This window comes from Paramormyrops kingsleyae, unplaced genomic scaffold (assembly GCF_048594095.1).
Source record: "Paramormyrops kingsleyae isolate MSU_618 unplaced genomic scaffold, PKINGS_0.4 ups33, whole genome shotgun sequence".
In the NCBI taxonomy this organism is placed as follows: domain Eukaryota; kingdom Metazoa; phylum Chordata; class Actinopteri; order Osteoglossiformes; family Mormyridae; genus Paramormyrops; species Paramormyrops kingsleyae.
Window position 1 is genome coordinate 199,386 of NW_027325971.1, and position 72,089 is coordinate 271,474.

General features: G+C 42.5%; 2 protein-coding genes across 5 annotated transcripts; one reads left to right on the top strand and one right to left on the bottom strand.

The window, feature by feature from the left end:
• Window positions 1–16,354: 16,354 nt before the first annotated feature.
• LOC140585582 (uncharacterized) lies at window positions 16,355–27,229 on the top strand. Of its 2 annotated transcripts, XM_072708058.1 has the most exons (7): window positions 16,355–17,144; window positions 23,314–24,113; window positions 24,238–24,494; window positions 25,150–25,340; window positions 25,447–25,540; window positions 25,924–26,117; window positions 26,545–27,229. In XM_072708058.1, exons 2-7 carry the CDS (start codon window positions 24,027–24,029, stop codon window positions 26,733–26,735), a joined length of 1,014 nt encoding a protein of 337 aa, XP_072564159.1. In that variant the 5' UTR covers window positions 16,355–17,144; window positions 23,314–24,026; the 3' UTR covers window positions 26,736–27,229. The 2 variants fall into 2 exon arrangements, with proteins under 2 accessions (XP_072564159.1, XP_072564158.1); XM_072708057.1 differs by lacking the exon at window positions 16,355–17,144 and having other exon boundaries at window positions 22,354–24,113.
• LOC140585580 (uncharacterized) lies at window positions 27,215–34,734 on the bottom strand. 3 transcript variants are annotated; one of them, XM_072708052.1, is made up of 6 exons: window positions 31,030–34,734; window positions 30,828–30,932; window positions 29,549–29,742; window positions 29,273–29,420; window positions 27,927–28,131; window positions 27,215–27,828 (listed from the first exon to the last, which is right to left on the bottom strand). In XM_072708052.1, the coding sequence occupies exons 1-6, from the start codon at window positions 31,240–31,242 to the stop codon at window positions 27,524–27,526; spliced, it is 1,170 nt and encodes a 389-aa protein (XP_072564153.1). In that variant the 5' UTR covers window positions 31,243–34,734; the 3' UTR covers window positions 27,215–27,523. The 3 variants fall into 3 exon arrangements, with proteins under 3 accessions (XP_072564153.1, XP_072564152.1, XP_072564154.1); XM_072708051.1 differs by having other exon boundaries at window positions 30,828–30,956; XM_072708053.1 differs by lacking the exon at window positions 27,215–27,828 and adding an exon at window positions 28,312–28,364 and having other exon boundaries at window positions 27,997–28,131; window positions 30,828–30,956.
• Window positions 34,735–72,089: the final 37,355 nt, after the last annotated feature.

Here is a 72,089-nt window from a genome sequence, read left to right on the forward strand (position 1 = left end):
AACATCATTGTTGTTGCATCACTTCCTGTGTGATGTGTAAAGTGACCCTTCCCTCTTTACTGTGACTGCTGTATGTGAGCATAGAGAAGACAGAGAAACAGTGAAGTTACGGAAAATTGGGACGTGAGTGTCAGTCTCCACAGATCTGAGGTCAGTGAGACACATAAAAAGGCTCCTCTGATGCTCCTCTTCATCCTCTGATGGGCCACCAGGTGAGAATCACTTACTTTAGGATGGTTATTTTTTCACTTCCTGTTTATAATGACTAACAGCAGACATCCTAGGAAAATGTACAAATTCACTATAATTTGACATTAACTGTGTATGAGCCCTCTGATGGACGGGCATCTCCTATGGATTAATGTCAGGTAAGAGGTTATGCTCAGAGTAAAGACGTCTGGGCTGACTGACTGATTTTAGAATTGACTGCAGTCTTTTCTGTGTCCACCATGTGGCAGCAGTGCACAGAAATGTTCTAATTCTATCCTGTCTGAGTTGGGTGAAGTAAGATCTGTTTCGCTTCTGCTTATGCCCCCACCCCCCACAAAGCTCATTCTTCCTGGACCTCTGTAGCCATATCCTTAAACTCCATGATTATGAGTTCATTACAGGAACAGATGCTAATGTTGTCCATGACCCAGTCCTGGATAAATCCGATTCTCTCTTAGGTAGTCAGGTATCCCCTCTAGTCACCAGTATTGATCAATGAAGTATCTATTGTTAGAAGCTCCTTTTCTATCTGAGCATATCCTTGCTAAGTTTGCATGAGTGCTCTGCTCCCAAAAGCCACTGGTTTTCTGCATTGTATCACAGCTGCACCCAAACTGGTGTCTGAAGCATCACACTGGAGAATCAAGTCTTCCTTGGGATCATAATATTTCAGTACTGGTGCATTCACAATGGACTCTCTGATTTTGGAGAATGCAGCATCCTGAATGTCTGTCCACTCCCACAAACTGCCTTTATGGGTCGGCTGTCGCAGAGGCTCACACTGGTCTGAACGGTGGCTGCAAAACTTGGCTAAGAAATTTACCATTTTTAGGAGTCTTTGCCTCCCTTACCATGTGTTGGGCATCTGCTGGATTGCTTTGCCTTTTTCTGGATCAATTTGAAGTCCATCCACTGTCAGTAAATATCCTATGAATGGAACAGCGTCTGTCTCACTCTTACTTTGCATTTAGCCTGATGTTTTTCTCAGTACATCTGTTCATAAATTACGTCAGTCTTCTGTCACGATCTTTCTCTGCCAGTTCCATTGTGTCTCCCTCACCTGTGATCGAAATGCCGTCTGTAATCACATGACCTCCCTCCAAGCCGTTCCAGGGCTCAGTCATCATTGGAAAATCTCTGGTGCTGATGCCCATAGGTACTGTATGCACAGCCGCCTGTACCTGCCACAAGGGGGCGAGAAAGTGGTCGGGTAGCTGAAGTTTTCCTCCAGCTTGACAGGCCAACAGGCATTTCTGATGTCACACACTGAAAAGCTTCTTTAGATCTAGCAAGATGTCATCAATGGTAGGGAGAGGAAAATGGTTCCTCTTCAGTGCTTTATTCAGTGGTTTAGGGTCTGTACACACGCTGAGCTCACCGTTTGGCTTCTTTGTGAGGACTAGGCTGCTCCACTCCATGCTTTTGTCCACAGGTGTTACTATTCCCCTCCTCTTTAGGTGAAGCAGCTCTTCCTTTAAAGCAGACATGATGGAAAGCAGAACCTGTCTCTCTGATAGCTTGATTGGTGTTGCCCTCCTGTCTACTTCTATCTCATATTCTCCATCCAAGCAGCCATCGCCTTTGAAAACATCAGGATATGTAGCTTTAATGTGCTCCACTGTCCATGGCCCTTCTGTGGAATCTTCTGTCACAGCACTGTCTAGTGCCAGTATATTCTCTTATTGCACCTTCAACAGATTCATAGTCCATGAAGACTACATCATACCTTTTCATATTTTTAGGTTCTTCAGTACGTGTTTACATCAGACGAAGGCTACAGTGTACTTTTGTTATACATTGCTAGTAACTGATTTGTCTTTTCAGTCAGAATGTCAGGAATTACTATGTGTACAGAAACAATATTGCAATTGGCCCCACAGTCTACACTAGTGGCCAAAACTGTGGAAACACGTAACATTTTTGGAATTCCGCTCTAAAATAGCTGTTAATTACTATAGGAATTTTGGTGGTAATGTCTATTAAAGAATGTTTACAAATATCATACATTGGATTAAATTAGTAACTTGAGCAGTTGAATAGTTCTGCAATCTAAGCAGGATGATCCCCAGACTCTGTGACACCCCTTGTGCTGGGATTCGTGTCCTTTGCTCCTGCAGGTGACCCAGTGGTGATGGGGTCAGAGCCCCAGTCCTTGGTATCTGTTTTGGCCCCAGCACCCAGCCTCCTGCCTTGGCCCAAGCCACTGGCCTGCACACCTCAGTGGATCGTCAACAGTACACTAATTGATCCATGGAGCGATAGCGACTGGAGGAGCCCAAGGAAGAGGAAGACCTTACTGGGCTTCTAGTAGTGACGCAGACAACCTGCCCTTACTGCTCCCTCTTGTTGCCCAGAAGGTCCGGCTCCCTGGAACTCAGCCATGGAAGGCCACTCAACACATCACTTCTCTGCGACATGGTGCCTCGAAACTCTCCACAAATTCTTCCATTGACTCCCCAAAGCACACAGCTGCTTTGCTCGCTTTCACTGGACATTGAAAGAGGAGATGGCGGAAGGCAGCTGACCTGATATCACTGAACCCAGTTCAGTTAGTGCCCAGTCCCAGTGAAATTGCTGCAGCTTCGCCCTGTGGATGAATAATTAGTTAAAATTTACTGAACAGGTAATCAAAGTTCCCTTCAAATGACTCAATTTTTCTTGTACGTGATTGTGTAATCACCTGGGTTACTCCCTTAGATACTCCATCCCATAATTATCGTCACCCTGACCTTCTGTAGGTATTAATCCCATGTCAGATGTCTGCACAGCTATTCCCTACCATTCTCTCACACAAAGTGCATCACAGAGCCTCTTTTGTTCAAACCATGGCTACCTTGTTTAATACTACAAATTCTATTGTCATCATAAGCAAATATATATGCCTTGTGCATAGTAAATCTTTTAGTGTCCAAGCAGCATAAAGAAAAATTATGATGCATTTTATTATAAGTTTTACACTGTATATAGTAATAATAATAGAATGACTTGCTGAAGTATTTGGTGCTAAATATTCAGCCTTGTGGTTTTGTCACTTCCTGTTTAAAGTGTCCACTCCCCTTTCACTCTGCCTGCTGTGTGTGAGAATAGAAACGACAGAGTCAGTGAAGGTCCAGAGGATAAGGAAGTGAGGGTCAGTTTTCCTCAGATCTGGGCTCAGTGACACACACACGTATGGATCCTCTGATGCTTCTGTTTCTTCTCATTGCTGGGCTCACAGGTGAGTGTCTCTCATTACAGTGGTACTGAGTAGAGATCTCTCTCCTGCTCCTCACACACTGTCAGCTGCAGTTTGGAGATCATGGTGTCAGATGTGAATTATGGCAGTATTAATAAAAACATCTTTGTCTTGGAAATTGGAAATACATATTATATTCTTAGAAATGTACCCTGAATCAGGTAATTGAAACTATATACATAATATCTAAATATACTGCATGATATATACAGTATAAAGAACATAAGAACATAAGAACTATACAAATGAGAGGAGGCCATTCGGCCCATCGAGCTCACTTAACTGATAGCTCAGAGTTGTTAAAATCTTATCTAGCTCTGATTTAAAGAAACCCAAGGATTCAGCTTGCACTACGTTATCAGTATTCCATACTCTGACTACACGCTGTGTAAAGAAGTGCTTCCTCAAATTTGTTTTAAAATGTTCTCCTGCTAATTTCCACCTATGGCCACGAGTTCTTGTATTTGAACTAATGCTGAAGTAACTATTCGGTTGAACAGCATCTAAACCTGTTAGAATCTTATAGACCTGGATCATGTCCCCCCTCAGTCTCCTTTGCTTGAGGCTGAACAGATTTAGTTCAACTAACCTTTCCTCGTATGACATTCCTCTAAGACCAGGAATCATTCTTGTGGCCTTTTCTAAGGCCGCAATGTCCTTTTTAAGATATGGTGACCAAACCTGCACACAATATTCTAGGTGAGGTCTCACCAAGGAATTGTATAATCTTAGCATTACCTCCCTTGACTTAAACTCCACACACCTGGAGATATACCCCAACATCCTATTGGCCTTTTTTATTGCTTCCCCGCACTGGCGAGAATGAGACATGGAAGCATCAACATACACACCAAGGTCTTTCTCATAATCAGCTACCTTTATTTCAGTAGGTCCCATAAAATACCTGTACTTTATATTTCTGCTCCCTACATGGAGTACCTTACATTTGTCTATGTTAAATTTCATCTGCCAGGTATCGGCCCAGTCACTAATTAAATCAAGATCCCGCTGTAGCTGCTGAGCCGCTAGTTCAGTATCTGCTACACCACCCACCTTGGTGTCATCTGCAAATTTCACCAGTTTACTGTATATATTGGTGTCTATATCATTTATGTAAATTAGGAACAATAGTGGTCCTAAAATTGAACCCTGCGGTACCCCACTATGAACGCAGGCCCACTGTGACATTGTGCCTCTTATAACTACTCGCTGCTTCCTATCTGTTATCCAGTTATCAATCCAGGTCGCTACAGATCCTAAAATACCTGTCGCTTTGAGTTTAAGTAAGAGCCTCTTGTGGGGGACAACATCAAAAGCCTTTTGGAAATCTAAGTAGATGACATCATAGGCCTTCTTATCATCAACTTCCTGAGTAGCTTCCTCAAAAAACTCCAACAGATTTGTTAAACAGGATCTACCTCTCCTAAATCCATGCTGGCTATCCCTCAAAATGCTATTTGCGTCCAGGTAATCTACCATTTTCTCTTTGATTATAGCCTCCATAACTTTACCAGTTATACAAGTTAGACTGATTGGCCTATAGTTTGACAAATTACTTCTATCCCCTTTTTTGAAAATGGGTGTTATGTTGGCATGCTTCCAATCAGAAGGTACCACACCTTCAGATAAGGATTTTTGAAACAGTAAAATTAAGGGTCGGCAAATAATTTCCCTCATCTCTTTTAACACTATAGGTAAGATGCCATCAGGGCCCTGTGATTTATTTATTTTGAGTTTAGTTAGGCTTTGCAAAACATCAGCTTCAGTTATATATATATTAGTTATAGACGATGCTGGATTTGTAATAAGAACTGGTAAGTTACTAGTATCCTCAACAGTGAATACCCGTGCAAAACTATCATTGAACTCATTTACAATATCAATGTCGTTTTCAATTATAAGACCCTTACTATCCTGCAGATTAGTAATTTCAGCTTTTAGAGTTCTTTTAGAGTTAAAATACTGGAAGAAACTTTTAACGTCATCCTTAGCCTCCAATGCGATCTTCCTTTCGACATTCCTTTTAGCTCGTCTAATGGCATTTTTTAACTCAGCCTGTAGATTTAGATACTCTTGCTTTATTTTGTCGTCATCAGTTATTTTCCATTTCTGGAACAAAGCCCTTTTCCTCCTTACTTTATACTTTATTTCCCTAGTGAACCACCTAGGTTGCAATTTCCTAGATTTATTCTTGCTGGAAACAGGTATGAAGTCCTCTTGCACTTGCAATAATGTGCTTTTAAAAAATTCCCATGCCTCTTCAACAGTTTTGTTATTTATCTCCATCCAGTTCACAGTTTCTAGTTTTAATCTCATACAATTGAAGTTAGCCATCCTAACATTATATATCTTTGATTTGGACTTTGCTCTTCGGGCACTAAACTTAACCTCAAATTTAACCATGTTATGATCGCTACTGTCAAGTGGTTCTAAAACGTCTAATTTACCAATCCTGTCCTGGTTATTAGAGAAAACAAGATCAAGAATGGCATCTCCCCTGGTAGGGGTGTTAACAAACTGAGTAAAAAAACAATCCTGTACTAATTCCACCATCTCCAGTTCATTTTCAGAAGAGCCAGCAACAATGTCCCACTGCATCCCCGGTAGATTAAAATCACCCATAACTACCACATCATTTTTATTGCTCATAATCCTAATATCACTGTATAACAATCTGCTTTCCTCGGCAGCTACATTAGGTGCTCTGTAACAAACACCGACAATTAGGCTATTTGAGTTTTTAGCATCTAATTTTACCCATATAGCTTCCGTAGTTTTACTTATATCAGTAAGCTCCCTTGCCTGCAAGTTTTCCTTTACATACTGTATACTGCAACACCACCTCCCTTCTTACCGGTCCTTACGGAACAACGTGTAACCATCCATATTATATTCTTGTCCATCCTTTTCTCTCAACCACGTTTCAGTTATTGCTATAATATCATAAGAGTCCGATGAGATAAGAGCCTCTAAATCTTGAATTTTATTCCTAATACTCCTGGTGTTTAAATACAGACAACAAAGGGTAGGCCTATTACGGTGCCCACTTATAATATGATTTTTTGGGGCTTTCCGTTTCCCCCCAGTTACATACTTAACTGACCTCCCTGCCCCCCCAGTCCCTAGTTTAAACATTCCTCAACTACTCTACAAATACTCCTTCCCAGTACACTGGTTCCCCTCCGGTTCAGATGCAACCCATCCGGCTTGAACAGGTCCCACCTGTTCCAGAAGGTCCTCCAGTGCCCCATAAACCTAAACCCCTCTTTCCTACACTATCCTTTTAGCCACGCATTTAATCTCCTTATCTCAGCTAACTTAGCCTGACTTGCGCGTGGCACGGGGAGTATTTCAGAAAATACCACCATGGACGTTCTGCTTCTAAGCTTATTGGCGACTTCTATAAATTTATCCTGCAGAACAGCCCTTCTACCCTTGCCTATGTCGTTGGTGCCAACATGCACCACGACAACTGGATCCACCCCAGCTGGGGCCAAAAGCTTGTCCACACGATCTGGAAGGTCTCCTACCTTGGCACCAGGCAGGCAAGACACCGTACGGGACCCTCTATCACGCGTGCACACATAACTGTCTACTCCCCTAATAATTGAATCCCCCACTACCACAACCTCCCTCTTCCTGGGGGGAGGGGGCTCCTCAGTGCCCAAGGGCCCACCTGCCTCCCCAGTCCCTTCCGGCTCTAAAGCTGGAAGCACCTGAAACCTGTTAGACACAGACACCTCAGGTGATGCCGCCTCTGTAACGTGTGTACGCCTTTTCCTGCGTCTACGACCTACGGTCACCCAACTCTCTCGACCTCTCTGCTCTTCATTCTCCCTCCTCCCCGCTAGTGGCGTACACACCATCTCCCTAAACGGCGTATTAACTAGCTCCTCTAGCTCACTGTTGCATTGGATGAGAGCCAGTTGCTCCTCAAGGTCGCGAACCTTGACCATGAGTGAGTCCACTAGCTTACATCGCTCGCAGATGAAGTCCGACTGGACACTAACGTCCAGAAGGGCAAACATCTTGCAAACGCAACACTGAGCCGGGCCCATAATTAACTAACTCACTATGACCCCGTACTCCCAGCCCAGTAAATTTATATAGTGTATTTAACTATAAAGATTAATTTGCGTAACGATAAATGCAGTAAAGTGCCGAGTACCTAAAATAAGTTATTACTTGTGTTAAAACAGAACTTAATTATTATTTTTGTTTAAAATTGTATTTAAAATTTTAACCTGATAAATTTACTACTACCTACCAGAAGAACTTCTGCTTGAACCAAGTATGAACTAAAAACAAAGCGAAATCGAAGTTGCTCTTGGGAGGTCGAAAAACCACAAAAACCCCCCACACAGCAGGCTACTGCCGGAGCGGGAAAAAAGTGGAAAATGTCCTCCCGGCCCCGACTGGCGACCGAGCAAAGCTCAGGAGCAACTGTCCTTTTCCGACGCTGGGTAGCGATACCGACGTTAGATATTATTAGTTATTATCGCCCCGCGGGTGTTTAAACGCGTACAGAAAACGCCGCTCACGCGACACCCGCAGCTCAATGTCAGTAATAATCACGCTGGTAATTAACAGACAGGACAGACAAGCACTCACGCTGACCGAAATAAGAACAATAAATAGAAATAAAACAGCCACCCACGTAAACAGGTAAAGCACACAAACACTCAAAATATACGTTCAAAATACGTTCAAAATACGTTCAAAACACTCCAAAAACAATCCCAAACAATCGCTGCAGCTCGACACCACTCTCTCGCAGCAATCAGTCAGTGCAGATAAACTGCCCCTGTCTCTTGTACCCTTTGGTTTTCTATGAGGCCTGTGATTGATCTTACTGGTGTCATTTCAGCAGCACAGGTGGTTATGTGAGCAGACAGCCGGGATGCCACCAGTCATTTCTGTGTGTACAGTCAGAGGGGTCTAAATACCCAGCTTCATGTATTACTGCAGAAGGTCTCAGTGCTTATCAGGGGGCAAGATCAGTGTTAGGGGTCAAGGCTAAACCTGGTTGTCTTTCACTCTGCAGCAGATTTGCAGAGCTAGTTACCCTCTAGCTGGTAGAGACTGGGGGCAGCCCTGGGGGCCTCACACCTCCAGGCTTGTGGTTTCGGTATCTGGTCCAGCTCTCTGTGGGCAGTTTGCATGGTCTTCCTGTATCTTTGCTGGTTTCCTCTCAGTTCTCCGGTTTCCTCCCACAGGTCAATGTTTTTCCATGTAACGGGCAGCCAATAGCGACATTTTTGCCTCTCTAGACGGCACTTCAGTGCATTCAGTCACGCTACATGACACCTTTCTTGATGGTGAACGTGCCCTGTGTGCACACTAGGGATGGCACGGTTCATGAAAAAAAACCGAACCGTTCGGTTCGCTTGTCTCGGTTCAGAGCATGCATGCGTCGCACGGTTCGACGGTTCATGACATGCGCAATGTAGCCTCGTGCCCCGTATGTGACGTCAGTGTGTTTCCCTTTCGCGCGAAAGAATAGGCTATATGGTGCGTTCGATTATTTCTCTCCAAGTCGGAACTCGGATGAAAACGTCACGAAACGTCACGAAAAACATCACTTCCCGTCGGAAACACGCCCCTTTTATGACGTTGAAGTCGGATAAGATTTTGTTGCCCGAGTTGCCCTTGTGACGTAATTTCAACATGGCGACTTGGTTTGTTTGTAGTTTATTTACTGTTCGAAAAAAGAATATCGCTATGAATGTACTAAAATATTTTATAAAGCTTTTAATGTGGTTTGACTAGTTCGTGTTTCTTGTTTGTCTCTCGGAAAAATCTAAATTTCTCCATTTTCTTCATTTGTAAAATTCCAAATCTGCTAAAATATAAAGCAACAACACACAGCAACGTGTTCATGGAGGCAGCCATGTTTGTTCCGAGATGTGGGTAGCTCGAACGGGAGATTGTCGGACGTGATGTCACTCAACTCGGAATTTCCGAGTTCCGAGAGAAAAACGAACGCACCAAAACTGTATGCACAGAGCGTTGTGACGTAGTTCCGGTAAAAGTTCAGCCAGCTAAGTAATTTCCGGTAGCCTTTCGTTTGCTGCGTTTAGCTCGTGTTTTCGGCGTTACCACCGTCTCTGAAGAAAACGTTTAAATTTCAGCCAACCGATAGCACAACATCTGAACACTGTTGTGCACCTTTGTTGTGTGACTTTATTTAATGTGCGGTTAGGCACTTTGTTAAAGAAAATTACTGTAAGTTATCTGTGACAAAGCACTCCAGTGAGTGTCATGCCTCGATCGTCCGCTCTTTCCGTGTGCCACGCCCCATCGTTAACCCTGTGTGGATTCCCCGTGTTTACCAGCTGTTCCTGATTGTTGTCAAATTTGTCATTACTCCATTGTATTAAGTCCGCGTTTCCGTTTCTTTCTCCAGTCCGGTCATTATATTGCAATTCTGCTTTACCGCTCGTCTGTGTTCCTTTTGCTCATTAAACCCCGCATTCCCCTGATCCTAGGTCTCCTCGCCTCTGCTTCCCCGGTCAGCGTTGTAACAGTGAGCCTGCTTCCATGCTGCAATGTGAACATTTGCCATGTTCCTAAAAATTCTGTTTATTGCAGTGTCTGACCACACAGACCTACAGGCTATTGCCAGATGATCATACTAGACATATCAACTGGACATATTTTGAACTATTACAGATTGATGTCTTGTACATACACAGAAACTGGATTTTATCGATTACTCAAGAACATTCAATATAATTAATACCAATTTTTTTCACGTTATATATATATATTTATATATATAACGAACCGAATCAGGCTTAATCAAGATAGGTGATCTATCATTTTAACGATCCCCAATTAAATTAACCCCGTGGACCGGACAAATACAAAACGAATGATTAAACATTATATGCGTCTCTTTTTGTATGTTTTCTAAATAAGACCGCGTGCCCATACCCAACTGTAATAGCGATTAAAGCGATCTATTCTTTTAGCATTTATGTTAAGGCAAGACTTTTATTTTATTACTGTTCTGGGATTAATAATGTTTAATAATTTTAATAATGTGCTTTAAGTCAAGTCAAATTCAGTTTATGCATGATTACATGATATAGCTTTTTTAATACTGTATCCTAAATTGTGGATAATTAAGCTATATATCATATGCTGAAGTACATTTCTGGAGTGTTAAAGATTAAAAGAAAAAATAACAAGAACCGTACAGAACCGAAAACCGTGACCCTAAAACCGTGATACAAACCGAACCGTGGGTTTTGTGAACCGTGCCACCCCTAGTGCACACTCCCTGCACCCTTCGCGGTGCCCTCAGCAGTCAGTTCCTGCGTAGAGGAGTCTCCTAGCTGCTGGCGAAATGCCAGCCTGAAATCCACATGATCTTCAGATCATTTCCTCCCTCTGTTCTCAAAATTAGTTTCTTTTTATTCTTAACTGACTGTTTGGTAGCAGCATTTTTGCGTTGGGTAGGAGGTGCTGGTGCGTCTGTGTGTGATGGAGAGAGAGAGCTGGAGCACAAAGCAGCAAAATCAGGACTATAAACAGCACTGTCCCTCCACAGTGAGATGAATGTGATTTTTTTATTTTTTTTTGGGGGGGGGGGGGGGATGCAAGGCAGAGTTGGTGGTAGGTAGGTAAGCAGGTAGGTAGGTAAGTCTATCTGTCTAATCATGTCTAATCATGCAATATCAAAGAGAAGGACAGCCCCAGACAATTGATTTCATTATTGTGATAACTCAAAAAGTATTTGACAGATCTTTGGATAATAGAAGATCCGTGACTGATTTAATTTTGTGACGAAGCACTCCAGGATTGAAGCGGTGTCATGTAGTGATGGCACATGAAAGGACAGCCATAGGTGTAGGTTCAGTGAACCTGGTTACATTGAGACAAGTCGCCCAGTGTAGGGCTTTCAATAATAATGATTGTTGCATAGGTGGGAGGAGTGTGTGGGGGATACAGGTTGTTAAGGGTAGGGGTGTGTGAGAGTGGGGACATTGAGTTGGATTGTCATGCCTTATAGTCAGAAGCCCATGTCTTCTGTTACCCTTGCTGTGGTTCCCCAAAGTCTCTCTGTCTCTTTAGTTTATCCAGATATTAGATACCTGACTCATACCCCTGCCATCTCAGCACTCCTGACTGTTGGCTTTGAATGTGACCATGACTGCGTCTGTGTGCAGTTTGCAGGCTTCCTCTGTTCACATGGCATTTCTCCAGCTTCCAGTGCCCTGCAATGGACTGACATGCTGTTGAAGGTTTACCTCACTTTACACTGTGTGCTTCCTGCATTAGGATCTAGATTATTATACTAATGATTAAACAGCAATGGTGAAACATACGACTCTTTCAGGCAACAGTGATACCCAACTAATGTATAGCGTTTGTTTTTAAAGTGAAATGAGCTCAAATTAAAAGAGAGCTGAGTGTATCAATTGGCTAACATTCCCACAGTGCCTCTTCAGGAGTCCTTTTAGACACCAAGTTCTGTGGTTCCAATTAACACCATGAAGGTGCACAATGATATTCATGGGTACCATGGTCTGCAGCCAAGTCACAATTATTTAAGACGTTTTCTAGATTTTACATGTCTGCAGTGTTGGAACACACAATACACACAATATATATGCGGTGGGGCAACTTTTGCCCCCACTGTCTAAAAATGGGGGCATTTGCAATATATGGGGTCACTCTTTAAAAATTGTACTTAGAGAATAATAATAATAATAAATTTAATTTATAATGCACTTTACATTTTACATAGAAGATCTCAAAGTGCATACAGACAGTGAGAGAATGTCACATTAAAAACAACAATAAAAGAGGAATAAAACAGTTAGTTAAGCAGTCATTAAAAACATTGGTTAAAAAGAAATGTTTTTAGGTTTTTTTAAAAACATGTAACAGTCTGTGGAGCCCTCAGATGTAGAGGAAGGGCATTCCACAGCCGTGGGGCAGCACTGGAAAAGGCCCTATCTCCAGTGTTACGGGAGCGAGTCCTGGGAGGGAGGAGAAGGTGTGTATTGGTGGAGCGGAGAGTGCGCGGGTGACAGTGGGGAGTGAGGAGTTCTTTTAAATATGCTGGCGCATCACCATGCAGACATTGGAAGGTAAGCAGGGAAATTTTGTAGGTTATCCGTGCAGTAACGGGAAGCCAGTGAAGGGAGCGGAGCACGGGGGTGATGTGCTCATGTTTCCTTACTCTCATCAGGACCCTGGCAGCGCAGTTCTGAACATACTGAAGTTTTTGTATGTTTTTGCCAGGAATCCCGATGAGAAGCGCGTTACAATAATCCAGTCTGGAGGAGATAAAGGCATGCACTAGTTTTTCTGCATCAGAAAGGGATAGTGTAGGCCGGAGTTTAGCAATATTTCTAAGATGGAAAAAGGAGATTTTGCAAATGTGCTTGATATGGTTTTCAAAAGTAAGTTGAGGGTCAAAAATAACACCAAGATTGGTGACTGTTTTAGAAAGAGAGATGTTCTGACCGGAGAAAGAGATAGTGACGATTTTTTGCTGTTGAATTTGGTGTGGAGTGCCAATTTGAATCACTTCAGTTTTTGAGCTGTTAAGATGAAGGAAATTTTGCTCCATCCATGCCTTTATCTTATCCAGACAGGCGGTGAGTGTGGGTGGAGTGAAGGGCGTAGATATCGAAGGGGCTGATGAAGTGAAAGGGGCCTCAGACGCATTGCTACCCAGCTTCAAGTAGAGCTGAGTGTCATCGGCGTAGCAGTGGAATGAGACCCCACAACTGGTAATGATGCGCCCAAGTGGAGCCATGTACAGATTAAAAAGAATGGGCCCCAATACTGATCCCTGAGGAACACCACAAGTGACAGGATGGCTCAATGATTTAGCGTGTCCAATGGAGACAAACTCAGATCTGTCTGTAAGGAATGACTTAAACCAATCCAGGGCAATGCCGGTGAACCCTGCAAGGTATCGTAAACGATGGAGGAGGATGTCATGGTCAACTGTATCGAAGGCTGCTGACAGATCCAGAAGGACGAGGAGAGAGGAGGAGCCACGGTCTGCAGTGATCAATAGGTCATTTGAGACCCGGATCAAAGCTGTTTCGGTGCTGTGTGCCGAGCGGAAGCCAGATTGAAATTTGTCCAGAATTTTGTTGTCGTGTAGATGTCTTTGAAGATGAACTGAGACCACTTTTTCCAGAACTTTCGAAAGGAAGCGGAGATTGGAAATGGGTCTGTAATTTGCCAAGTCTTGAGGGTCCAGGTTAGGCTTTTTAAGGTGGGGTTTGATTATGGCTGATTTCAGAGTGGAGGGAACATAACCAGACTGGAGGGACTGGTTGACGATGGTAGTAATAAGGGGCCCGAGGGAGGCCAGATTTGCCTTGACTAGGACTGTTGGGAAGGGGTCAAGGGCGCATGTAGAGGGTTTCATAGCCCTAACAGCGGCCTCAACCTCCTTCACACAGACCTGAGGAAAAGACCAGAAGAGGGAAGGGTTCCCTAGAAGTGTGTTGACACCAGTAGTGTGAGCAGTGAGGGGAGTTGCAAGTGAAGAGCGGAGTGTTAGGATCTTATTTTGAAAGAAGGAGATGAATTTATTGCAGAGGTCATTAGTAGGGTCGGCGAGTGATGGTGTTCGAGGCTGGAGGAGGTGGGTGATGGTGGAAAAAAGAGTCTTAGAGTTACCCGGGTTATTGGAGATTATGGATGAGTAAAAACGTGATCGAGCATTTTTGAGAGCGCGTGCATATGATTTGCGGTGTTCCTGGTAAGCTAGCTTGTGGACTAGCAGACCCGAAGCTAAGAAGCGTCTCTCAAGCGCTCTACCAGCTGCCTTTAGTTTCCTTAGCTCCGGTGTATACCATGGAGCTGAGCGCAAAAAGGCAACTGTCCTTGTTTTAGCGGGAGCGTGGCGGTTCAAAATAGTGGAGAGGGTGGAGTTGTAGAAATCTACTGAATTGGTGGAGATTGGTAAAGAAACAGGAATGTGGTCATTAAGATCAGCTGAAAGAAGTTCAGGGTTAATGACTTTTAGATTTCGAAAGGAAATCTGCCGCTTTGGCTTCATGAGAGAACTTTGAAAGGGTAACTCCATGTAAATGGCTTTGTGGTCTGACACACCCAGGTCATATACGGAAAGATGATGCACAGGTAGAGAGTTCGTGATGACTAAGTCCAAGGTGTGTCCTCTAGAGTGTGTTGGAGATTTGACATGTTGTTTCAAGTCCAAGTAGTCCAGCAGTTGGAGGAATTCAGCAGTTTGATGATTTGTGGGAATATCAACATGAATATTGAGATCACCCAGTATGAGCAGATTGGATGAAGTGGTGCAGAATGATGACAAGGTCTCCGATATCTCTGAGAGGAAGGAGGGGGAATATTTAGGGGGCCTGTAGATAAGCAGTACTGTCATTGAGTGCGGTGGCTTGGAAGAGAAGGCCAAGCATTCAAAGGAAGACAGCACAGGCAAAGGCGCAGGACAAAGGCCCAAATGACCTTTAAAAATGACGGCTAAGCCACCGCCGCGACCCGAGCTTCGTGCTCTTTGAAGGTAATTATATCCAGGTGGACAGGCCTCATTGAGGACAGAGAAACTATTAGGCTGATGCCAGGTCTCTGTGAGGCAGATTATATCCAAATCCTTTTCCTGGACATGCTCTTGAATGAGACATGCTTTGTTACTCAAGGATTGAACGTTAAGTAGTCCAACTTTAAAAGGAGGCGCCGCCATATGCCTTTTAAAAGTCCTGAGAAGATTAAAATCCACTCCACGTTTTACTTCCCGCATCCGAAGAGCCACAGGAGTCACTGCAGTGATATTCGGACTACAAATCCCAGAAGCCGCAGTGTTCTGATGACGTAATCGCCGTACGCCAGAACATTCAGCTGACCAGATAACCGGCATGGAGAGTCCTGTCCGATGGAGAATAAACTTTCTTCGGCAACTTCTGTGGACATACGGACGTCGGCGAAGGAGACCCAGCCGCTTGATGGTGAGGATGTCCAGATGATCCACAGCGACGTTGCTGTTGTTAAGGCTCAGGAGGTCCGCTGCCGAGTAGGTTAGCATCGCGCTAGCCGAGGGCGAAGGCACGACAGTTCCCAATTACAGCAGCCGAAGTCGTAAGTCATAAAGATGTTTCAGGGCAAAGTCCGAGGGACTAGAGCATTAAGTGCTAATAAAGTTACTAAACTCGATCTTTACTATCTCACAAAAGTTTATGTTTTATGAGAGAAGAGCCCAGATTAAAATGCACACAGTAATCAGCACCTTGTGCCAACATGGGTAAATAAGAATAATATTCCTATCAGGGGTTTTGCGAGGCTGAGACTGAAGCTTTACCCTTTGTTTCCGCTGAGAGACGTGCGGCGTGACTCATTTCCCCAGGCGTACAAATTATCTGAGATCGGCGCTCACGGTTTGAGATTCAGATCGAGCTCTAGGTAATTTTTTTCGAACTGGTTGGTTCGACTTTTAAGAAATTCGAGTTCTAATGAGTTCGAGAACTGAGGTACCGCTCTACTAATAAATACAAAACACAAAATACTGTACATGTATGAAGTAATTGCCAGTTTATTGGTAAAATATTTTTGTTAAAGCTTTTTAAATATTACATAATAATATAAGTGATATAAAAACCTGTGAGAATCCAAATACTATCTACAACTTCATAGAGTATGATACTCAATGCAGCCTCTGCAAATGTTTCCAGAATCTAGCCGGGGCAATTTCTTCTGATGTAGCAGCAGATCTCCATCATGATCTCCAAACTGCAGCTGACAGTGTGTGAGGAGTAGGAGAGAGATCTCTACTCAGTACCACTGTAATGAGAGACACTCACCTGTGAGCCCAGCAATGAGAAGAAACAGGAGCATCAGAGGATCCATACGTGTGTGTGTCACTGAGCCCAGATCTGTGGAGACTGACACTCACTTCCTCATCCTCTGTACCTTCACTGTCTCTGTCGTTTCTATTCTCACACACAGCAGGCAGAGTGAAGGGGGAGTGGACACTTTAAACAGGAAGTGACAAAACCACAAGGCTGAATGTTTAGCGCTTCAGCAAGACATAACATCCATCCATCCATCCATCTTCTATACCTGCTTATTCTGTGCAGGATCCTGATGGCCCACAGTCTATCCTGGAAGCTATGGCATAAGGCCGGGAATAACCCAGGATGGGGCAGCAACCCACTGCAGGGCAAACACATCATTCACACACATGCACACTGTTAGGAATGGCTGAGGCCTGAGACTTCAGGAACCAGAGAAGGCCATGGAGTTCCAAAACGTGCAAAAATTTATTGTCCTTGTTCACAAAAGTGCACAAATACACAGTATTAACAACAACAAAATCTCAATCAAACAGGCTATACCCTAGCAGACCCTGGATCCATAACAACAATCTTTTAGCCCATTCTCCAGGGTTTATATAGATTTCTTAACCCCTCTCCTTAGGACAACTAATCTAACAATTATCATCCTCAAAACAATACATCCCACATACACAATTCTAAAACACACTATCCAAAACCACAATTTTATTCAAATTTATTCATAAAACCAACAAAGGCTAAAATATCAATTTTATTGTAATGTGCAAAAATCCCCTCCCCAACCACTTGGTTTAACCCAACAAATTGTGAACACCCTTCCCCTCCAAAATCACACAATTGTAATGGAAACACCCAGCTGGATAATCCTGGATCGAATCCATATCTACTACAAGGTAGAAGGAAAATACCAAAATATCATTTATAAGATATCCGCATCATGATCATCACTATGTTTAACTTAACATCGCGCCGACATAGTGGGAATATGGGCTCAAATGTTCGATGGTGATGTTTGTGCAACAGAGATGTTTGCCGATGGATTTTCAAGCACCGCGGAGATATAGTGCTAATGCATGTGTGCTCTCTGGGTACTTATATTACTTGCCTTTATCCATTAATATTTTCACGCAAGACAAAGGTAACGAGTCCGTTGAAATTTCAGTACCTTGCGTTTTTTAATTTGAAATGGTAATTAGTTACATTACTCCTTACAGACAAAAGTAGTGGGATTACAGTAAAGCGTTACTACCAACATTGCTAGGTAGCTAGGTTTGCTAATGCTAAGGTTAGCAGTGCAGCCTTATGCTACTTCCTCTCGCAAGATAAGACAGCCTTACTGTCACTGTGCAAATACAATAAGATGTCTTTGGAGTAGGGATGTTCATTTCGGTTAATTTTCCCAACCGACAACCGCCGTTCGTTAACCGAACATTAATCCTTAACCGATCGGTTTAGAACATTAAATTGGAATTGAATTAAATCAGAACTGAAGAGTGTCTGATTAAATATGCGAACTTTTTTTCAGTTTTATTTTAACATGTGCGAACAACAACACACAGAACATATAAAAAACAGAATCTGGATTCACACGTCGTCAAATTTTCATGCACCTGCAGCGTTTCCGACAACAGACAAAAACTAATTAATATACAGTCGACCCTCGCCACTTTGCGCTTCGACTTAAGCGGATATTCATTAAAAAGTTGATCGAGACAGTAAAAATCTACTTTTTGAGCGCTTGGCTGTGTGAAATTACAGTAAGAGTAAAATCTTTCCGTGCCACGGGCATATGCCACTCGACATGTCACCGCTACGTGCGCATGGCAGTGGCAGCTGCCACTCCACATGCCACCGCTACGTGCGCATGGCACTCGACATGTCACCGCTACGTGCGCATGGCAGTGGCAGCTGCCACTCCACATGCCACCGCTACGTGCGCATGGCACTCGACATGTCACCGCTACGTGCGCATGGCAGTGGCAGCTGCCACTCCACATGCCACCGCTACGTGCGCATGGCACTCGACATGTCACCGCTACGTGCGCATGGCAGTGGCAGCTGCCACTCCACATGCCACCGCTACGTGCGCATGGCACTCGACATCTCACCGCTACGTGCGCATGGCAGTGGCAGCTGCCACTCCACATCTCACCGCTACGTGCGCATGGCACTCGACATGTCACCGCTACGTGCGCATGGCAGTGGCAGCTGCCACTCCACATGCCACCGCTACGTGCTCATGGCACTCGACATGTCACCGCTGCGTGCACATGGCACTGGCAGCTGCCACTCCACATGTCACCGCTACGTGCACATGGCACTGGCATCTGCCACTCGCACGTCACTGGTACCAGTACAGCAGCTGCCACTGATATGTGCGTCTGTCATCGGTCTCAACGCGACTATACACGTCTGTATACGCCACTGGACTAGAATCCCTGAAACCTACGAAATACCTCGGACGCACCTCTCGTGGAGCCCCCCCCCCCACACACACACACACACACAAACTGCCCGCCCCCTCATCAGCGCCAATCAACACTTATTGTTTTACAAATGAAAGCGAGTTTCACGGTTTCAACCTCGGGTCTGCACAGAAACGTCTTTCTAACAGTGTGGTCTGAGGAATCGTAAAATACATGTAGCCTATATTATAATCAGTGAGAAAAAATAAGTGCAGGAACTCTAATTTTCCGTCATTTGACATTTGTGCGGTGAAAAAAAAAATCAAGTCTTTAGGATGTGTTGGTTCAAAAACTATTTTAATTTAATAATTCTTCCAAGCAATAACCTATAGGCATAGGCTACTTTTTTCTAATTCGCAAATGGAATACTGAAAACCATTAAAACAACATGAACCAGACCAGTGTGATACTTGTAGGCCTAACAATAGACTAGGGCTAAAGCTGATGCGATTGGTTGGGACTCAGTGGATGCTATATGATAGGGCACTGTCGTGGCTCGTGGGTAATGTAGTCTTTTATCGGTCTTGTGATATTGTCTATTCTCGGGCCTCTGTCGCTGCGTCGGATCAGTTTCAGTAAGTACCGGAACGCAGAAAAAAGTGGCGGAACCCAAAAGACGAAAATACAGAAGTTCCGGAACTGCGTTCTGCTGCGTTCTGGCCCACTTCAAGCACTGATTATAATTAATTGAATTTGAAATACAATTGAATCCCCATTTCTCGATTCAGCAATTGCGATTTCAGTTTCCCGAAAGTATTTGAAAGAATAAATAAATGCATTTGCTTACTGTCTGTAACAATCGGTGCTAATCTCTTTTTCAGTTTTAAAGTTCGATCAGGGCTAAAAGACGAATTAATTCATGTATGTCGTTAAAATTACCCTGGCATGACATTAATGCGATATATGCATTATAAATGTGCCGACAGACAAAGCATTTTTATAAGTAATGAAGAAAAATATGGAACTTGCAACTTAGAATTTGTAAAAACTGTATGAAGTCCAAGCACACAAAAGACTACTGATTACTATCTCAATCTCTTATGAGATGGCACAATGCGCTTTGCACGTAAACACTGATGACGCTACCTTCGAAAAAGATTGCGCAGGTATGAGCACACGAAATACTATAAATTACCAGTAAGGGTCAGTCCCAAAAAGGCAGCTGGCAGGGGGAAGTGACGTCACAGGCACCCGTCAAGGCAGGTAGCGGCAGCTGCCACTCCGTCACAGGCACCCGTCAAGGCAGGTAGCGGCAGCTGCCACTTCTGTCCGTCGCTAGTGGCGCTAAACAGTGACAGGAGCCGTTCGGGAACAGTGCCTGCCGGTAGTGGGAGGTCTAGTGGCAGGTGCCGTTCAGATACAGTAGAGAGGCACCTACCAACCGCTCATGGAAGTAAACCAGAGATTCTGTGAATCGGCTAGGATAAACTGGGATACGGAAATAAATTGAGGACTTGTTTAATCGTTGTATGACTATGCATGATGTTATTGTTGTTGATTGCAAAACTCTTCATTGTCATATTTGAGAAGACAATGATTGTACTGTTTATATTTATTATATTATATTTATTTATTTTACAATGTAATAATATTTCTTATTACATTGAAACATCTCTAGGTACTATTGTTATTTGGTATGTACATTATTTAATTTCCTCAACTTCTATAGCTAAGGAAGCTTTGTATAAAATTACGTTAAAATTCCTGCATTTAGTTGTACTATTTATAATTATAATATTCACAAAATGATCATTAAGCCGATGTACAGAATCTCTGGTTTAGGCTACTTCCAGGAGTGGCGGGTAGGTGCCTCTCTACTGTATCTGAACGGCACCTGCCACTAGACCTGCCACTGGACCTGCCACGGGACCTGCCACTAGACCTGCCACTACCGGCAGGCACTGTTCCCGAACGGATCCTGTCACTGTTTAGCGCCACTAGCGACGGACAGAAGTGGCAGCTGCCACTAAGAACTGGCACGTCACTTCCTCCTGCCAGCTGCCGTTTCAAGACTGAACCCCCTAAGTAAATTACTCCGGACGTGTGTGCAGTTATGTATTGGATAATTCATGATGTACTTGTGAAACAGGATGGGCAGTTATGAGCACACAAAAGTGCTAATTACTAGAAACATATTGCGGTCTAAGTATATTACGGTACAATAAAAAAGACTTTCGCGTTCATCATTTATTTTTGATCATAGAAATGCAAATAGGGAACATTATAGAGGTCTTATTAAAGAAGTGGTTGGTGTGATTATATATATCGTGTTTCTTGTCACTTTATTTCTGTCACTTTAGGTTGCTGTTACTATATATTAAAAGCAACATAGTATTATAATTTAGATTGAAACGTATTGCTTAATTTAGCCTTGACAGTAGTCTTAATATTAATGACAATTTTAATTTTCTTGATCTCCTTTGGTTGTTTAATAGTAATTTGAGAGAATGTTGTGACAGATGCATACAGAGAATACCAGATCAAATGACTAGTGTACAAATGAACGGTGTAGGAAATGGGGTCGTTATAGGCCTCTGAATTTGTAAAATTTGATAAAACACTGGTGCTTAAGGTATGAACAGAAAAATGGGTGAGGGATAATTAAAAATAAAGGGGTATTCAGAAACAATTTAAACTTTATGCAGATTTGCAAATAGTTGGTGTAACTAGGCTACATAAAACAATGTATTGAAATGTGACCAAAAACAAACAATACTCAAGGACATAAACAAATGTCAAAGATAACATGCGTGTGAATTCCCATCTCGACAAAAATACATAGAAAAACGAATGTTTTTATATAGTCTCCGACAATATTGGGTAATTTACAAGTGCTCTGAAAGCTTATTCCTGCTAATCCTCTGCTAACCTCCGAAGTTACAAAAAATACAGTGCCCACCACCACGCAAAATGACCCACCATGCAGTCATTTTCGCCGCGCGCACCTCTGCGAGTATAAACCAAGCTTTAAGTGGTGACAGTCGCACGTAGCGGTGACAGGTCGAATGACAGCCGATATGTGAAGACACCAGGTCAAGTGACAGGTTCCTATGGCGGTGCCCGGTCCCCTGAAATGCGCAGATGGCCGTGCCGGGTCGGTTGCCATGCGCATATAACAATGAAACATCGAGTGCCATGCTCATGTAGTAGTGACATGTTGAGTGGCAGCTGCCACTGCCATGCACACGTAGCGGTGAGATGTGGAGTGCCATGCGCACGTAGCGGTGAGATGTGGAGTGGCAGCTGCCACTGCCATGCGCACGTAGCGGTGAGATGTCGAGTGCCATGCGCACGTAGCGGTGGCATGTGGAGTGGCAGCTGCCACTGCCATGCGCACGTAGCGGTGAGATGTCGAGTGCCATGCGCACGTAGCGGTGACATGTCGAGTGGCAGCTGCCACTGCCATGCGCACGTAGCGGTGACATGTCGAGTGCCATGCGCACGTAGCGGTGAGATGTGGAGTGGCAGCTGCCACTGCCATGCGCACGTAGCGGTGAGATGTCGAGTGCCATGCGCACGTAGCGGTGGCATGTGGAGTGGCAGCTGCCACTGCCATGCGCACGTAGCGGTGACATGTCGAGTGCCATGCGCACGTAGCGGTGACATGTCGAGTGGCAGCTGCCACTGCCATGCGCACGTAGCGGTGACATGTCGAGTGCCATGCGCACGTAGCGGTGACATGTCGAGTGGCATATGCCCGTGGCACGGAAAGATTTTACTCCCTCTGTGAAATTACTGGCTATCCTATCCTCTTCCTATCCGGCCCACTGATTGGCTCAGTTTCACGCTTGTTGCTTTCTCTCATACACGCGTCTACGTCATTATGCATCGGAACCGTCTTTGCTGTTGTAAGTGTTTTTGGGGGGTCCGGCAAGATGGGGGTCGAATTGGTCGCACTGTTTTGTTAAGGAAAGTTAAAAGTGTGTCACAGTCAGCGATGTTGAATAATATAGTTGCATAATTCTGTTATCAGGTGTATATAGTTATTTATACGATATTTTACAATTCTTTTGGTTATACTGACAATTATATCTCGGAACCTGTGAGAATTTAATATGGATGGAAACGCGACGGTTGAATCGTGTGTGGCGGAAAAAATGGAGATAGTTACCATCAAAGATAAGAGAGTGATTCAAGACACACACTCCTATTCCTGCGGGGCTTACAAGGAAAGTAATGGAGCCTGTGACTCAAGTCCCAATACACCGGATAAAAAACTCTCTAAGAAAGCGCGCAAAGAACAGATGCAAGTACGTTCTGAACCATTTTTGGCCGACTTACAAGACAATATCATTCGCGTCATCACTGCCAAAATCAACGAAAGAGCGGACCAAACTGATGAAGCTGTTAAACACAACACACTGCAAATTGAGGGTCTTAAAAAATCCTTGGACTTTTGTCATCAAGAAGTGGTAGACCTAAAAAAAGAAAATGCTACGATGAAACTGAGAGTTGAACAAATGCAAAAGAAACTTTTTGAAGTGGAGCAAAAGGCGAATGATACTGATCGATATAGTCGGCGGTACAATCTTCGTCTATATGGAGTAGTTGAAGAACGCGATGAAAACATCAAGTCTAAGGTTAAAGAGTTTTGCAGCGCAGCAGTTCCTGGAAGTGAGGGTGAAGCAATCGTGGCAGCAGTGGATGTGGTTCATCGCATCGGCAGAATAGACGGCAGTGGGAAAAAGCAGTTTCCAAGGCAAGTGATCGTCAGATTTGCGTCTAGATCGGCTAGAGATGCTTTTTGGAAAGGCTCCAAGAACAACGAGTTACTCAAAAACAAAGGTGTTCAAGTGAAAGAAGACCTAACAGCTGATGACAGGGCAGCGCGCGCTCGTCTGTGGCCGTTTGTAGAAAAGGCTAGGAAAAATGGAGAAAGAGCTTACCTGGTAGGGAACAAAGCATTTGTGAATGGAAAAGAAATTAAAGGATGAACACCCTTTACGAATATTTAAAGACTCCAGCCAGTAACTGGTAAAGCTGTTGAATCCGTGTATCATTCGTCCTTTCCATTTTCAATTGATAAATGAAAATCAAAAAATGAAAATCTGATTGTTTTTTTTGTTATTTGATTTTAAATCAGAAACGAAAAATGAAAATTGTCTTGTATTTCATATTTTAAAATTTCGTTTTGGATCAAAAATACAAAATTGAAAAGGGTCCACACAACAGAATCTGTTTTAAATATTTAATTGCTGGGTTGTGCGTCACCCGGAAATTGTTATTTTTTGCGAGCTACTGTTTCAGTGAGCTAGCGAGCAGGCGGCCCATCACGACTCACGAGCCATTTCCAACCGTTATTCATCAAACATGGATAGTTATGTGCTGTTCAGGGGAACAAAACGGCTGACTCTAAAAGAAGACATGATCACCGAAAAAATAAGCAGGATCTTCCAGGTAATGGACTCTTATGTAGCTTCCCTAAATATTTTTGTCTTAAATTGCACGTGTTCTGTACTTTAAACCACGCAACATGTGCAAAAATTTGTTTTTAATTAGGCTACTTCGTACTTTTTTAAAGGTTCGTCCACTCAGTCTTTATATTACCGATGATTCCAATGTGGCCGTATTTCCGGCAAGTGATGGGCACTTCAGCACTTGTGACCTGATGTTAAGGGGTCATTACGAAGTGCATGGGGAGAGCTGTGATGCCGAGGAGGTACCCGGGCCCGTACCATACAACCCCACCCGCTTTTCCTTCCACCGACCGCCGAGTGCAGCTGCGGGCTCAGCGGCGAGACCTTCTTCAAGAGCTACAGTGGCAAAGGCATACCAAAGGTGACTGTTGTAGATTAGATACTTTAATTATCATGAAAGAAGTTAAGATGTGGAGTAGCTTGTACACATAAAAACGCAGAGACACAAATACTAAAAAAATATATTTTGAAAATACGTCTGTAGTTCCATGTCAGCAATCTTCTCCTGTGTACATTAAAAGGCTTGATGGCCCTGGGGACAACAGATCTCCTTAGATTAACTCTCAAAACAAAGGATAGTGGCCACAATCTTGCCTAGCATGTATTCATATGTGACTGCTGCATTTGCCAACAAATTTGTAATTTCTTGAAACTGCGACAATTACTCAACTACGTATTGTGATAGAAGTGTTAAAAGTACTGCTTTAATAACAGCCATCTTTATCCATCTGTATCCAAACAGTGTTAGTAAATAAAATAAATAAAATAAAATAAAAAAATCTTAATATAAAAGTTATGGCCAAAATTGCAGTGAACTGGCCACCGTCAACACTATCAAACTATTATGTGCATATGATTGGATCAGATTAATACGAGTTTATGAATGTGTATGTAGCATTTTCCTGCTATAGAAATTAAAGATTACAGTTTTTAACTACTTGCCATATTCCTGGATTGTCCCAAGAAATTTGTTTTTTTTTTTTTTTTTGTTCAACTAAAATATTTTTTGCTTTCAGGACCATCTTCATTGCTGACCTTGTGGATGGAAAATTAGAAACAAGCCGAGCCCTGACGGTGAGGTTCTCTGAATTTGAGGCTTCTGTCATGGGAATCACCAGTAAAGTGAATGAGGCCCTCGAACAAGAGGACTCCGTCATCCTTACTGATGGACAGGGTAACAAAATCTTGGAAACAGAAGGAACCAGAGGTAAGTTTGAAATTTTATAGCCATAAGGTTTTAAGAAAAACTACAAAATTTTATCAGAAAAATATACTTAATTAATGTACAATTAAATAATCTACTTCACTTGCAGGATCAGCATTTTGGAGGCAAAATGCAAGGAAAGTCTTGGCTGTGAAGGTGGAGGATTTCTTGCAGTTACAAGGAAATAAGAAAAGGAGGCTGAGGTATATAAACTGTATTTTCATTACTGTCTGACCAACTTTTTTCCTGGCTTGCTTACTTCTGTCAGCTGCATGTGTGCAGTATATTAGGATATTCTAGGAAGTGAGGACTTGCATTATTGTGATACTTTTTGCCAAAATAAGCCCTTCTAGTTTCTGCTATTTCCATTGCATTAGTTGGGATCACTATTGTTCGTCTGCTTAAATTAAATGAGTTTGGGTGACAGATCAATGTAAGTTGCAACAATACTTATTACATTTAGAATTGTTAAAATAAAATGACAATTAACATGACAACAGGACTAAAAAACTTGCAGATTTTATTTAAACAAAGGAAATAACTTTGAGAGAACAAATTGCAATGTTTTTTGCTTATTTTTTTTCAGTCGACGAGATGATAATGGCCTTGATGCTGTGTTTGATAAAATTGAGGAGGTGGTCCTGGCATCACAAGGACTTCAGGAGGTGTCAACAACAATGAAGGAGTTGATGGAGCTGGCCAGTTCCAACCGCAGAGTTTCCCTGGCAGCAGCTGAAGCAGCAACTATTAAAGATGCCTTTGCCTGTCTTATCTGCAAAGGTAATTGAAAAAAAAATCTTCTACATGCAAATTTCAGTGCAACTCATATACTGAAGTTAATTTCAGAAGCACTTTTCATACAAAGATTGCAAATCAGTGCATTCCTGATTAAAATAACCCCACACAAACCACATTCCCATCCCTCCCCCATAGATCAGGTACACCCCCTCTCCGTGACTCAGCTCCTATACAAATACATACTTAAGAGTAGAATTATTTCCCACCTTCTGGTATTAGTCAGGACATGTGCAGCTGAATTTTGTAGAAGCTGTGAACCTGAGATACTGCTTTTAGGAAGACCAGAAAGAAGGGCATTACAGTTGTCAATTCTACAGGTGATAAAAGCATGCATTAGTGTCTGTGTTGGAACAGTTACTTAGACAGTAAATTTTTTGTTCATTTACAATTGTTTTTATCAAATTTGCAGGTCCTTTGGTTGAGCCCATTGTTTCTTCATGCTGCCAAAGCCTTGTTGGTTGCAGAAGCTGCATCGATGAGTGTAAGAGAAATTCAGTGTTTTGCCCAAAATGTCGAGCCGATGACTTCCACATGAACACACAAAGACTAACTGGACTGTCTGATGCACTGGCTGCTCTGGGCAACATTTTGTGGCAGTAAAGGTGGTTAGTATGCCATTGGGCTGTTTTCAGCAGAGTTCAATGTTAATGTCAAAGTTCAATGTTATGCATTCAAAGCACTTTAGACTGTAAAATGTTTGCAAAAGATTTGAGAAGTTACTTTTATTTGTAAGATGCTGCAAGAGCCAAACTACCTGATTTTTACACAATTTTATGTGGAATGGTTTTACTGTTTTTTTAATTAAGTCAGATTCACATATGTTTACTGTAATGTTCCCACATTTCCTGTAAATGCTTGCAACTTAAGCACTGTTGGGTTTTTTTTTCCAACAAAGACTAATCTGTTCTTTGTGTTACAAAAATTGTTTACATTTTATAGCATAGGAATTATGTTCTGACAAATCTGAGGTCCACACTTAAATGGAACTAGTTAAAGGAAAACAGTATGTACAGTAGGATTTTTCATTGCTGCTGACTTTTTACCTCTGTTTTTGTACCTTAGTGAGGTTGAAATAAAAGTTCAAAGCAATAAAACTTTCTCCTTTATTGTCTATCCTACAACTTAGAAGTATGATAGTTGTGTATCACTGATCAATATCTACAGCCATAGACCAAATGCTCTATTTATTCAGCTGCTAGAGAACACCAATGTTTGTGAGGAAACACCGCTAAAACACTCAGATGCTAAACATCCATCCATTCATTATCTACACCCCTCTTTCCTGTGCAGGGCTGTGGGGGGCTGGTGCCTATCACCAGCAATGATTGGGCGAAAGGCAGGATACACCCTTCACAGCTCACCAGTCCATCACTGAACTCTATACACACTCAAACATATCTTACAGTTAAACGTATTAGGGAGATTAAGGCATCTTGGAAAGGAGCATAGTCATTGTTCACTACATGATTAAAAAGAAGAGAAATGTCAGGGTACATCTCTGCAAAGATTTCTTCTGCATGGCATCTATCTTCTTCAGATGAAAAGGGGTCAGTTCCAAAGGTAGACACCCATGTCAGGGAAGATCCCAGCTCCTGCTCATACAGGTTTGCCACGACAGAGGCACATGGCAGCAGCTCCTCTGAGACTTCAGCTCGACATCTGTTTGCAGCCAGTTCATTAGGAATTCCACGTCCTAATTTTTAAAAAAATCAAAACAAGACTGTTTATTTTTGCTGTATTTTCAAGTTTACATTTTAAATCTAATACATTTAAATATTGTGTTTAGCATACCTGGGATCCTGTGTGCATTCCATGACTGGACCACTCTGTCAAGTCCAATTTGACTCACTTGAGATGTCAGGTTTGATATGCAGAATTTTGTTAGGTTGTCCTCCATGTTCACAACCTCTTGGTCTAGTAGGTGCACCAGAGCCTGTTTCAGGGGGTAGTTCACACGGTTGTTCACCTCTGGCCACAACCTTTCCACTCGAAGGTTCTGTTGATTACAAGTCCAAATCATTTTTTTCACATAAAATATGACAGCAGAAACAAGTTAACAGGAAGATTAGATTATTGACATATTTGGAAATAGTACATTTTCAGTGTTAAAGGAACAACTACATTTTTTTTTTTTTAAACCTGGACCTTATAGCATGTAATATGTTCATTTACTCACCCTGGTATTTGTAGTCCTCTGGGAGATTTTGTAGATCTATCCACGATCAGCGTCTATCCATTTAATGGGAGTGGTACAGGCATCAACAAAACAGCCTCTAAATAAGGCCTTATTTGCCACAAAACCTCTTCCTTTTGAAATTTATGAATTTCTTATGAATTGCTAACACTATTCCTCTTAATTCTGAGCATGTCTGGGGTCTTTTACAACCATTTAGTAAAACTACGCTGGCACTCCACTTGCCGGCACTTTCAGTGATGTCATGGCTGCATACCACCTGAGTTGTAGTCTGAGCAGAACTTTCACTCTGTGCTCCATTTGATGGTCGGAAAATTTGGAAATTGGAAACAAGCAAACATGGACCATGTTGGTATTTGCATTAGCAAGTTCTGTGTAACTGACAGCTGTTGTCAAACACAGAGTGAAAGTTCTGCTCAGACTGCAACCAAGATGGTCTAAGGTCATGACGTCACTGAAAGTGCCAGCTAGTGTAGCCGAGCTAGTTTTATTTAACAGCTGTAAAAGTCCCCGGATGATAACATCTAAAGCTCCTCCAAGACGCTTCAAAATAACAGAGGAATAGTGCTAGCGATTCATAACAAAACATTGGCAAAATGAAGATTTGTGGCAGACAATGTCTTATTTACAGGCCGCACTTACTCTGCCTGGACAACTCCCATTATATCAATCAATCAAACTTTATTTATGAAGCGCTTTTCAAACTACATGGCTTCTCAAAGGGCTTTACAGATTAAAATGACCCCACAAAAATCACCCTTCCCAAACCCAAAATAAAAACATCGTCACAGCTATACCTCCCCCCCCCCCACCCCCCAAAATCAACCCAACCCAACCCCCATGCACACACACACATAAAAGCAACAGTAAACAAAAGCAACAAGGGGCTGAGTACAGATGAGAATGAGTTCCTATATTTGATTTCGTATTACCAAGCACTCACCCTTGTTGATGTGGTTTGGAGATATGGTGGCCTGCTGAGGTTGTGCCTATATTGTGACAGCTTTTCTTGCACGTAAAGACACAGGAAAAACTCCCTGCCATGGTCAACTCTGACTTGGTCCCACATGCCATGCTTCACAACTGCAGGTCTGGAAGAAACAATGTTCACTTGACTAAATGGACTTTAACAGATTACAGAGAAAGATGTATATACTTACAAGACATACAGGGGAGGAATGAATTATGACAAATTTTTAAGGTGGTAGTTATTGCTTACCTGTATATTTCCTCGTAAATGACAAGGTTGTTTTTTACTGGCATTGTGGAATGTGCAACAATCTTGCTGCTGTAGCCATCAACGGCCAAGACATGTGTTGCACCAAACATTACAAGCTTTTCATTCTGGTCCAGATGAAGTTTATGACCCATGTATTCAGCATGATAGGGAGCTGGATTTAAATTTCGAGCACCCTGTGTAAAAATAAAAATAATTTAAATTAATGCAAACTCTCAGACTAATAATGGCTCACAACGTTCAGGGAATGGTTTTTAATGACAGAACACTTATTTACAAACATAACTTGTAGAAAAAAATGTGTATTAAGCATTGTATTGTAGTTTTATGTCATTATCCTTTCCTTTGGTCCAAGAAGTTATTACTATTAATAAAATTAATAGTTAAAAGGCAACACCTCCCCAGCAGAAACAAATAACTTAGCTTAAATGTCAGTCTCAAATGACTTTTAGTGTCAATCTGGAAATATTTAAGAGCAAATGGTTAAAGATTAAAGGTTCAAGTTCATGCAGTGGCTTCAGAAAATCACAATAAATAACAGAATGGTGACAGATCACCTCTTCAAAATACCGTTTCTTACAGGTTACACATATCATCTGCTTTGCCCAATTTACAATCCTTAAAATATCTGGTGAGAAGGGAGATGGTTAAAGTTTCTAAAGAATAATAAGCAAAAGAAGACTGAATGATCCTGGTGGGTTACCCAATAAAAAATAAACATAGTTTTGAATGAAATATCTCTGAAAACCACGATTCCTGTCTGGTTTCTCCCACCAATGAGTATAGTTTTCTCAGCTCGCCTAATCTCTTAACTGTGAAGACAGTACATCGTCATCATCATCATCATCATCATCCCTGCTCTAGCCTCTGGTATTATGTCTCCTCCCTGACTCTGGTCTTTAGTATTGTGGTGTTAAAGAAAAATAAGAATGTGACAGAATTTTGACAGAATTAGGAGGAATAACAGCTATATTGCTGTGGAAATTATCCTTCTTAGTCCGACTTATTCCATAGATATTTTTTCTCAGCTTTTCACCTGTCAGACCCTCCCTGACCTCTGACCTGGCTGTGTTTATTGTAGCAATAAATATTTATTTCAAATATGTGAAAAGCAGCAGTAAAGTTCTGTACAGAAATATAAAAAAAGGGTTTATTCATAGCATGAACTATAACTAGCAAGGGATGTGTCGTAGATAAAAATTAGTGCTGTTAATCAGTTTAACATAATATATTGACATGTATTACCTACTAGTCATCCTACCTGACGCCGGAATTCATGGTATGGCTGATGGAGCTCCTTCAGGAATCTTCCGACCCGACCTTCTCCTGCATGAAGCCCCATTGATGCCAGATAGCCAGTCATGAACTTCCGGCCATACGATGGTCCAGTCTGTCACGGAATTGTCACATTATTAAAGGAAATATTTGCTAAATAAGCGGTGGGAATCGAAATATACACTTACTTCGTAAATCGACCGAGCCAAAATCCTCTCTAATGCTGCGTCTGCCAAAAGTCGTTTTCTCTTTAGGTCGTGTCCAGCACAAAATCTTCTGACGCTTCTTTCCGAGCAGTCTACGATATTCATCTGCTTCAGTGTGCAGGAAATTTCTGCGTGTGTCATACCAGTTTTGAACAACTCCATGATTAATGTGGAGTGTGGCTCCAGCGCTGCCATAGTGTTGCTAACTTTTTTCTTTTTTTAAAAGCTTTATTAACAATTATAGCGTTATACAATACACAAGCCCGCCTATTTGCTCGCAGAACAATTTCCGGGTGACGCACAACCCAGCAATTAAATATCAAAAACAGATTCTGTTGTGTGGACCCTTTTCAATTTTGTATTTTTGATCCAAAACGAAATTTTAAAATAGGAAATACAAGACAATTTTCATTTTTCGTTTCTGATTTAAAATCAAATAACAAAAAAAACAATCAGATTTTCATTTTTTGATTTTCATTTATCAATTGAAAATGGAAAGGACGAATGATACACGGATTCTGTTGGTCACTGTTTCTATATTTACGGCTGAAGTCAAAAAAAAAAAAAAGGAGTTCAACGTTATAGTTGATAATTGCAACGAGTATAATATGTGACATACTATGTTTGTACTAAGTGCACTTGGAATACGTTAAACTTTTACTTTGTTATTGTTCATGTCAATTTCAATTTTTTCTATTAATGCCAGAGGTATAAGAAACCAACTGAAAAGGAAATCTTTATTTTTGTATTGTCAAAGCAAAGGTGCAGACTTTTATTTTATTCAAGAGTCTCATGCTTGTGAAGCAGATGTAACGTTCTGGAGAAGTCAGTGGGGAAGTGAAGTTTGGTTCTCATTTGGTTCTAACAAATCCGCAGGGGTGGTTATATTAAAAGGTAAATTCAAAGGACACATTCACAGTAAGCAATCAGATACTGAAGGAAGATGGATAATTCTACATGTTAGTATTGATTTCTCACAATTCATTATAGTAAATGTTTATGCCACAAATAATAAGCAGAAAAATAATAATCTATTCTTAACAATTGAGGGTAAAATTGAGCAACTGTGTTCTAAATTTCCCTGTGCAGTGATTATTTGGGGTGGAGACTTTAATACAGTTATGGATGAAGAAATAGACCGATGGCCCCCAAAAAGAAAGGAAAAAACGTGTGTACTAAAAAATATATGTACAAGATTGGATCTTTTAGATATCTGGAGATATATTTACCCACAGCAAAGAATGTATACCTGGGCTAATAATGATTTGACTAAACAATCTCGTATTGATTTTTGGTTAATCTCTGCAAATAGTGCTAATGATGTTAAACTAGTGGGAATTGAAGTTTCAGTGTTAACAGATCATAAAGCTATCGTGATTAATATCAATAAAGATGCTGCAAGTCTGACTGGTCCCAAAACGAATTATTGGAAATTAAACAAATCCCTATTAAAGAATGAATTATTTAAAAATAATATTGCTAAAATTATAGAGAAATATTGGAAAAGGGCATGTGCACTTAATGAATTTGGTCACAACTGGGAACTAATGAAATTTGAAATAAGAAGCACAGCTATAGTTATAGGTAAAACAATTGCTAAGGTTAATAAAGAGAAAGAATACAAATTAATTGAAGAAATAATGAAATTATGTAGTAAACAAAATATAATGAATGAAGAGCTTAAGCAGTTGGCTTACTTGCAGTCACAATTAGACAACATTTATGAAAAAAAGGCTAGAGGTGCCTTTATAAGGAGTAGACAGAAGTGGCTTGAACACGGTGAGAAAAATACGAAATATTTTTTTAATTTAGAAAAACGTAATAATGAATTATCATCTGTACGTAGACTTATGATTAATAGTAAAATATGTGAAAATAATAAAGAAATTGCTAAATATGTCACCCAGTTTTATAGGAATTTATACATTCCAGAACCCTATGATGACAGAAAAACAGATTTGTTTTTGAATAAAATTACTGATACAACAACAAAAAAGATAAATGATGATTTTAAACTATTTTGTGACAAGGATATTAGTTGTGAAGAGATTAGAAATTGTATAGTAGGCTTGAAGGATAATAAGTCTCCAGGGAATGACGGGCTTACATGCGAATTCTATAAGATGTTCAGTGTTCAATTAACTCCTTTTTTAGCAGCTATGTTTAAAGAATCAGTTGCATGTGGGGAATTACCTGTAACTCTAAGACAAGGTCTTATCACATTGATCCCGAAGCCTAATAAGGATAAACTTTACATCGATAACTGGAGACCAATTACCCTTCTGAATAATGATGCTAAACTTCTTGCTTTAGTTTTTGCTAGAAGATTAAAAAACGGTCTGAATGAGATTATTGACGAACAACAATCGGGGTTCATGACTGGGAGGCATATAAGCAATAACATTAGGTTAATTTTAGATATGATTGATTACAATTGTTATATACCAACTGATTCATATATCTTATTCATAGATTTTTACAAAGCATTTGATACTGTTGGTCATGAGTTTATGTTCAGATGTGTTAAATATTTTGGTTTTGGGGAATATTTTCAGAAAAATGTTAGAACTATTTACAATGGATGTAATAGTTCATTCAAATTATCAGTAGGTACTAGTGGTAGATTTGAGATCAATCGAGGTATACAGCAGGGTAGCCCTTTGTCTCCATTTTTGTTTTTATTAGTTACACAAATTATGGCCCTACATATAAAAAAAGCTGAATTTGAAGGTATAAACATATTTGGAAGAATATTCAAATTATCCCAATTAGCTGATGACACTACTATTTTTCTGAAAAATGATTTAGAAATATCAAAAGCAATTAATTGTATCACAGAATTTTCCTCAGTGTCAGGGCTTAGAATGAATGTAAACAAATCGGTGCTGTTTCCAATTAAAACATGTAGTTTAACAGAATTACATGGTATTCCTGTTAAACAAATAGTTACATACTTGGGTGTTATCATAAATAAAGATGAAAATGAACGCAGTGTGCTCAATTTCCAGCCCATAATAAACAAAACTAAGACAAGATTTAATATCTGGCTTCAAAGAGATTTATCTTTGAATGGGAGGGTTTTACTATCCAAAGCAGAAGGGATATCAAGATCTGTCTATGTGTCTTTAGCTTTGGATATGCCATCTAAGGTGTACAAAGAATTAGACAAATTGTTGTTTAATTTTTTATGGAGGAATAAGCATCATTATTTGAGAAAAGAAATAATATGTAAACAAAAGAGCCAAGGTGGATTATCTGTGCTTAGATTTGAAACTTTAAATAATACATTCAAGGTTAATTGGTTAATTAAATTTATGAAAGAAAAGGATAGCATGTGGTATACAATTCCAAAACATGTGTTCGACATGATGGGTGGCATAGATCTATTATTGAGATGTGATTTTAAAATTGATAAACTACCTGTAAAGTTAGCCAACTTTCACAAGCAGGCTTTATTGGCCTGGATGCTGGTATATAAACACAATTTCTCCCCGAATAAACATATTATTTGGAATAATAGATGTATTAAATATAAAAATGAATCTCTTTTCTATAAAAATTGGTATGAAAATGATATTGTGTTTGTTAAACAACTTTTAAATTCAAATGGTAATTTATTAGCATATAACGAATTTTTGGAAAAATTTGGTTTTCCTGTTACTCCAAAAGAGTATGCAATTGTGTTTGATGCCATACCTCACCCGGTTATACAGTTTGTAAGATCTTGTGGAAGTAATTCTTTTGAGGTAATGTATGTTAAAGAAAGATTTTTTTTAGGAGGCATAGATATTCTTAAACAAAGTTATACGAATAAATTTCTAAGAAATATTATAACAGGAGATACAATTACTCATAAGTGTGTAAAGTGGACCAGTGTCTTTGGAGAGATAGATTGGAATAAAGCCTGGCGTGTCTGTGATATGTTCTGGCTAAACAATAAAGTAAAAGAGGTTACATTTAAAATTTTACATGGTATATATCCAGCTAAAAGTGTATTAGAGAGATTTAATTTGGAAATTGATTACTCTTGTGATTTTTGTTCGGGGGAAAAAGAATCTATTATCCATCTGTTCTGTAATTGTGCATTCACGAGGATTTTCTGGGTGGATATGGAAAATTTTATTAGAAGGAAAACAAATATTATTTTCATGTTAAATAATTTTGATATATGCATGTATTATTCTAATGAAATTAATGATAATAACTTCATTTTACTTGTACAACTCCTTATTATTCTGGGAAAATTTCACATTCATAAGAAGAAATGGTCAGGATCCAAGCCTAACTTTAGTCACTTCCTTCAAGAAATTAAGGACTACTGCACCAGTTTGGAAAACATTATCAACAAGAAAGCAATAAAGACCTATGGACTTTTTCAGAAATTCACAATTTTTTGATTAAGAAGAAATTATTTTTCTGGCATATGTTATGTAATTGGTTGTATAATGTTGTTTATAATGGTTTGTACAAATAAAAAAAAATTTCCAAAAAAAAAAAAATGTTGTAAGTGTTTGCGTGACTAAAGGCTGTTATTTCATGTCTGAAGGGCTCTAATAATGTTAAAAACCGCATTTAGAAGGTCTTAAACATGTTGTCTATGCTCTACCTATGGAAGTATTTCCCTTGTAAATAAAGAATCCTACTTCGCGGAAATTCACTCGTCGCGGTAGAAGGTACGTGTGGTTGCATGTGATAACGCCCCATGAGTTTAACTGATAGTAATAATCGGTCAAAATTCATTCCGACCGAATGAATTTTGACCGATTATTACTATCAGTTAAACTCATGGGGCGTTATCACATGCAACCACACGTACCTTCTACCGCGACGAGTGAATTTCCGCGAAGTAGGTTAGTAGGTTAACCGTTATACGGTCAATATGAGCATCCCTACTTTGGAGCAAGCCTGTTAAGGATAAAACCACAAGTAAAATACAATATGAAATAAAAGACATATTCACCAACAGTAAAGAAGAACAAAGATGAATAAAATACTGGTACTGGAAGCAAAGAAACCAGTAAAACATAGTCAGAGAAACATTGGAAAGCTCGGAACAGCTGCGAATGTGCCTCCATCATTGTTCATAATTCTTCAGTTGACGTTGCTACAGTGGAAGAGTGAAATGGCTGAAGATTAATTACAGCCCTGCTGCCTAACTGTCCGGGGGTCAGACAGAGCAGAAAATAAACCACCGCGGGAACCTTTCCATGAAAACTATTAATTAAAACCGATACCTGTACGAAAAACACAACATCGCAATAAGTGTATCGACATATCCCTAGATTCTTAGGAATATTAGCACTACACCAAAATTTCCAACTGTGCTAAATATTCAGTTGTAAATCAAAACCACAAGTGAGATAAGAACGTCTCCCGCTCATTCCCCTCCATCAAATCTTCCACTAACTGAATGGGTCGCTTAATTGTCGCTATGAATTCTGGGAGTATGTGGAAGGTCACGACCGCAGCTCTCGCGTTACTTGCTACCAGGAAGAAATTGTACTGTAATAGCGACCTAATAATTTTAACAAACGATCAAATTTTATATATATATATTGAAGGGTTAATTATTTAAGAAATACAACTAATAATTTTATGACTGTATGGCCTTTAACCCAATGAAGAAAATAGACAAGGGAACTGAGACTAGGATGAGGTGATCTTACCCGTAAATGGGAAAAAGCAGGAACTTACAGCAAGGGAACGGGTCAAGATGACCTTGTTCTAGACACTCAGAGAACAGGAACCCATCATATTGCTGACACTCATTTTTTACCCTTGTTTGGGAATATGCACACATACTAACTAGAGCAAAAGCTAAAGTATGATGTAGTCACGTAGATGGAAAAGTACAGACGAGGGGGGCCACACCCCAAAAGGCCTATAAAGACCTAGAGCCGACCCCTAGAGTTCGAGCGTCTTCTTGTACATGCTGAATGTATGTCGGATGTTTGCTCCCAGATTGCGCAATCTGTCAGAGAATAAACTGGTGACTTGCAACCACTCCTCAACTGTGCAGTGAATCTCTTCTCATCAACGGACCCGGCGGAGTTCTGACTCCAACAATTTATATATAAATATCAATTATACAGACACGACCTGTATTGTGTCATTCTACATCTTGTTTTGATAATATATTTGTATTGCGTAAACATATTCGATATACAGCCCAGCCACAATTGGTTTCTTTGTCACCCGGAAACTTAGCAACTGTGTTGTGAGCGGATCTGCAGCGCTTTTCTCTTTTTAAACGTGTCTTCTAAATATGCAGTGCTCCTATTATTTTTCCGCGCTTTTGTTAATGTACATCGTGTGTGTTGTCATTTGGTTAAAGTGTTTGACGACTTTGCAGCGCGCTGACACTAATTGGCCACAGTACCATAGCAACCGCATCATAACAATTGTAGTTGCACTTCGAGTTAATTTGATTTGAACATTCAAAGCAGCTCAGATTTGCAGCTTCCCAGCGAGAGACAAGACGTGATCGAGATTAGAGGTCGACCGATATTGAATTTTACCGATACCGATAGCTAGGTTGGTCCGTACTTGCCGATAACCGATTAATTAACCGATAGTTTTTAAAATGGATACTGGATTAAAAAAAAAAAAACTAAATTAAAACACAACACTACATGTAAAATAGTACTAAACTTTATTACAAAAACCAAACAAAAAAACAGTACTGAATCATGAAAATGTGCTATATGAAATAAATATGAATATATTAATAAATATTGAGGTAAATTAAAGACATGCTTTCAAACTGAAAGAAAAAGTAACACTCCAAATAAATAAAAAAAAGTTACATACAAAATGAATTATAATAATTATATAATTATATACTATTATAATTATATATAATATTAATTATATAAATGTATATTATATGTGTAGTCTCCCACTATATTTGCTTCTATTTTGAAAACTTTTTTCTCTCTCCATAGGCAGAGGTTGACCAAACTGTTTGTGTAATCTGTTAACAACGCTCATTATATACCCGTCTTTTTAGGCAAGAACCAGATAATGAGTGTCACGTCATGAAATGGTTTTAATACGAAGGGAGCTGTATTACGTGATAACAAATTTAATAAAAACATCGTAAGTTAGGCCTATAATAGTAATGATTTCATTTCAAACAACAAATATATTATATAGAGAAGGTGAGCAAAGTATCAACAGAGCTTTTTGAAACTCCGAATCAGTAAAACACTGCGTCGCAAAAAGATTCACTGTTTCTAAGCGCTCCAGTCGGATCCCCCCATCCCCCCGGCAAATCGCACCCTGTGCCTGAAGATAAAAAGAACTGAAATCGAACGCATTCCTGATGGTAACAATCATGACATTAAACATTTGGGTCGGACTTGCGTGTATTTTTGCCACATTATTTTAACCGCTTGATGTACTGCTAATGTTAGCGTCCTCTCAGCCTTGTCGACAAACATACTGCTGTTCTTTCTCCAATGCAGAATCTAATCAACAAATGAATTACTTTATATTGAGATGAAAACATGTACTGTAGTGTACTGTATACATACCTTTTCGCTGTCTGTGTTTTAAACGTGCATTTGAAGTGTCAGCGTGTCCGTGCACCGCGCTCTCTCCAGGCAGCTTGCGCTCTCCTTGCAACTAACAGTATCACGTGTCAAAACAAAAGCATGTGCTTTACAGCGATTTTCGCCTATAGAGGCGGCTCTTGCCATAGATATATATGTTGGCTCTCGCACTGTATAAGGACAACGTACCGTTCTCAGCCGCTTCAGCTCTGACGCAACCCGGAAAAACTATCGGCGTGGATTTTTGCCGATAACCGATAGTTCCGGGAATCAACTATCGGTGCCGATTAATCGGCAAAACCGATACATCGGTCGACCTCTAATCGAGATGTCTGCCCTGAACGCCACTGTGTGCCTCTGGAGAATCGACTGGCTCCTGCCAAATGGGGCAGTCAGTGTCCGGATTGCTCCGGAAGACATCCCCGGTTCAGTTAGCCATGGTGAGGACGGCAAAGTGATGCCCAGAATAGCTCAGCACTCGAAGAATGAAAGTCAGAATAGGGTTGGCTGGTCTTGTTGAATCTTGCAGTCTGTGATAACTATCTTATTTTGGAACTACATGTCTTACCGTGCGTTCACACCGTCGGCGGCGAGAGCGTCAAAATTCGCCCTGGCCGCCCTGCCAACGACGCTGTACAGAGATTTTTGGGCGCTTTGACATAGATTGAATGCTTGTCTTGTATTTAAAGGGGCCGCAAATCAAACAAGCTTGTTAATCTTGTGCAGACTGACCACAAGGAGGGTATAAGATAACCTCATGAAATATATTGAATGTGAAAGTAAGAACTTTTTTGTAGTTACATGTTTTCTTTCAATTAAAAGCCATTTGTGTGGTGTGTAATTTTTATGTTCATGGTTAAGTGCTAGTCTAATTTCAATATTATAGGAGACATTTACTAGTCTTGGTCTTTCACATTAATTAATTAATTAATTAATAATCCAATATGTTTTGATATGTCAGAATATTCTGCAGCAGTAACAGCTTTGCATGCTCTGGCGCTAAAGTCAGCTTGAAATTCCCGCTTATTTTCAGAAAATACATAACGTTAATGCACATTAGAAACTCACCAGGAACCCCAACAATCTCGGACACCTTGGTCCATGCATCATTTTTTTTATTTATGTGCCTGTATGCAAACAGGGACACGTCGTAAATTACTGGGAAACCCACCACAGCAATTATTAACCTCTCCTCCATTCTGCATGGGATCTTCTTCTTTGTTGCTTGATGGCGGTCGGCCATGGGAACTAATGTGGTCGGAACCAAAGTTTACAGGACTGTGTTATCTGGAATCTGCTCAAGCGGTGGAGTTTTACATTTCGATTGGTTGCCGCCTAACCGCGTCATAGCTCATTACCATAAAGTTGACCTGATTTCAACTCTCCTTGACGCTCTCGCCGTCTGACGCGCTGCGCCGCTGCTCGCCGTATCTCGCCGCCAGCTCACATTGAAAATGAATGACTTCCGGCCACTTTGACGCTCTCGCCGCCGGCGGTGTGAACGCACAGTTAGGATACTAGATAATGGTAAATGGACTGCATTTATATAGCGCTTTTCTACTCCTACGAGTAGAACACTCACATTCACACACCAGTGACGAAGGCTGCCATGCAAGGCGCCAACCTGCACACCGGGAGCAATTTGGGGTTCAGTGTCTTGCTCAAGGACACTTTGATGGGGTCAGGAGGAATAATAAATAATAAAATTAATAATAAAATGGTTGACTTTTAGGCAAACGGTGATTTGTTACCATGAAGCAGTAAAAATACGGGGCTCTTTTCGGCATGTCTGCTGTATTGTATAATAATGAAATCAGTAAAATCTGTCGCTATGATGTGTGGATGGATGAAGTTTTAACTTCTATTTTTTTGACTGGCTATATTTACCATAATATAAGCTGCACAGAAATGGTCCTCATATTGTTTTAAAGCTATTGTCCAGCTCTATAGGTTGAACAAATAATATGCCATCCCCATACGAATAATTACCATGGGTTATTAAAGTATTAAAAATTCAATAACAAAATAATCAATTTTTTAAATAAATCTAGCAAATAATGTCATGAACATCTCCAGAAAATTTGGTCTTTGGTTTTTACGTTGTTGCTGAGACATCATTACTTAATTATGTGAAATGTCTATCAAAACCACAGTTACTTACAATGCTGTTAGCAGTAGCAGAATAGCAGTTAGTGATCAAGGCATGGTACAGGGTTATTATTTTTCATGACAACTTCAACTATTGCCAGAACTAGCTGTGGAAATATAATTTAAATTAAAACATTTCAAATTACTATGAAAATTGAATAAAAAGACAATATTGCCAAAGTAACTGGGAAAAAAGAGAATTAATGGCACAGTCAGAATAGTTTATTTTCCTCTTAAGTTTACACTTTTGACTAGACACTGGCCTACTAAAAAGGGCCTTCATTTGTCAAAAAGCCTGAACAAAACAAAACTAAATAAACTAGATTGGCTTTTATGCTACTAGGGCGAGGAAAGCATTTCAACATGGTGTAATAATGCATAAGTTACGTCAGTTTCCAGTGTGGTTTTTCGCTGTTGTTCTGCATATCAGGGAATCTGTGCACTAACTGGTGTGTTTTTATAAGTCAAGTTCCCCTGTTGAAACGCAGGCGGCCCGATTCAAGACCAGCGCATAAGTCTCCCAAGCTTGCGTTTCCTGTATCCAATAAGATGGCAGAATTTTTCTCAATGTGCAATACTGACTGCCAAGTGTGATATCTGTGATGTGTGTGATGCAGTTTTGTTGTAGAGTGACATAAGGATTCAGTTTAATTAAATGTGCTGTCCCCTGTCTTTTTAACCCCAAAGGACGAACCAGCACCAGTGGTGGAGGCCATCGGAGGAAATGCCGCACTGGGCCGCCGGCACCCAGCTCCATCACCGTGTCTGCCGCCACTTCGTCTACTCCCTCCCCGGTGGCAACCAGCAGGGCTCAGGACGCCGTAGAAATACGGCGGGAGGCCGGTCAGGATGTAGAAATTGGTGTAAAAAACAAAAGGGGCCATTTACAAAAAATTTACAGAATCTACTACGCTTCAGTAACTGCAAATTGGGAAACCCGTTTGACTCAACCCAAGTGGGTGAGAAGATCCCATGTGAGGATCTCACCCAGAGTGACGACGAGGTTGCAACCATCCTGTGTCGCACTCCATCTATGTCAGAGCCTGAGCCTGAGCCCTGCTCACCGGCCTTCTCCTCCACTTCATTCTTAGTTCCGTCACCCATCCCATCCTCTTTTGTCTCCTCTCCATCTCCATCTTTTTTTACAGACTCTCCTCCTCCGTCACCACACGTAGTCTCACATGTAAGCCCAGCCCCACATCCATCTTCAGCTCCGGACATGGTTCATCCCACCCCTCCGTATCAGGTTCCAGCGCACCCCTCATCTCAGCTGGTTACGGGTCCGACACCCCCATTTATGTCCCCTTCCGTTGTTTTTGAAAAAATGGAAAGATTCAATAAGTTGCATAACTATTATCTTAGCAACTACCCTAAAATGACCTATGAGGCCAAGTGCTTTACTTACCATTGGTGTATTCAGTTTTGGAGTGAGTTTCTAAATGCAATTTCCATCTGCAAGCAGGGGAGGGACCAAAACCTAGAGGCTCACTACACGTATGTTGACAATTGGGTTGATGAAGCTGAGGTGATATTTCCTAATGATGCGCTGGATCAGCTGAGTGCCATCCCCGGGGTCCTGGAGTTGGCTGTGGAGATGGGCTATCTGTGTGATGTAAATAGTTTTTCATAGAACCTGTAAATAATTAGGTGAGAGATCTCACAAGTTCTTAGGATAAGATAAGATTAAGATAGTTTAACCTTAACTTACCCTAAGTTTGTATGACATAAGATTAGAATAAGATAAGACTAATATAGGTTAAGATAAGATTTTGTATAACATAAGGTAACATAAAATAAGATAAGACTAATATAGAGTAAGTTAAGATGAGGTTAAGATAAGATTGTATAACGTAAGATAACATAGAATTAAATAGGACTAAGATATAAATAAATGTGGATTATTTTGCATTTGGTTTGTGTCTGTGTGGTTATTTAAAACATTGTGAAGTTTGAAACAAAATTTGATTAGCTTAAATAATGATTGGTTAAACTCATGTACATGTAGAGAATTGTAGTGGACTTGCCATTGAATTAAAGGTTTCTTCAGTTCTCAAGTGCAATGCAAAAAACATAGAGGGGCAATTCATTAAATGATGCAAGCACAGGGACATGATTTTGGTGTTAAACCCAAATTGCATGACCGTTCTGCCGCAAATACAGGCCTTTAAGGTTAAAGGTGCCATCCAACTCTACTTTGAAAACTTGTGAAACTGATAAAGTACATCTTTCTTTGTTTTCTGCACATGCGTCCACCAAACGGAAGGGGCCTGAGAGTGGCATTAAGAGTCTGCAGCTGTATATTATTATTATATATGTATAAAATTATATTTATATTATAATATTATATTATATAAGCTAATTTCCTAGATTCTTAAATTTGCAAGCATAGTGGTGACATAGTTTCATGGACAAAGAGCAAGTCCTAAATGACCAACAGCAAGCAGTTACAGTATGAAACAGGAAAAAGAGAGAAAGAGTCCGACGGAGTCACCACTAGATCCAGTACCAGGGGGGTCAGCCACGTTTCTGTGAACCGTGATATATTGCAGTTTCTTGTATCACGCTGGAACCCCAACCTCGCTCTTAGGTCACCTAGTTTAGACTGGACGTTTGCGAGCGGGACTCTGGGCAGTGGCGGGCGATGTGCTCGTTTCCTCAGTCTGTTTCGGACGCCGCCGTATGTCCCACAGTGCTTCTTTGTTTGGCGCCGCAGTGTCATGCGGCCGTGTCCTTTGTTTGGTTTGTTTTACACAAACGTAAAAGCATGGACTATACCCCTAAAGGGAGGCCTTATTGAAATAATATGGATCATTTAAGGCCTGCATTCAAATATTACATTAAAATGACTAAATTAAAATGATTAAGTTTACCCATCTTTATCACTCTGCCTTAAACAAAGGAGACGCCTGAATCTCCTCGGTATACAGAGTACACTTTAGATGGGCAGTAAGTGCATTTCCCTGCCATTCCAGGGAAGCCGGTGTGGTTGTGCAGGCTAGCTGTTTGGTCCCTGTTTCAGGTTCATGCGGCAGAATCTGCTTGTCGTGAGTCTGGCCTTTTCCTCTTTTTCTCCATCTTCTTCTCCACCCGTTTCTTGGCAGTCTCCCGCTCCTTCTGGAAGAATTCTGTCTCTGCAAATTCATCTAAGGCCATTTTGGGGTTAGAGAGCCCCTCAGCAAAAAATGTTACGTTTGTAACCAAAAATCAGGTAACACTACTTAAGGCCATTGCTTTAGCAATTTATAAACACATTCATAACTAATAATAATGAATCCGTAAAGTATTAGAAACATGGCTATAATTATTTATCAAAAGGCATAACACATTATACCCATGTGTATTATGCATTATGAATAATTTATGAAGGTCTCATCTGGAATGCACTATAGATACCTTCATAATGCATTATGATGCTCGGAATAATACAGCTTTGTACCGTATTACAAAGGTATCTATAGTGCATTATAGATGAGAGCTTCATAAGGCAGTCATAGTGCATAATAAACATGGCAATTTGTTATGCCCTTTTAGAAATATAGCCATGTTTATAATGCTTTATGAATGCATTATAATGCATTGTCAATGTGTTTAAAAATGACTAAAACAAAAAAAAATGTTACCAAAAATCATTTATGGTTCTGCCTGTGATGCTATCAACACTCAAGCTTTTCTGGTCAGTGCAATTTATAATTGTTCAGACAGATAATATTCTACCATGTGAGCGATGCTCAGGTCACTGATCAACACAAGTTTGTCAGAAACGGACTGACAAGAATTTTTAACGTTATGACAAAAAACTATACAAGCCATGGACACATAGGCTATGCGGCAAACCTAGCTTCAGCCTCTTACCAAGTGAGCGATGCTAGCTAATTGGTGACACAAAATTACTGTCAATACCGTGCCGACAAGATTTTATCATACAGCAACATAAAAACCACACACATTATCAAATAACGGTCATGACAATTCATTATTTAGCGCATAATTACAGGGAACGTATGAGAGACAAAAGTCTGTCAGTTCTCTCTCGTCAAACAAGTGAAATGGTTGCTAGTGATAATGTTACTATAAGCAAGCTGTTATGAAAAAACCTGGCGGTATAACTGTAAATTTATCCTGTAGTTCTACATTTATCTCAAACAACGTGTCTTACCTTTGATAGACGAACATTACGTGTAAATAACTGAAGTGAGAAGCTGGTGACTCGTCCTGCCTCCACAGAAGTTTGTCCCTAGAATAAAAGTTTTCTGAAACTATTTCCCCTCAGCACCTGGAAAGCTGAGCTTCATGTTTGGGTCATTTCAGTGCCCCTAGGCAAAATCTGCACAGGTGTACCTCTGTTTCATATATGTGCCCCATCTTTGGATCTGTGTGCTCTCAAATTCCCGGCCAAGGTTCAACAAACAAGCCATGTCATGTCATTCTGACACTGATATGTCTTCAAGCCATCATTAGTGGCTCCCTCATCTGGCCTCAGTAGTGGTTGCATCCCAGAGCCACCAGCAGCCTGCTGGTCTTGGTGGCACCCCAGTGTTTGCTTGTAGAGGAGATGCTCAGTGGCAGTGGCAATTCTATTTAAAAGAACAGTTTAATTTCTTTAATTTCAGTTTAATGGCCGTGTGACCATGAAATGAAATGAAATGCCGACAACATTCCTGGAGCCTTCAATTTAGCATACACAGTGCCCTCTACAGGATTCCGTCGAAACTGCATCCCCTTCAGCCTCGTTCACAAAACGTGCGAGTTGTTTTCAGCATACGTTTTTCTTTATAAATCCCAAAACCTTCTTACAAATGTGCCTATGAATGTTTGGCATCTTTTTCGGTCACACGAAGCCTTTATAAATGAATTCCCCAATTAATACGTTTACATGGCTAGTGTTGTAATTGTATCCAGAGTGCGAATTACCCCTCCATAATTGGGGGGTACTGCCTTCATAACACTTCTATGACCATTATGGTCCGCTACCGCGTCAATACGAATAGTCGCCACACAGGATCAATGTTAAGAGTGCAAGATGCGCTAGGGGTGTTTACTAACATATATGCAACACACGGTCATGGTCTGGACTAGAGGTCGACCGATATGGGTTTTTCAATAGCCGATGCCGATGACGATATTTAGGAGTCAGGGTCAGCCGATGGCCGATATATGCTGCCGATATTTTTTGGCCGAAAATTGGACGTTTTCCCCTCTATTTGCATGATAAAATATCACATTAATAATAACAAATGATACACAAAATTTCTCAACTTAGCATTTATTGAATACTGACTTGTGTAAATTTAAATATAAACTTAAATAACAAAAACACAATACAACTTACAAACAACTTAAACTTATAAACAATAAAGATAGCAGCATCAGAATCTCTTTAGCAGCAAACTCATTCTTCAGCTCCCAAGCTGAAACGTCTGTGAGCCCACCAATAAGCGCACAAAACGAACTCTTTTAGAATCAATGATCCTTAATGTTACTTGTAAGCTACAGTTGGTTGAAGGCTCATTATCATTACCCCAGTTCCCAATAGCGTAATTCGGCCGGCCGATATATCGGTCGACCTCTAATGCCTGACGTAGAGTTGGAGGCAGGCATTGGGACTTTAAGCTGTCATCAAATACATCCTTGAGTAAAGGGTTTCATTTTGCTGCAGACTTTTTATAAAACTCTGTAGGAAAGCCGTCCAGGCCTGGACATTTCCCACTCTGCATGCATGTGATAGCTTTATGAATTTCATGTAAGGAAATAGGATTCTCTTACATTCTCATCCACGGTGGGTATATTCAGGTCTTCAAAGAACCTATCTATTAAACTCAGATCAAAAGTTTTGTTTAGTACAAATTAAAATAGAAATCACTAAACTGCTTATTAATATCTAAGGGATCTGATAATAGTCCTGTGTCAGAATCAATCTGGGCAATTACTTGAGTACTAGATGTCTGTTTTAAACTATAAGCCAGAGCCCTGCTTGGTTTCTCCCCATACTCATAAAACATGTGTCTGGTTTTTAACAGAGCCCGTTCCGCCTGTCCAGTTGAGAGCAGATCAAATTCAGCCTGATACATCATCCGCCGTTTATATAGCTCTGGAGATGGACCAGTGGCATAGGCTTTGTCTACTCTAGAGATGAATTCCAAAAGTTATGTTTGCCTAGCTACCTGTGCTTTATGAACAGAGGCATTGTAGGAGATAATTTGGCCCCTCAGGTAAGCCTTGAGCGTCTCCCAAAGTAAGGAAGGGGAGGTCTCTTCATTTACATTAGTTTCTAAAAACATATCTATACCAGCATTTACGAAGGCAATAAATGATTCATCTGACAAAAGAAGTGAAGTGAGCCTCCATCTGAATCTGCTAGGTCTATGATAGGGGAAGGTCAGGACCAGTGTTACAGGTGCATGATCTGATATTACTATACTGTTATAAACACATTCTTTTACCAATGGGAGTAGATATGTATGTATGTATGTATGTATAAAGAAATAATCTATACGTGAATAATACAAAGAGTATTCCCTCTTTGTAGGATAAAGAAATCTCCATGGGTCAGACACCTTGCAAGATTGTAAAAAAGTCTCTATGCATTCAGCTGTTTCTGAAGCACCAATTGGGCGATTGGAGGATCTATCCAATACTGGGTTAATTACACAGTTACCGTCACCAGCTAAAATAAGCTGATGAGTGTCCAGGTATGGTACGGTCAATAGAAAATTGTTCATGAACTTAGAATCGTCCCAATTTGGAGCATATACACAAGCTAATATCACAGGCAAACGGTACAGTTTACCCACCACAATAACAAAGCGGCCATTGGGGTCCAATATTGTTTCAGACGCTTCAAATGATACTGATTTGTTGATCAAGATTCCAGCCCCCCTGGCCCTACTCCGAAAGGTTGAATGGAATACTTGTCTAACCCAGCCTCTTTTTAAACTCAAATGATCTGACCTGCGCATGTGCGTCTCAGTTAAGAAGGTTATATCCGTTTTTAAAAACTTAAGATGAGCAAGGACCTTGGTGCGTTTGATAGGATGATTTAGGCCTTTCACATTCCAATTAGTAAACTTAACTGGCTGGCCACTCCTCCCAGGAGCCATATTTGAATTAGCCATATTTAATACTGGTAATATCCAGTAGACATAATCTGAGTTGCAGTAAATTAATTCTGTCACTCTGGTAGATGTCATGTTCGAAACAAAGTGTAACCACTAATGGACAAAATGAAAGACAAAAAAAACAACAAAATAAAAAAGAGACTTTAAGTACAAAAACACCACCACCCCCACCCCCCAGCACTATCCCGAACACAGTGCATATCCCAAGAGCAAAACACTGCAAAATTCTAACTTGGGTCTCTAATTTAACCAAAAACGACCCAAAGCACAGCGAGCAATCACATTCAGAAATATATATAGTGGTACCTCGGTTCTCAAACTCACTAGAACTCGAATTTCTTGAAAGTCGAACAAACCAGTTTCACCTAGAACTCGATCTGAATATCAGAAGTCGAACCATGAACACTGACTTAATATAAATTGTACGCGCCAGGAAATGAGTCATACGACAATGCAATTCTTACTTGAATGCCTTCTTCACAGACTGGACGATTAACCAAATAAAACAGCGCAATGTAAGGAAAAGCAGTAAAGATGCCCCAATGTTCTTGGTTGATCATTTGGATACAGACAGTGTTAGCAATTTATGATCATGGGGGAATGAACATGGGGGAAGTCTGGGAGAGAATAGGGGTTCCATTTGGCACCATTAAGGTGATAAGGAAGATAATTCAATTGACAGAGGCCAGAGAAATGGCTGAGCTACCATTTGCTCTCATGGGAAATCTCCATCCTGTCCTGTCCCGTCCCTGTCTCAGGATCCTCACACTCCAGGGGGTCACTCTTTATATGTAAATTTACTCACAACACCTACACACAGCACCTTGGCAGGGAGGGTCTTTTGGGGTATAAAGGGGGGTGAAGAACTGCCCTTAATTTGTATTTGAGCTGCCTTTCAGTACCCAGTGTATGTCTACACTGTATTACATTATATTATTTTTACTGTTCAATAAACCACCATTTTGCTGAAACTGCGGAGACTCTGCAAGTGGATTCCTTACATCTTATTGGCGAGCCAGCCAGGACAAGGGGCTAACAACTGGAAGAATCATCTGGGAACCTTTTTTTTGGCTGATATTTTCCTCAAGAAGAGAGAAGATTTCTTGACCTAAGAGAGAAGACTGACCAGAAAGCTTAATTCCAGACGTGCCACCTTCTTCTGCGAACCGAAGGACCCAGAAAGAATCACGCTTGTGAGTATAACTGGTTTGTGATATCAGACGTCCGCTGAGATGAACAGTAAAGTAATATAGGAAATAGGGAGTAATTCAAGACTTAGGCATGAGAATTCTCCTGGTTTGACCTGTTTATTAGTAATAGAGGGTAAACAGGAGGTGTGTTTGTAGAGGAACTGGGCTTTGGTAAGAAAGCACCAGCAGGGTTCCCCACATTGTACCCCTGTGTCCTTGAGATAAACCACCACCGTAGGTATATTGTGTAAGTTTATACTGTGAGAGTTTAAATTTATACTCAGAACCTACAATGATGGGGTGGGCCATCGAATATGTTGCAAAGCATTGCAAGGAGGGATCATATGGATCTCTCATAGATAAGCTAGACCCCCTAGAGTGGGTAGAGGAGGCATGCAGGGAGAGGAACATGAAATGTTCCAAGAAAAAGCAGAGGCATGCTAACGTGTTACAGGCCTTGCTGGAAGGACAGCAAGAAATTAACAGCAGACTGGCAAGTTCGCAGTCTGAGTGTACTCAGCATAGGAGTACAATCGGTGAATTGAGGAACAGAATAGAGAGTCTCGAACAGGAGAACTCTGCTAGTCGAGCAAAGCGTCGGCTAGCTGCAGAAAACAGCATTGAACTGAGGCAACTAGTAGCTTCTCTTAGGCAGGGCCTGGAAGCAGCTAAGGAAGCTAATGCATTCCTGCAAAAGGAACTGGAGAAGTGTCAGAATGCTTATGAGGCACTTTGGTCCAGAAGCATTAGAAACCCCGAAGTGCATAAAAAGCGTGCTGGGGATGAGGATACTGTTCTAAAGAGCAAATCAGAACAGGTTAAGGGACATGTTGCAGCTTTGGGCATTAGTCTGCTGGAAGATTCTGACAGTGATAGTAAGACTTCAGATGAGGGAGCTAATGTGAGCCCAGTTAAAGTTGCACCAGTACGTGTGAGAGAGCGCAAGACATGCAGAAGGGCAGCTGCCGAGGTTGACGGGCAGCCTGCCACTGCACAGTATGAATATGAGGAGGTTTGTGAGCATATTCCCCTGGCTGTGTCTGAACTGGGAGATTTTTGTGCTAATGTGGGTAAATGGGATGGCGTGTCTGATCCTCACTCCTACTTAGCTGAGTTGCAGAGACAAGCCAGAGCAAATGGTCTAGATGACCAAGATTGCTGTCTAATAGTTCAGTTAACCATACCTGCAGATCTAGTAGAATTGCTCCCTGACAATTTCAAGATGGCTGTTAATGGTGAATGGGCAAATGCACAGCAGAGAGAGGCAGCATTATTGGCCATGATTGGCAGTCCACAGCCAAACTGGGGGAGAATTCTGGAGACTAGGCCAGAGAGAGGGGAAAATCCTGTGGCCCATATGAATCGCTTATTTAAGTGTTACACTGGGAATTCTGGAATTCCAAACCCACAGAGGAATGACCCAGCATTCCTAGCATTGGTCATGCAGCAGTATGATCCAATAATAAATGATGCTGCAAGACTAATGTTGAATTTGAAACAAAAAGAAGGTAGTTTGACCTTTGCCTACATCTGCAATCTCCTCGGTAGCTGGAACGAGACAAGCCGAAGTCCCTTAGGAAAGGTGAAAAAGGTTTCAGCAGTAGCCACTAAGGAAGGTAGGCTTAAATCTGCTAGGAAAGATGCTTGTCATAATTGTGGTAAGATAGGTCATTTTAAGAAGGATTGTTGGTCAAAGGGTGGAGGTGCAGCAGGACACAGGCCAAGGGTACAGAGAGATGGGGACTCTAGATGGAAGAAGGAACCAACCCCATCAGTACCAGCAATGACTTATGAAGATATGAACAAATTATTACATGAAATCAAAGAAGTGGTAGCACATCAGCGTGCTATTCAGACTGATTCATGTATCAAATGCAAGGGGAATGCTTATTTGAAGTCACAGGGGTACCTGGCCTCTGTTAAAAAATTGGATGATGTGAAATCAGATGAATTTGCCAGACCCAGTGTTGAAATTACACTTAGGGGCTACTGTGACAAGTGGCTAGCAGACACGGGCCCTGCAGTCACTGAAACACAGCAAAGCACTTCACAACTCATCCAAGATTGGGCAGAACATGACATGTTCTCAAAAAATGTCCAGAGAATTATAGAAGATGATTTTCTGTCTGAAAATCATACCATAGGAAATACCTACCAGGGGAACAAAAGACAATGGGATGATGTTGTAAAACACAACATTGCCAAATTTACAAAAGGGGAACAAGTATTGGTCAAAAATTGCCTCCAGAAAGGGCTTTGGGATGCAAATTGGACAGGGCTACATGAAACCGTGGACACCTGTGGGGAGGGCAATCTTAAGCTTAGAATCAAAGAGAGGAATGGACCAGTAATGAAGTGGTTCCATGGTGACCAATACAGACTGATTCAGAATGTAAGATGTTAACCTGACATAAGAATGAATGCTGCACTTGATGTCTTTCAGGTTACATACTCCAAGTCTCACTGAAAACCATGGCACAACAGAAGAAATGATCAAGTGGGCAGATGCATCGTACACAGCAAAGGAAAAGCATATGTCCAGCGCAGGAACAACGATGTAACCAGCCACATTGGTGCCATAAGTGGGATAACTTCCTCGGGACAATGCTAGGACTCTGCAGACCTCATGCGAGGAAGAGAACCACCTCGCATGTCAACCAAATTTGCATTAACACATATGGGAAACTACAAGTGTGACTGTAAGCTTGGGTTGAGAATCGATCAAAAGTAAATGTTTGTCTTAGAATGTGGTATATTCTAGATATTTGTATAATCCCTGTTACCACCACATACAGCCATATTATTGTGCAATAGGATCTGAAGAACTTACACACATAATTGATTGATGCTATAAGCTGATTTTGTTGGGAATTGTGATTCAGAGGGAGAGTATTCTTGGGGATTTGGGAGGTATACATAGTTTGTAGAGATCTTTGTGTAAAAAAAATAATAATAATTTGACATAAGTAATCTATGTAACATGGGAGCATGGGATGACAGTACAGGATGGAATAACAATGTTAGCAATAGAAAGTTTTGAGGGTTGCAATATTGGTAGGAATAGCACCATGTATTCAGGTGATCTACCCAATGAACACTGGAGGCAGAAAATTGTACTATACCAAGAATAGGATTGACCTTTACTTAGACGACCCTTATGCAGAATTCCTCCGGCCTGAACCTTTGCCTGAAACAAACAGGATTCAAGACATGCAAGAGGTTGAGCAGCAACTGAAGGTTCAGCTGCTTAAAATGCATGAGCGTGAGAAGGAACTGACAGAGCAGGTCAGTAACTATATCAGTGGAATGTCGACGCTGAAGGAGAACTACCAGGACATGTACTGGGATGTACAGTTCAAAGCAGTTATCACTGCATGTGTCGTGGTACTGCTGCTGGGTGTGGCCTTGATGGTCCATCTCAGATTCCTAAGGGAACAGCGGAAAAGGGACCTTGGATATGTGGAGAGGAAAGTGTGCATGACACAAAGTAGGGTGTAGGTTATGGAGACGGACAACCACACCGCTACGACCTCCCCTATCCGACCCTTGTGTGTCGACCACTGATCAGTGTGATGCTGGTACTGTGCTCTGGGTAAACCTTTCACTGCTCTTGCACTAAGGCTCAAGGTATAAGGGGGGATTATGTAAGGAAAAGCAGTAAAGATGCCCCAATGTTCTTGGTTGATCATTTGGATACAGACAGTGTTAGCAATTTATGATCATGGGGGAATGAACATGGGGGAAGTCTGGGAGAGAATAGGGGTTCCATTTGGCACCATTAAGGTGATAAGGAAGATAATTCAATTGACAGAGGCCAGAGAAATGGCTGAGCTACCATTTGCTCTCATGGGAAATCTCCATCCTGTCCTGTCCCGTCCCTGTCTCAGGATCCTCACACTCCAGGGGGTCACTCTTTATATGTAAATTTACTCACAACACCTACACACAGCACCTTGTTGGGGAGGGTCTTTTGGGGTATAAAGGGGGGTGAAGAACTGCCCTTAATTTGTATTTGAGCTGCCTTTCAGTACCCGGTGTATGTCTACACTGTATTACATTATATTATTTTTACTGTTCAATAAACCACCATTTTGCTGAAACTGCGGAGACTCAGCAAGTGGATTCCTTACAGCAACATTACAGTAACTAACAATAAATAAACCACTAACTTACGTGTACTATTAGAGCATTTATGTCATTTATTTAAACTTTATTTTACCAGGTAAATTAACTGAAAACCACTGCTTTACGTGATATTCGGGAGAAATAGCAGATTACGCATCGGAACTGCCTGGGATACAAACGTCATGCATGTAACTAAACTCTTCAGCCAATAAGGGCAAAGGTGTGTTGTCACGGAGGCGGTTCCAGTTTGTGCAGCCGGGTGAGAGGTCGCAATGCATCTAACCGTAATGCATTGCGTCAGGATCAGAATGCGTTGCTTTAAGCCAGCGCTGTAAGCAAGTCGAACGCACCCAATGACCAGACTGGGGAAACAAAATTTACAAGCGGACTTAATACAGAGGACTAATGACAACAACCAGAAACAGCTGATCACATGGGGATCCCACACGAGCTTAACGAGGGGGCGTGGCACACGGAAGGAGCGGACGATCGGGGCAGGACAGGGGTAATGTTGGGATAATATCTTTATCGTTTTGGAAGCCATTAAGAAAAAAAATGCTCTTCTTGTTTTATCCTGTTCATTTTGTGTTGAAATGCTTAAAAACACACATACACACACATATTTAGGTGTCATTTTGGGGGGCCGGGAACCAATTAATTGGTTTTCCATTATTTCTTATGGGAAAAATTAGATCAGAACTCAAACTTTTTAGGATTCGATCTGGAGTCCGGAACGGATTAAGTTCGAGAACCGAGGTACCACTGTATAGTGCAAAATACCATGTATTTTGTAATGTCTCAAATGAAGTAGGCCTAAACTAATATTAGGCCACTAAACATAGTGTACTATCAAAGAGCAGCCCATTGGTTTTCAATTCAGTAGCCTAATATGAAATACTATGGTTTAATGGTTTAAAATTATAGTAAACAAAAGCAGCTCAAGAAAATCAACTATTCATATGTTATAGCCTATTTATATGAGGAAGAGAACAAGAATTCCCGGCATGTTGAAAAAAGTGCCTACACCAAACCTTTCCATATAGACTAATAAGAACCGAGAGAAAAAAGGGAAAATAAATGTCTTTCTCATAAATTGAGCAACATAGCACTATCTGCATTTAGTAGGCTATAGACCTGGTTAATTCAACTTTGACACTGACCTGTACAGTTCGGTCACTTAAAAAACACTGACCGTTTTTGAAAGTTATGTCTGTACCTGATCATGATGGAGGAGAATGGTAGTCTTTATACACGAGATGGCCCGATGGGGATCGGTAAAGGTTTTTTCCTCGCCATCAAATGTGATACGGAATGTAGCTGGATAACGGAGACCAAATCTCACATCCTTAACAGTTCTAAGGAGCTGCTTTGCCTCTTTAAAGGCAGCTCGCTTCTTTGCTATCTCCAGAGTGAAGTCCGGAAAGATGTGCACACGCTTCTCCTTGTAAAACAGCTGCTTCTTCTGGCTGGAGAGGCGAAGGATGCGATCCTTCACGTCACCATGATGTACACGGATTATGAATGGTCTTGGCCTCTCCCCTTCCCGCAGCCTCGGTGCTAATGAACGGTGGCCCCGGTCCAGACGTGGAGTTTCCTCCAGGTTCAGTATCTCCTTCAAAGCAGTCGCGCAGAATTGCCGCGGGTTGGTCCCCTCTTGGCCCTCCTCTATTCCAACAATGCATTTAGTTGTCAGGTTACACACATCTGACTGCAGTTTTTTCGCAGCAGTTTCCAAAGTAAAGACTGTAGAGCTCCACGCCGTGGTAGACTGCTCGAGGTCGTCCAAACGCTCGGAATGCTGTGCATTAGCAGTCTGTAAGGAGCTAGCCGTAGAATGCAACTCTTGGCGGATAGAAGTTATTTCTTGCCAGAGGACAGCAGTTTGTGTATCTATTTTCGTGCCCAATAGTTCAATCGCTGTCATAATTTTCTCAACCGAATCCGAAGAAAGTTGCTGTGCATCACCCTCAGTGGTAGCCTTCTTGCTAGCTGTAGCAGGTTTCTGTGAGCGACTAGCCATTTTTAAACGAGGAGGAAAACAAAACTTTTAAACGCGTTTTCTTGCTGCCTCAGTCCTTCAATTAGTGATGTTAAACTTTTCGGATAAATATTTATCTATCAATATGGCTTCTGCAAGTATGTAAATATAATGAAAATGAAATTGCTCGCTGAGCTCCAGGACCTCACAGCCTCACGTGTTGAACGTCAACCGGAAGTTCCCATGCAATTGTTTCTTAAACATACCTTTACCTATCTTATCTTATCCTATGTTATCTTACGTTATGTGAAATGTCGCTATTTACATCTGACAGATAGCCCATCTCCACAGCCATCTCCAGAACCCCAGGGATGTCACTCAGCTGGTCCAGCACATCACTAGGAAATTTGACCTCATCTTCATCAAGTCTCGGTCGCAGGGGCACCCTCATTATCCCCGTACGAATAGTGAGCCTCAGAGTTTCCATTCCTCTGTTGCTTGCAGATGTGAGCTGAGCTCATGAAGTCGTTCCAGAACTGCTGGCACCAGTAATGAGCATAGCACTTGGCATCATAGGTCATCTTATTGTAGTTGCTTATATCGTAATTATTGAATTTTTCCATTTTTTCAATAACAAGAGAAGGGGACAAAAACGGTGGTGTTGGACCCATGACCAGCTGAGATGAGGGGGCCTGCACCAGAACGTGAGGCAGAGGGGTGGGATGAACTACGGCTGGGGCTGAAGATGGTTCTGGAGCTGGGCTAACTGGTGAGGCTACGCATGGGGATGAAGGAGGGGAGTCCATAAAAAGAGATGGAGAAGGAGGTAAAACAAAAGAGGATGGGACTGGTGAGGGAACTAAGAAGGAAGTTGATGATAAGGCTGGTGAGTAGGGCTCAGGGTGCGACGTTGTTGGGACTCGATGCAGGATGGTAGCGATCCCACATGGGTTGAATCGAAGGGGTTACTGGAGAATAGCAGCTTTTGTAAGTTCTTGGTATATGGCCCCCTTCCGTCCTTTAGGTTTCCTCCTTCGTCCTGATAAAAGAATGACGGTACAATTATGCAAAATAAAGTGTAAAAATACAAGAGTCAAATCAATTGATGGCTGTTAGTGACAGACAGACAGCACACTTGGCAGTCAGTACTGCACATTGAGAAAAATACTGCCGTCTCATTGTCTCATTGGAGACAGGAAACGAATGCTTGGGAGACTTACGCGCTGGTCTCGGATTGGGCTGCCTGCATTTCCGTAGGGGTACTTCACCTATAAAAACACACCAGTCAGTGCACAGATTGCCTGATATGCAGAACAGCATTTACTATAGAGAATAGCAACGCTGGAAAGGTTCATGTGCACCAAGGCTAACAGCCCACTCAATCCAAATGCTGGCATCAGGAACTGACTATTCAATCAAATCATTTACTGTATATAAGTAAGTGAACTTTATTGTCATTCACACCATACAACAGTACAACAACGGAAGCATAGCTGAACAAAATTGCATACCTCCAGGCTCAATGTGCAGACATAAAAAGACAGGTGCACATAGTCAACATATGGATAACACAAAGAAAATTTCACTTCTTACACAGAAGTAATTAAGACTGTGTAAGACAGCATAAGGCAGCACAGGACAGACACTAAATATACAAACCAATATACATATATCTTGCGCCTTCCATAAATTCCATTATTTCTTTACTCTCAGGGTACCTAAAGTAAGAATTCTGCCTTTTCTGATTTACATTATGGGGACATATTCACCTGTTATCTTACTATTTCACAATGATTATCTGTGATGTTTAAACACACCACAGCAGCAGAATTTACCGATTCCATTATACAATACAGTAACCATGTGGATTAGAGCCCCGTATGTTTACCGTTTCATGGTAACAAACACGATCTATTACTGTAAGTAAAACTCCATCCATCCCTTATGAACATTTTATTTTTAAGTATTCCAAGACACACACTTCCAAAACAAGATGATTGTCACAGAATACAAGACTCAACAACACCAGACAGCCCTATTCTGACTTTCATTCTTCAAGTGTTGAGTTACTCTGGCCATCGTTTTGCCATTCTTACCGGGGCTAATGGAACCAGGGTTGTTTTCTGGAGCAATCCACACAAGTTTCGGGGTGACAATGAAACAAGACGGACCAATTAGTGCTGGGCTGTTTATCGGATATTTACGGAATATCGATATATTATCAAAACCAGATAAAGGAGGACGCAATACAGTTTATATCGACATAATTTGGTCGTTTGTTAAAATCGGGCGCTATTAAAGACTTTGAATATAATTCCTTCCCCTTTTAGAAGTAACGCGAGAGCTGCGGTCCCGACGTTGAACAGACTCCCAGAATTCACAGCGAAAAGCGACCCATGCAGTTAGGATTCATGGGGGTTTGATGGAGGGCTTAATGCAATGGGATAGATAATATGTCACATGTGGTTTTCATTTAAAGCTGAATATTTACCACACTTGAAGGAAATTTTCATGTATTGCTAATCTTCCTAAAAATACAGAGGTGGATCTATGCACTTATGCCGATATTATGTTTTGTTTACCCATGTTTACAGTTTTATCCTTAACATAGCCTCCACGGGTTTGCTCTAAAGACATCTCATTTCATTTACACAATGACAATAAAGCTATCTTTATCTTATCTGAGAGTGGAAGAAGCAAAATGACGCAATGCTAACGTTAGCATTAGCAAACAGCTGCCTAGTAATCTTTGGAAGTAACACGTTACTATAATTCCACTACGTTTGGCTGTAAGGAGTAATATAGCTAAATACCCTTTCAAGTTAAATAACACAATTAACAGTACCGAAATTTAAATGGACTTGTTACTTTTGTCTTTCGTTAAAATATTAAGTTACAAATGCGTCCTGTTCCGCTAATTTCCGGTTTATGATCTAACGCCATCCGACCTTACTGACAATTTGTCAGTTGTATTGTTTCGCAATGTCACAGCTGCAACACTAAAATGATATAACTACCAGGCATTGGCATTGTCTCCGCGATCCTTGAAAATCCATCGTCAAAGCATCTCTGTTGCAGAAACATCGCTACCGAACATTGATTCGACATTCCCCCGATGTCTGCGCCATGTTTCTCAACAGCGAGGCGACGTTAATGTGCTCACTATGCTACCTATAGCCCACTGTTATTTTTCCTTATTTGGCTTTATAACCCACAACAGGTTTATAGTATATATGTATTCCTATAGGGTAGATGTGTTCTGTTAGCCCCACATGCAGGCATACTGTTTAAAAGCACATATATAGAAACAATCCATTACAACGTTTACTGTTTGATATTGACAACATGACAGAAACAGAAACACTAGGTTTAACATTTATGCTGAAGTGATTATAACACAGCAATACTGTCCGATAGTGGTGGGCGGATCGATCCAAATATCGATAATAATGTTGGTATTTATATTGATCAATACCAGTTTAATGAGATCGATACTTATAAGTTTCAATCTCTCTCCCGAATGCACCGCAGCTGTGTGTTCGCGCTGCTGCTCTCAATTGCTGCTCCCAGCTGTCACATGACTCAGCGGCGCCAGGCTAGCAAACAGGCGCGGGCGCACACACATACACACACACACTATAATATTTCTAATAAAGTATTTTAATAGTGGGTCGCTGAGCCATGCTCACAATAATTAACCCTCTGGAGCCTAGGGGTAGGAAACACACTTTCACTGACTGGGGCATGGTCACACATTTCTTCAAATATCATAAACTTAATTCATGACAAATAAATTATTTCTTATATATTTGGTTTGGCAACAAACTCATCTTAATCTTAGTGTACTTTGTAAATATGTCAAATTTATGTGAAGTTTGTAATTTGACATTCAAAGTATAGACATTGCAAAATGCAGTTTGGAACACTTGCAGAAACATTATAAAAGTACATAGTAAGCAATGCTGGCAGTTTGTTTTGATCCCAGATATCTGATCACCAAAGTCTTGGCTACATGAAGATGACTAAATGGTGTAGTTGCAACATTCATTTGGATAAATAAATAAGAAAAACCTAACTCATGTAACTATTTCTGGCTCCTTTCATTGAATATGTAGCAACTTTAATGTGTATGAATGAACCATTGTCACCTGGCCACGTCCCTACCCCCCTTTTATGGCGCTGATGGGGACGTACAGTATCTGGATCGCGTTTCACCATTGCGCTGTTAATCAAATTACCATGCGAATGCGATTTGAATACGCGCTACACGCCCCCGATGCAGGTAAAACAAAGTAAGGTGACATGGTTTACTTTTTTGCCGATTCAACCTAATTTAAAAAACTTTAATACTTCCGTCAATGGATGTTTTGAAAAGAAGACAGATTACGGATTTTTCATGATTCTACATTAAGATTTGTGGGATTCAATAGAATTATAAAGAACATACAATGAATAGAGGAAAAGGAGAATATAGCTTAAAGCAGGGCATGATGAAAGGAGGGGGTTGATTCTAAAATAATACAACTAACAGAAATCAGGAACTGACAGTGTGCGAGCAGGGCAGGGTGACCTCGTCCCAGACAGTTGGAAAAGAGGAACAGATGCTTATTTTAACTTTTGCTTAACAAAAGGGGGCTGCAAAAATGCTGACACAATAAGATGCTGGGAGGGGGGACATGTGCTAACTGACAAACAGAAGCAAATGTAAAAACATGTTGATGTCACGTAGCTGGGAAAATACCAAAAGAGGGGGGAACACGTACCCGGAGGGCTATAAAAAGACAGCCGATAACTATTGTTCGAGCTTCTTACTGTACATGCTGAATGTATGTCAGATAGTCGCTCCCTGATTGTAATCAGTAGGAGAATAAACTGGTGACTTGCAACTACTCCTCGTCTCAGCTGTGAATCTCTTCTCATCCACGGACCCGGTGGAGACTACTTACTCCAACAGATTTCAGCGAGATATAAACTGAAATAGACGCGAAAAGTACGTTGCATCGCCGACGATGCACTCGACCCCAGAGGGTAAAACAGCAGGGATAGTTCGGGGTTTAATCATCAGATGCATGCGTTTATTACAATTGCACTACTACAACCCACACACCGGCACTGCTCACCGTGCACGTCGCCCCGTTTACTCCTCATACACACGGTGGGCGCACGCACACATACACACTGAGGGGTTAATCATATCATAATTTACTTACTAATTCTAATAATATGTCTAACATAATGTAGACATCAGATTTGGGAACTGATATTAGCCCAGTAGGACGGGGTGATCTCACCCCACCCAGTTTGGAGAAATTGGGAACTGACGGTACGCCAGCAGGTCAGGACGACCTGGCACGAGACACGAGGAAAACAGGAACCCACCATAGAACGGATACTTATTTTTGCTTATGCTTAACAAAAGAAGGAAACACGTACTTACTGATCAATTAGGAACATGTACTCACTGGCTAACTAGAGCAAATGTCAAGATGTGTTGTCGTCACGCGAAGGGAAAATTACCGAGACGGGGGGGGGCGACACCCCAGGCCTATAAAGGGACAGCCCCGATATTTATGGATTGAGCTGCTTCCTGTACATGCTGAATGTATGTCAGATGGTTGCTCCCGGATTGCAATCTGTCAGAGAATAAACTGGTGACTTGCAACTACTCCTCGACTGTGCAGTGAATCTCTTCTCATCAACGGACTCCGGCGGAGCTCAGACTCCAACAATTTGGGGGCTCGTCCGGGATGAGCAGGAGATTCTCCAGGATTCAGATAAAGTGACGCCGCCTACTAGGACACCGAAAACTGCGGGCCCGAGTGAGAGAGGTGAGCAGAGCCAGTTAAGTCGAAATCTGCATATTGGAAATTTCAAATTAAGCAGTTTGAAGTGTCCAGTGGCCCGTCTGTTAATTAGCACAAAGAGGAGGCTGCGGGTACCAGGTGTATATGGGGTTTATGTACTGTGTCGTGTGATGTGTATGCATTGTGCTTTGGGAGAGTATGCAGCAAGAGAGTGTGTGAGAAAATAGGATTTTAAGTAACGGAGGGTACGGGACCCTGCCGTAAAATAGGATTTTAAAGAACGGAGGGTTTGGAACCCTGCCGTAAAATAGGATATTAAGGAACGGAGGGTTTGGAACCCTGCCGTAAAATAGGATATTAAGGAACGGAGGGTTTGGAACCCTGCCGTAAAATAGGATATTAAGGAACGGAGGGTTTGGAACCCTGCCGTAGAGTAGGACCTTAAGGAGCGGAGGGTCCGGGACCCCTGCGTTGTCCTTGGTGTGGCAACCCCACTACTTGCTGACGAGCGGTAGAGAAGCTGGGTGTGATACCCGGGGAATTCAGGACCCCCGAACCCAAGATTGGCAAGAGGGAATAAGGTCCCCCTCTCTAAAACGGGTTGGAGTCCCTGGGTTAAAATCCCAAAAGTACCGGGTTGGAGTCCCTGGGTTAAAATCCCAAAAGTACCGGGTTGGAGTCCCTGGGTTAAAACACCCAAAAGTACCGGGTTGGAGTCCCTGGGGTAAAATCCCCAAAAGTACCAGGTTGGAATCCCGAGACTGGGAGTCTCAAAGCAATTGCTGCTGATTTGTGTGTGAGCAACGCTGTGGGCTGTTCCTGTCTTGGGTGCTTATCACTCGCTCCCAGCTGGTTTGGCTGGGATTGAGCTTGTGAGGTGCGCCCTATTCAGGGGAAGACACGGCAGTAAGCTACGTGTGAATGCAGGCTCAGTGTGTGTGAAATTGTTGTTTCATGTATTGGTGGTGTTTAATAGTAGGACATTCCACTACAATAAAAAGGTGCACTAAGTGTGGTTGGGTGAACCCACACCCAGAGGCAAAAGCGCTCCTAGGTGAAAATACTAAAAGAAAAATAATAAAAATAATAATAAAAATAAATAAAAATAATAGATAGGAAAGATAATAAATAAATAATAAATAGATAAAAAATAATAATAATAATATACCATAATAAATAACTACTAAGAATACTAATAAAATAATACTAACATAGCCGGTCCAATTAAAATGGACCACAAGTTTGATCGAGAGTTAGATGACGGAGGATGGGCACCTCCTAAAAATAAAGTGTGGAAGCCCCTAGTAAGGCAGATTCAGGTGGTGAAGGAAGCAGTGACAGGGGCAAGCAGGGACAAAGGTAAGGAGAAGGAGGTGACGGATGCATGGCAGCGTATGTCTGGGGGCTCGGATGCCGAGGCTGACCCCCCCAGTCAAGTGAAAAAAGACAGGCCAGAATTACGGGACTGTACACGGGCACTAGAGCAGTCAGCGTTCTTTGACAGAGTATTGAGGGAACAACCACAGGTGGACCTACTGTTAGAGGAATTTGACGACGAACACTTAAAGGAGCGACTGATACCAGGACTGAGTAATAACTACACAGAGGGGGTGCAGGGCCCGTCTAAAAATAGATACGGCCTGCGCTCCAAAAGGCCGAAGCAGCTCCCCTTATTACAGGGAGCACGGGATGGAAAGGAGAGATACAAACCTTTTTCTATAGGAGATGTGCAGGCGTTAGCAGATAAAATGCCTCCCCCGGCTGAGGGAGGAGGACAGTGGATGAATAAGTTAGACCAATTCACTCAGGGCACGAAGCTTGCCCTGGGAGATTTCCGGGCGGTGGCAGCCCGTTGCATGACTAAACATTCCTTACAGGACATAGAAGACAGAGCAGGGACTATTACATATGCAGACAGTGCGAGTCTGAGGACGGTGGTGATGGATTTGGGTGACACCATGCGGGAGATATTCCCCGCCCCGAGCGGAGCAGCGATCCCAAAGTTTACATGGGATCCTAAGCTCCACCCCGGAGAATATTTGGATAAGTGTAAAGAGGATTGGACCCGTTGCACCGGGTGCCATCCAGGGAAGTATGGGGTGCAGCGGGAATGGTTTAGACAGGCAGTGATGGAGGGAGCCCCAGAGGGAGTGAGGGCAGCTATATTGGACGACCCAGATCTCCCAGGAGCGGACTCACAGGTGTGGGACCGGCACGTAGTGCACCATTTGCAGAGGGCAAAGGAGGAAGCAGATAAGGAGGAGAGCGACCTTAGGGCACTGCAGACACAGTGGCTTAAGCTGCAGGTGGGCGAAGCAAGGCGAAAAGCTAATGAAACTAAAAAGAAAGGGCAGGGAAAGCAGATGGTGGCGGGGGTGTACCCAGAGGGACTACCCATATACCCGCCTGGCCTTTGGAATGGGCCACCCACCTACCGAAAGGGAAGGTGGGGACAACAATGGAGAAGGGGCCGAGGCGGCTTGGGACGGGGCAACAGGGGCCGGGGCTGGGAGAGGGGCACTCCGCAAAGGGGACCGCTGTCAGGTGCCTGTTTTAGGTGTGGGGGGGAAGGACACTGGGCCAGGCATTGCCCAGCACCGGTCTCGGGCAGGGGGCGCAGCAGGAGAAGCCCTCCTGGGAACCGGGTGATGGCCCCAACCCACAGGCGGCTCCCACGGGAGGACAGAATCCGGCGATGGGCGAAGGGGAGTGGGACTGGGACCCCTCCTCCGCTCAGTGACAGTTCCCGCAAGCGGCCCAGGACGCAGGGGAGGCAGACTCCATGCGGTCCCTCATGGTCATGGACAAAGAACTGCCATTTTGGAAGACACGGGAGCCACGTATTCCATTCTTAACATGGTCCCCGAACAACATCACCTGTCTACCTCAGCAGTGACCGTTGTGGGCTTCTCGGGGGGGGAACAGAGACTACCAGTGACTAAGCCGGTGAAGGTCGAGGTGGGAAAACAGACCTTTCTCCACCCGTCTTCTTCCGTTCCAGTGAACTTCCTGGGACGGGATATGCTGGTGAGGCTGGGGGCCTCCATCCTGTGTTGTGCAGATGGACTGGTGGTTACCCTGCCGGAAGGCACTCGCCTGCGTTGTGACGCCCGGACCATGGGCTCAGGACAGTGGCTGGTGTAGCCAGTCCAGAGTCAGGCCCTGGCAGACATCTATTGGGGCCTACTGGAGCCCAGCCTGACTGGCCTCCTGGCGGCCTACTCAGCGTGGCGGCCCTGGATCTCGCTCCTAGAGCCCTATGTGCCCCCACCTGACACCCCGCATGTGACCCTTTTCTATGATAGGGAAAATACTGAGTGGTATGAGGAACTGTTTACTGAGCAACTGGAAGGCCGCCAATGGCAAGTTGCCTCTGAGAATATATACGTGGGTCCCGAAGGAGTAGCCTCAGCCACAGTGCTTTCCCCCGAACAAGTGCCCTGGTTCATGATGGGGCAGGAGGTTGTCCCACATGTCTCTCTAGCCCTCCATCCTAAGCACCAGGCCAAAGATTTGGGCCCGATGGTTAAACGGGCCAGAGAGACCAAGGACTGGGTACAGACCCAGATCCCACAGATCTCCTATTCACCCTACTGCAGTACTTATTGCATACAGGTCGCAGCACAGGACACAGCCCTCTTGCAGCATGAGCAGATAGCTAGAGATTCTGGGCGTGAAAAGATGGACCACCCTAAAGCGGCGGCCCTCTTGGCATCTTTACCAGACTCCTTGTGGTCCACCAGCCCCACAGATGTGGGCCTAATATCTTGTGCACCAGTGCAGTTTCAACTTCAGCCAGGGGAAGGCCCCCTCTGGCTCAGACAGTATCCCCATAAGCAGGCAGCAGAGGACAGGATAGCCGAGACAATAGACGGCCTTTTACAGGCTGGGGTGTTGGAGCCTTCCATGTCTCCGTGGAACACTCCCATTCTCCCGGTGGAAAAGGCCGGGACAGGAAAGTATCGAATGGCCCATGACCTGCGTGCCATAAACAACCTCCTGCTGACCCCCACTGTTCCAGTTCCAAACCCATATGTTGCCCTGACTAATTTGACCCCACAACAGAAATGTTTCACCTGCATTGACTTGGCAAATGCTTTTATCTGTCTCCCTTTAGCAGAGCACTGCAGAGACGTATTCTCTTTCACCTACAAGGGCAGTCAGCTGAGGTACACTCGCCTGCCTCAAGGGTTTGTCCTTTCTCCAGGTATTTTTAATCAGGCCCTAAAGCAGGCTTTCCAGGGATGTCATCTCCCAGACGGTGTTACCCTCGTCCAATACGTGAATGATCTCCTGATTGCTGCCCCAACATCGGAGGTGGCCCTACAGGCTACTCAGTCAGTATTGCTCCGACTGTTGGAAAAAGGGTTCAAGGTCAGTAAAGATAAATTGCAGGTTGCGCGGACAGTGGTGTCCTTTTTTAGGTCGAGTGTTGTCCAGCGCAGGGACAGGTCTCTCCCCAGCTCATCGTTCAGCTATCCTGCATCACCCAAAACCCACTACGGTAAAAGACATGTTGTCCTTCTTAGGCCTCACAGGGTACAGTCGCACTTACATTCCAGATTACACGGGGCTCACACAGCCCCTGAGGGCTCTGGTCCGAGAGCACGGCCTACGTCGCCTCAGTGCATCCCTTAATTGTGATCAGGCCTCAGAGGAGGCTTTTATAACCTTAAAGCAAAGACTAGCCCAGGCGGCAGACCTAGCCCTCCCAGATTACTTGCACCCGCTCCATTTGGATGTTTCTGAAACGGGTGACGTTGTGAACGCCATCCTGTTTCAGAAAAAAGGGGGAGAAAGGAGAGTGCTGATGTACGTCAGTGTAAAACTTGACACTGCAGAAAAAAGACACCCTGCATGCACAAGACACGCAGCAGGAGTGGCCAATATTATTCAGAAAACAGCACATATAGTAATGGGACACGCGCTGTATATTTTGACCTCGCACAGCGTGGTGGCCTATGTAAACTCACAAACGTTTACCATGACATCACTCAGGCAGCAGAGACTTAGTAAAATACTAGAAGCACCTAATCTGAATTTTTCCCATGAAGGAATTAACATGGCCGACCGGATGAGCGGGGGAGAACCACATGTGTGTGAGTACCGGGTTCAGAAAGAAGAAAAGGTGAGGCTGGATTTGGAAGCAGAAAAAATAGAGGGGACGGAGGACTGGTTCACAGATGGGTGTTGTTTTAGAACAGACATAGGAGGATTGCAGGCAGGATACGCAGTCGTGGCCAGACAGGGTCAAGACTACGTGACCTTGAAGGCAGAAAGGCTGGAAGGAACCCAGTCAGCTCAAAGGGCAGAAGTGATAGCCGTGATTGAGGCGCTAAAATTAGCAGACGGAAAAGAAGTCACAATATACTCAGACTCAGCATACGCGGTAGGCGCAGTGCATGTGGAACTTAGCCAATGGCTGAGAGCAGGATTTTTGACTGCGGGAAACAAGCCAATAAAACACGAAGCAGAGATGAAAGAGCTGGCAGAAGCCCTAATGCTTCCTAAAAAAGTAGCAGTAGTAAAATGTAAGGGCCATGAAGGATCAGGCACAATGACAGCAAAGGGAAATCAGGTAGCAGATGAGGAAGCAAAGAGGGCAGCAGGATGCCAGGTGACCAAACAGATGGTCACGGTAGAGGAGGAAGTTAGGCTGAGCGATAGACTAACCCTAGAGAAAGTGAAGCAAGAGCAGGATAGAGCCACTCCAGAGGAGAAAACTATGTGGCTCGAAAAAGGGGGATGCAGGGAGGGGGGGATGTGGCAGAATAAGGAAGGAAAACCAGCTCTTCCTCCTGGCATTCGTCAGACGATTTTTGCAGAGGCTCACGGGGTTGGTCATGTGGGGGTGAAACAGATGTTAGAAAATTTGACTGTATGGTGGCATCTGTTTATGAAAGACATGGTGCAGGGACACGTTCAGGGTTGTGTGACCTGTACCTTTCATAACCCGCGACCCACGGTCAAGCCGGAAAAAGGACGGTTCCCAACATGTACAAAGTCGGGGGAAGAAATTATCATAGATTACACTGATATGATTATTCCAGTGAGAGGGCTCAGATATGTGTTGATGTGTGTGGATGCATTCTCAGGGTGGCCAGAAGCATGGCCCACCAAAAAGGAGGACGGAGCGTCTGTAATAAAGTGTCTGATCAATCAGTATATACCGAGGCACGGCTTTCCAAATAAGATTCGCTCGGATAATGGAACTCATTTTAAGAATGAGGATCTGCAGACGGTGGAGAAAGCGTTGGGATTGAGACACGCGTTCGGAACTGTGTATCATCCGCAATCTCAGGGAAAAGTGGAGCGAATGAACCAAACAATAAAACAAAAATTGGCAAAAATCTGCGCGCAGACTAAAATGAATTGGGTTGATGCTTTACCGATGGCACTGATGTCAGTGAGGTGTTCCATAAATAGGGGGACCAGGTTCACCCCCTTTGAGCTTCAGACAGGGAGACAGTTTCCAGGACCCCAGAGAGGGCTATCATTTACCCCTGATCAAAAGGGGGAACGAAATCATAAGGCATATTATGATGGGTTACAAGTTCTCGTTGCAGATTTTTCCAAACAGATCCAGGAAACAAGGGCCGAGAATCACCCACACGAACCACATACGGCAGAGTGGGTCCTCCTGAAGGTCATCAAACGGAAGTGGTCAGAGCCCAGGTGGACCGGTCCCTTCCAGGTTACAGAAAGGACGTCACACGCGGTTCGTCTGAAAGGCAAAGGCGACACGTGGTTCCATTGGAGCCAGTGTGCAGCTGCGGAGGAGCCAGGCAGGACCACAGCAGAAATCCAGACGGCCCTTAGGGAAGACACACAGAGCGTCAGTTCGGCTGAACTAGACATGACTCAGGTCTCTACGGAAGGGCAGAATAATCCCTTGGCCTGAGTAGATCAGCAGGGTAGTCCACCCCTGACTGATTGAAGAAAAACAACACTTCGTCTGCTTCAGAATATCAGGACCAGAAGGCAGAGATTCAACATGAAAAGGGGAATTCTGTGGGAAACCAATGTATTCGGTGTAATGCTTAAATTACAGATGATTATATTACTTTCCATTGGCCAGATTGGAGAGGCCAGCCATCCGGAGTGCGTGGGTTTAGGGGGAGAGGCGCCTCTGCAGTTCCAGTACATCAGAGGCGCCCCCACCACCTTTGTGTTTGACTTATGTGACGTAATAGATTGCCAGGAGCAAAATGCATCATACCAGGGTTATGATGTGTGGCTTTGCCACAACTGGTATTATCAGTCTTTATGTGGCTCTGGTCGTCCCTGGGTGAAGGGGTGGTTTGCGGGGTGTGAACATTGGGATATGGTGGCTAAGTATACAGGGCACTGGGTGCCCGTTGGTCCGGAATTTAATAAAGATTGGTGGACCAACGTCACCCTCTCTAGGGTGGCTGGTACGGGGAAAGTCGGCCTTAATCCACTGGCGCTTTCTCTAGGGGAGTATTATCGTCCGCCAATAGCAGGGGATGACCTGATCGCCCTGTTGGGGGTCGACATAACCGGAGTGGACCCCTGGGGTATAATACACATCCGGTTTGTTGACCCTCCCAGAGAGGTTTCACAACTTCCGGGAGGTCCAGAGATACAATCACCTGCTACCCTATCCCCGCTCGCCAATGAGTCCAGAGTGTTCCAGATAGATTATACTAGGCTAAATCCGTTGGACATTTTGGGTTTGACCACAGGGTATAAGGAGGGTAACATTTGGTTATCCTGGATTGCGCAGACAGCAAAGGAACAGCGGATGGAGGGCTGTGTGGCCTGTGCCTCGGCCAGACCCCAGCTCTATACTGAGCCGGCCCCATTGCATGTCTCAGACCCCTGGGGATATGGCTGTATGATAGCCTTGACACGAGAATCCAACCCAGAGAATTGTGCAGCGTTAGCATCCCTCTTTCCGCCGATTGACCCCAGGATCAAAGCGGGACCATTTATTCCCCGCAGAGGGGAATACCTTTGTTTTAATTTTACAGGCACCGGTCCGTATATTGGGGATATGCCTAGCGAGTGGTGCTACAGGACCATCTACAATGGTTCCTGTGACACCATTATCGGGCATTTGCCCCGTTCGGGTCTCTATTGGTTCTGTGGACGTGATAAGTTATTTGTTAGGATGCCTCTCAGCGGCCAAGGGACGTGTGCCATGGTGAGACTAGGGGCGCCGTTAATTCTGATAGGAGGACGCCCCGATACTTTGGTCTTCGGCACTGCCGCACCTACAGCAGCACAGCAAAGGTGTGTCTTTACTAGACGCAGACGGGGGGCTTCCAATTTTGACCCCACGGTGGATTCCCCAACATACATAGACGCCATAGGAATACCGAGGGGAGTGCCAGATGAGTTTAAATTAGCCGACCAGGTAGCCGCGGGATTTGAGAACCTTCCCATTGTGGCGGCTTTATTCCCTATCACCCCCAACAAAAATGTGGATCGTATTAACTATGTTCATTACAATGTTTTGCGCCTCTCAAATTTAACTAGAGACGCAGTGGCGGGCCTGGCGGAACAGTTAGGTCCGACCTCTCTGATGGCCGTGCAGAACAGGATGGCACTAGACATGTTACTAGCTGAAAAGGGGGGGGTGTGCGCGATGTTCGGGGAAGTTTGTTGTACTTATATCCCTAATAACACCGCACCAGACGGCTCCGTGACCAGGGCACTTGAGGGTCTCCGGACCCTCTCCAAAACGATGCATGACCACTCCGGGATTTCTGACCTCTGGGATGACTGGCTGACCTCCGTGTTTGGTAAATGGAAAGGTTTGATGGCTTCGATGTTAATATCCATTGCTACTTTTACTGCTATTATAGTTACTTGTGGATGTTGCTGTATTCCTTGTATACGCGCACTGTCAGTTCGCCTTATTACCACTGCGATAGAGAAGCGAGATAGCCCCCATGTGCCGATGATGCCTCTCCTGCCTACCGAGCAGGACGAAGGGGGTACTCTTCTTGTGGAGACCGATTTTTCTCGCCTGTAAGGGGATCTCTTAGCAGGAATAAAAATGATAAATGAGTAAAATAATCAGTAAAAAAAAAAAAAAAAACAGGGTGATCTCCTTTCGGAGATCAAAAGGGGGAAATTGAGGGGTTAATCATATTATAATTTTCTTTCTGATTCTAAAAATATGACTAACATAATGAAGACAGCAGATTTGGGAAAACAATACTAGCTTGATAGGACGGGGTGATCTCACCCCACCCAGTTTGGAGAATTTGGGAACTGACGGTACGCCAGCAGGTCAGGACGACCTGGCCCGAGACACGAGGAAAACAGGAACCCACCATAGAACGGATACTTATTTTTGCTTATGCTTAACAAAAGAAGGAAACACGTACTTACTGATCAATTAGGAACATGTACTCACTGGCTAACTAGAGCAAATGTTAAGAAGTGTTGTAGTCACGCGAAGGGAAAGTTACCGAGAAGGGGAGGGGGCGACACCCCAGAAGGCCTATAAGGGGACAGACCTGAGACTTGTAAATTGAGCATCTTGTTGTACATGCTGAATGTATGTCAGATAGTCACTCCCAGCTTGCAACCTGATAGAGAATAAACTGATGACTTGCAACTACTCCTCGACTGTGCTGTGAATCTCTTCTCATCAACGGACCCGGCGGAGTTTGACTCCAACACTGGATAGACAGGCTTATGTGTGGGACTCATAGGAGGCCTAGGCCTAACGAGGATTGGAAGTTGAACATCCTTGAAGTAGACCAATAGAGGTGGCGTATTATGTTTGTTGTATGTTCGAAACCTGGTTTGCAGATGTTTGGTAACCAATCAGGACTTAGAAGTCCATATAGAGGAATTCGTCTTATAGTATATTAACCTGCTGATTTCTGGGTGCGGGGTACATTGCGCATTGTACCCGAGTGTGGCTGGAACACTATGCTGGATTGCTGAATAAAGAAGAAAACTTTGCTCATTACATGTGAGGTCTGGAGTTTGATTCAAGTGTGACAGAGTGAGAGTGATTATAGAGGATTATAGAGTCATAGTTGTTTGGGTTAATTCTGAGTACCACAAAAGTTTACAAGCCCTATTTTGGCAAGAGCTAATCATAAGAGGTAATCCTAATCATTTTCATCCTTGCCGTTTAAATCACTCATGAATAGATGTGTTTGTGAGAAATTGGTTTGTTTTAAGCATTTTCAATTTAAATAAATACTGCAATACTCATTGCAGAAATACATCTTTTCCAATATTGTGCAGCCTAATAATGAAGTACTTACTACTACGAAATATCTAACAACATACGATGCAACATTCAACAGGGGGTAGTGAAGTGATTCGTGGCTGATCAAAGTGCCAATTCGATGTGGGGCAGTGATTAGCATGTGGAGAATGCTGCAGCAGTATTACAAAATCAGCAACTCTTTTAAAAATAATAGTGATATAAATATATTATTTATTAATAAGTATATAGAATCAGTACACAAAGTATAAGTATATAAAGTTTAAGTATATAAAGTATATAAGTATAAAAATCTTAAGTATAAAAATGATATAAGTATAAAAATGTTATAAGTATAAAAAATTTAAGTAAAAAAAGTTTAAGTAAAAAAGGTTTAAAGGCCTCAGAGGACTGCTGCTCTTACTCATCAGAGTGGTTCTGATGCTTAAACTTTTTCTTCAGTGCTTCTGCTAAAATGGCAGCAAAGTCCTCTGAGGGCATGGGCGTCCCCTGCGTCGGTCCCCTCCTGGTCACTGGCGTCCCACCTGGCGACCTCTGCACTGGGCGCAGTTTAATGTGCGGCAGCTCCGCCAGAACATCCACCATGCTGGGGCCATTGGTGGGTCCTGTGCCACTTCCCTGAGGATGACTCCTCTTCTGCTTCGGGCCCTGGATATTAGCAGGCGGAGGAGGAGGAGGCGGCGGTGGAGGAGGAGGCGGTGGAGGAGGAGGAGGGGGCGGGAAACAGCTTGGAGCTGAAGTGGGGACTATAAGAGTGGTCTCCGAACTGCTCCGGGGCATATTTGGGTGAGTCAGGGCACCGGCAAGCTGGGAGATCTCGGACCGTAAACGGCCCACCTCGTCTTCGAGGGCTGTAATTTTCTCCCAAACTGCCGCCCACTGATCCCCGTGATCCCCGTGTCCACTGGGG

Excerpts from the sequence above, each read along its gene's own strand:
- LOC140585580 (XM_072708051.1), bottom strand. The coding sequence starts at position 31,242 with ATGGCAGCGCTGGAGCCACACTCCACATTAATCATGGAGTTGTTCAAA. Across the intron at positions 28,132-29,272 it reads TCCAAACCACATCAACAAGG|AACCTTCGAGTGGAAAGGTT; the intron begins GTGAGTGCTTGG and ends TGTAATCAACAG. Across the intron at positions 27,829-27,926 it reads GAATGCACACAGGATCCCAG|GACGTGGAATTCCTAATGAA; the intron begins GTATGCTAAACA and ends TTTAAAAATTAG.
- LOC140585582 (XM_072708058.1), top strand. The coding sequence starts at position 24,027 with ATGGATAGTTATGTGCTGTTCAGGGGAACAAAACGGCTGACTCTAAAA. Across the intron at positions 25,341-25,446 it reads GGAAACAGAAGGAACCAGAG|GATCAGCATTTTGGAGGCAA; the intron begins GTAAGTTTGAAA and ends CTTCACTTGCAG. Across the intron at positions 25,541-25,923 it reads AATAAGAAAAGGAGGCTGAG|TCGACGAGATGATAATGGCC; the intron begins GTATATAAACTG and ends ATTTTTTTTCAG.